This window comes from Eutrigla gurnardus, assembly GCF_963514095.1.
Source record: "Eutrigla gurnardus genome assembly, chromosome: 17".
NCBI classification, from domain to species: domain Eukaryota; kingdom Metazoa; phylum Chordata; class Actinopteri; order Perciformes; family Triglidae; genus Eutrigla; species Eutrigla gurnardus.
The window spans coordinates 1081292-1142239 of NC_139928.1; the positions used below are offsets into that span (position 1 = coordinate 1081292).

The 60948-nt window shown below is 42.4% G+C and overlaps 1 protein-coding gene across 1 annotated transcript; it reads right to left on the reverse strand.

Moving 5' to 3' along the window:
- Positions 1-13511: 13511 nt before the first annotated feature.
- thap7 (THAP domain containing 7) lies at positions 13512-58787 on the reverse strand. Its single transcript, XM_084031595.1, has 5 exons — positions 58600-58787; positions 20937-21016; positions 18082-18219; positions 17885-17995; positions 13512-15669 (listed from the first exon to the last, which is right to left on the reverse strand). The coding sequence occupies exons 1-5, from the start codon at positions 58747-58749 to the stop codon at positions 14517-14519; spliced, it is 1632 nt and encodes a 543-aa protein (XP_083887721.1). The 5' UTR covers positions 58750-58787; the 3' UTR covers positions 13512-14516.
- Between the last annotated feature and the right edge of the window lie 2161 nt (positions 58788-60948).

Here is a 60948-nt window from a genome sequence, read left to right on the forward strand (position 1 = left end):
CGATGCCGATCTAGCTATTTCATAGCTGTAGGGGCCAGTGCTCGGTGTGATTGCCCCGTGGCCCTAATTAGTTCAATCAACTCTGAGTATGTAAACTCTGAGTTACGCACGTGCCTGCCGACTCTACAAAGCCATCATCAATGGAGCTCCGATACTACCATTCACCATGGCAACCGGGAGAGCGTTATTAGATATTACTGAGTGTTTATGTAGAAAACGAGCTCATCCTGAGAAAGCGGACCAACGTAACTGCAGCAAAGTAGAGATAGTTGGCATGACAGACATTTACGGCCCGACTTAATGTGTATAACCGAATGAAACAGTCAATTGATCTAAACGTGATGACGCTTTATGTTCAGCTTATTAGAGTGTCTCTGTGGTGTAATGGTAAGCGACACTGCCTATGGTGAGAATGTATTGTATAATGAATGCCTGTAGATTAAAACATGGACTTCCTCTGTCAAAAGGAAGAACAATCGAACACATGGTGAGTAAGTGTTAGGTCTGTAATCAGGGCTACGGGGCAATCGCACAGAGCACTGGCCCCCTACAGCTATTAAATAGTTGTTAGTGGGTCATGCTATGTAGAGTCGAGGTGAAGTCTGAACAGGTGAGTCTTGAGCCTTTTTCGGAAGATGGCAAATGACTCTGCTGTCCTGACATTGGTCGGGAGTTCGTTCCACCACTGAGGCGCCAGAACAGAGAAGAGTCTGGACTTTGCTGAGCGACATTTGTTTGATTTCAGCGATGGTGGTACCAACCGGCCAGCTGAAGTAGAGGAGCGAAGTGCTCGCTTCGGGGCATGAGGTTTGACCAGTGTTTGAAGGTAGACAGGTGCCGTTCCATTGATGGCCCTGAAGGCCAGTGTCATCAACTTGAATTGGATGTGTGCTGCAACAGGGAGCCAGTGGAGGTCACGGAGGAGGGGGGTCACATGGGAGAATTTGGGTAGATTGAAGATAAGGCCGCTCACATCTGATCATAACGTTTGTTCTCTTTTCCCAATTGGCGGTGTGTTAGAAAAATATATGCTTTTCTGTTTCTTGTTTCAAGGGACTGATGAGGATGTGGAAACACTAATTAAAATGCGAATGAAGCACAACGAGCTGTTCTCAGGCCGACGAAATGCGGCTCTGCATGGATGGGAGTAAGCAAACAAATTTGAGTGATAGCATCATTTTGTTCCTTACTGAATTTTACAATTTTGTGAACTTATTATAGTCTTAAACTCTGATTACCTGTGATTACCTCTGATTACAATCTGTGCTATATAATCTGTAAATCTGACAAGCCTAGGCAAAATAACAATTACGAGGCTACACGTATTGTATAATGATATATAATATCACATTGCACAATATTATTGTGCATATTTAACAGTGTATTTGATTAGTACTGATATAAGCAGCGTTGGGCACGTTACTTTGAAAAAGTAATTAGTTATAGTTACTAGTTACTTCTCCCAAAAAGTAACTGAGTTACTAACTGAGTTACTCCACTATAAAAGTAACTAGTTACCAGTAAAAGTAACTATGGCGTTACTTTTTCGTTTCTCGCCCCCGACAGTTACCTGCACAAATAACTAACCCTAACCCTAACACTTAATGCAACTCTAACTTAACAGAACTAGTACACAACGGATGGACATAAAGTGCTCCAATTTTGTTTCTTAAAGAAAGTAAATAGCTTACAGGAGTGCAAATTGAACTGGAAATGTTCATGGGTTTGTTAAATCCAACTCTAAACATGTATGCATTCCTCTCTCCATCCATCCACCCAGCCCAGTCATGTCAACATTTTAGCCCTGAAACCAGTGGTTGTATCGCAAGAGAAGCAGCTTCTCAAACTTGTGGTCAGAGAGTCTGTTCCTTTTTGGTGTGAAAACCAGCTTCCCCAGGCTAAACAGTCTCTCCACCGGAGCACTGGATGGAGTGGCAGCATTATACTTCAGGGAAATTCTCTTTATAAGGGGAAATCCATGAAGTGAGTCAATCCCTTGGGCTCCTGATTTCAAATAATCTGCAACTTGACTTTCCGCAGTAGCAGAAGTGTCGTCCTCATCATCAAAGGAGAAGAATGCATCCTCAACAGTTGAGCTGGTACATGTGGGTGTGGTGGTGCTTGTACCTTTATGCAGGTCTTCACTTCTTACACTTGCACGACATACCGCCAGCAGCTCTGCTTTGGCCTTGTCCTTTCTTTCTTGGGTTCGCAGCCAACGTAATTTGAACCTGGGCAGAGTCACAGCAGCCAGGAGAGCGCTGTCACTGTCCAGCACCTCTGCAAATCTTGTTTTTATTGCCTGAAATGACATAAAGCAAAGAACACATTACTGACTGTCTCTATACAAATACAAACTCTCTCTCTCTCTCTCTCTCTCTCACTCACTCTCACTCACTCACTCTCTCTCTCTCTCACACACACACACACACACACACGAAAGGCGCACACACAGACACACACACACACACACACACACACACTTTGAGTACAATATATAATACACTATGGACAATTATACACATTTATTATAATTATACACATCTATACAATTATACACATTATACACAATTTTAAAAAATTAGACAGATATGTAGTTCTTACCTCCACAATTGCCTCTGGAAGGTCCACAAGTATTTGAAGCCCACTCTTCAGCTCAAGGGTTTTCATCATCAAGGTCTCCAGGGTAGGTAGCAGTGTGCCGAGGTAGCAGTTGTCCTCTCCCTGGAGGATATCTAGGGCGACTGTCAGTGGCTTCATTGCAATGCAATATTCCTTCAGGAGCTGATGCTCTTTTTCTGTGATTTCTTTCGAGCCAAACTTGGATGAGATGGTAGTGAGGTCCACTATGGGAATCTTGCAAATCCTAGCTAGAGCATCATAGAAAGAATTCCATCTGGTACTGCAAGGCACTATCAGCTTCTTTGCAACCACATCCTCTACTGTCTCTGCGGCCACTGTGGAACGGCTGGCCTTATTCCACAAGGCTGTGGATTTTGCAGTTGCACTTCTGTAAAGTGCCTTCTCTGGTCTGGAGAGAATCCACTTTTCAATGTCAGAACATGACACAAGGTTCAGTGTGTGTGATGCACACCTGTAGTGTGGTGGTAAATTAATCACATCATCATCCTCATCAACACGGGCTTGCAAGACATCATTTATGTCAACAAAAGTAACCTCGTCATCTTCCTCATCCACAGAGTCATCCTCCTCAACTGACTGATATTTCTTAAATGCCTTAACGAAATTCGAGCCATTGTCAGTGACAGTTGCCGTTAATTTGTGCGAAATGCCATAAGACGAGTGGATGTTGTGAAGTTCTGTGGCAATGCTCTCGTGGGTATGACGGCCCTTGAACCGTCGGCATGCCAGGGCAGCTTTTTTTCGTTGCATGTTTACTGGATGCATCCAGTGTGCAGTTATGCCTAGGTAGCTTTTGTTATGTGCTGTCCATATATCTGCAGTTGTAGCCAAGTATTCCAGTTGCTGGAATTCTTTTTTTAGCTCAGCATTCATGTTCGCATATTCGGTATCAATGTAATTCGAAAACGTCTTTCTACAGGGCGGACCGACGCCTCCTTTACTTGGGATTTTGCCTATCAACGCCCTGAAGGAGTCTGACTCCACTGTTGATATCGGAAGCATGTTTTCCACAACGTATCTCCCTATCAAGCCATAGAGCTCTGTCTGAGATCGTTTCTGGGGAGCAGAGGCACTAAAGTCAAGTTTTTGTTGCTTGCATGGGGAGGGTCCTTCCTTGTTAGCGGATCCTTTGTCAACACTAGCCCCCCTACTACCTGTGTATTCTTCGGCCACTAATTTGGTTGAAGCGTGAGCCGTCGACAGGTGCTTCATTAAGTTGGAGTTGCTAACACAAGACGTGGACAAATGTTTCGTTCTGGAACATAATGTGCACTCGACGTGCACATTTTTACCTTTAACCTCCGTGAGTTTGAAATAGTGCCGATATTTCCATCTGGAAAATGCTGTTTTGCTGCTGGAGTCCTCCTCACTCTCCATCTCTCTCTGTGTGCTGTAAGCGCTAAACACCCGCCACTGTGAATGCGGAAACACCCACCTACCCAATTTCTCTGATTGGCTGAAGACGTAATCTTACTATACATCAGCCAATAATTGCTGAGAGGTTATCTCATCCTCCCTTCTCTCATGACAACGCGCGCACGAGTCCTATCATGAAGTTAAAAAAAAGTTCATTGTGCGACTTGAGTAACGTGCAGTAACGGGGTGTCGGCAATGATAACGGCGTTATAGTGACAGTCAAAGTAATTAGTTAGATTACTCGTTACTGAAAAAAGTAACGGCGTTAGTAACGCCGTTTATTTCAACGCCGTTATTCCCATCACTGGATATAAGTCATACTTTGCTTTATTCTGTAGGGTTGTCTTGAAGGAAATGGGCCTGGAGGGGGTCTTATCCCCAGCTAGGGCGGGGAAGAAGTGGGAAAACTGTTAAGTGTTTCCTCCCCTCTCTCCCTTAATCTGTTTTCTCTAACCCCTGAACCCCCGATCATGCTCATGTAAAGCGCCTTGGGTATTTTGAAAGGCGCTATATAAATAAGTTATTATTATTATTGTTATTCTCACAGTGGTTTTTTGTATTTTGTTTTACAGTTACTGACATCTCCAGCTCCTTCAAGGATTCCCTTGGGCGGGGAAGACTGTTCACCTGATTCCCGTTTTTCCTGATTCTAACCCTTTGGCATATTCTTTATACATTTTTGTAGAGTTCATATTTGTCATTCCTGATTGAAACATTAAATTTATCATTTTTAGTGTTTAAGGGTATAGAAATAAGGACTGCCACAGGTATTTCCAGTTAATTAACCAGATGATTACCTATTTCATTATTTTATGTTGTTGTTGCTGCAATTACTTGAACTGATTTATCAAAAAATGATAACCTTGGTGAGTTATGTAATAACTGGTTGCGCAGTAAGTCATTGAAATTAAGTTAATGTGTAAAAGTTTAATGTAAGTTTAAAGAAAACAGACATTTTTGCCATGATTGTCTTTCACGTTGGGGTCCTCAGCAAAACAATGAAAAGCTTAGTTTTTTATGTGTTAATTATAATGGCAATATAAAGTTATATTACTATAATTGAGTTAAGGTAAGTAGAGTTTTTAAATGAATATCAAAGACATTTTAATTTCATTTGGTAGTCATTCACTAAATCATGGGTTCAATCATAGGGTTTCCCCATATCAGTTAGCATGTTAGCTAAGATTTATTTTGGTATTTACCTGTTGACGTCGGCGAATCAATAAATAGCGCCGTAAACGCCTAAGACGCCGTTCCCTTCGCCTCCGTCGGTGCCTGAGAACCAGGAGTTGGGCGAGCAGCATCAAAACAACAACGGGTACCATTTTTTCATAGAATAAACAACTTTTTTAAGAAAGTAGCTGATACACAAGTAGCCGATAGCTACGAGCTAAATAGCTACTGACCACTAGCTACTTAGCTATGAGCTAAATAGCTACTGACCACTAGCGTTAGTTCGCACGCGCTACGTATCTTACAGCTTGTGCGCAACCCTGAGCATTTACAGCTCATGACGAGGACACAAAACAGTAGCTGACAAAACCAAACTCACACACCATTGATATTTCAACAGTTTATTGACCAAGAAACACAACCGCCATGAAGAATCACATCTTTATACCGTCAGGTATGTTTACATGATGCTCGGTGCGCCCACTCACGTCACATGAGTATCTGGCGCATCTGCTGACGTAACCACGTTCAGAAAATGACCCATGTAGTGTCCGAATTCTCCTCCCGTCGTACCCTACATCGTGTACATGATGTAGTGCACTATATCATATACACGATGTAGGGGATAGGGAGTGAGTGAATGAGTGAATGATTTCGAACACAGCCTGTGGCTCTGATCTTGAGAACTGACAGCAGGTGTGCTCTGATTGGTGGACAGGAAGGAGCAGTCAGTGGGAAATGTAGTTTTTTTTGTCAAACATCTTCTGCTGAGGCATACTTTCACCTAGAAACTCCATTTAAACTTTAAAATGGAGACACATGTCTGTCTATCTCTCTCTGTCTCACTCAGAAGTGATAGCAGGTGCGCTCTGATTGGCCGACAGGAGCAGCCAGTGGGAGTTGTAGTTTTTCAAGCAATACATAGTACCTAGTAGTAGGGCCCGACCGATATGGTTTTTTCAGGGCCGATACCGATATTTATGAAAATGGGAGGCCGATAACCGATATGTGCAACCGATAAATAGAAGAAAAAAATTCTCGAATAAATTAAAAATGGCACACACTGACTCGAACTTCCATTAAGTGTTTTTAATAGTAAACATTTTAAGTATTTGTAATTTGTAAAATAAAGCCGAACTTAACTTAGAATAACTTAACATAGAATAAAACTGGGAAAAAATAAATAAATCAATGAATAAATAATCATCAATAAAAAATAAAATCACTCCCTGCTATGAGAACTGAGTAAAACCTGCTATGAGAAATGAGTAAAACATCACTGTACTTTGCAATGAACAATAGGCTGGTTTAATGCCCAAGCCTAATATTGCCAATTAAGTAAAAGAACATTATAGTGCAGGAAGCACAGCTGCTCGGCATGTTGCCCAGTGAGGCTTCTCCTGTTCTTCGAGTAGATCAGAGAGATCTCACTGAAGACTCTCTCACTGGGAACCGATGACTTATTAAGGTGCCAGTTGATGGAAATTATCCAAAATTAGGGGCTGGAATAATATGTCTGGAAAATGAGGAGCATCACATTAATAGCTACAGATACTGTAAAACACTACAACGACATGAGTGCATATATTGTCTTATTTTATCAAGTAAAATATAAGTTATAGGTTTACTCAACAGCCTGGTAGTTCATAGAAATTCAGGTAGAAATAGGTTAACTCAGAGTTCCACAGCTTATCAAAAACAATCCTTATTTTATTAACATAGGCTGCCTAAGGGCGCGATCAGTAGCGTGCCTCGGCACGATTGCCCCAGGGGGGTCCCCAGCGGCTTTGCATTCACACTGCTCCAGCCCAAACGGGCTTTGGCCCGTTAGCCCGGTTGTACAAACGTCATCACGTCCTAATACTACACATGCATGGCTTGATGTTGTTTTGAAGGAGCGCCGTCTCTGCATATATTTATATTAAACACTCGACCTGCATCAGCGAATGTGCGCACGAGCGGATCTGTGCGAGCAGGCAGCGCGAGGAAAGCGGATTTTGGACGGAGAAACACAGCGGCATTTTTCTTATAAATGCACCGGTCCGGTTCCGGTACCGGTCCGGTTCCGCTCACACCACGAGTCTAAAGAGTGCAACAGCTTGTCAAAATACAGTGTCAACTCCGTGTTTTCAAAGTAGAAAGCGACATCGTGGTGGTTTAACGAGGCGGAACGGCATCAGAACAACATCAAGCGTGTAAAGTAGGCTACACGAAAAACGTAGCGGGAGCGCGCGGCGAGGATTGTTGCGAGTCACAGGGAGCGTGAAGGCACCCCGCCCCGCTTGCAGCCTTGCGTGTTGATTGGTTGTATTCCGTGTGCCAAACCAATCAGATGCTGTGACGGGCGAGGCAACTTGGCAAGGCTCATGAATTCCAAGTGGCAAGAGCGGAAGGCGCGTTCAGAACGAAACGGCTGCAAAATTGGTTGTGAAAATTATATGAACTTATCGGTGGGAATTTATGGAAAGTATGGCCGATACCGATATCCCTAAAATGTTAAATATCGGCCCGATATATCGGTGCAGCCGATAATCGGTCGGGCCCTAATATTTTCCAAAAATGAGGTGCAAAGAGGATTATTGGGGATTAAGTTATTACAGCCTTGACTAGGTCAAAAATTGATAACATCATTGTTTTTGATGCATTATTATTTTTGGAGACATTAGAGGTTTTTCCAAAAAACGTACACCTGTTACTTTCGGGCCAAAATGGAGTCCCTCTCATAAAAGTGTCGTAAAAAATGAATAAATAAAAAAAAAATGTCACTTTCACTGCATCAACCTTTTCAACAATTTCAGACCTAACAATAGATATAAAGCTTAGTATTATTATTTTATGTTTTAGGCCCTTTTTTCATACAAAAATGCCTGGTTCACATCATCAAATTGCACCTTTCAGGTCACATGGAATAGCTTGATGTCCAAACCCTGTTCTCTGGACCCTAACCCTTACCCTCATGGCTCAGTATTAGGACCGCTTCTGTTCTCACTATACACCAGATCACTAGGTTCTGTTATCACATCACATGGATTCTCCTACCATTGCTACGCAGATGACACCCAGCTGTTCCTCTCTTTTCCCCCGTCCTCTGACACTCACATTGCAACTCGCATCTCGGACTGTCTGGCTGACATCTCTGTCTGGACAACTGCACATCACCTCAAGCTTAACCTGAATAAAACCGAACTCCTCTTCATCCCAGGGAAAGACTGCCCTTGCATGGACCTGTCGGTCACTGTCGAGGGCATCACAGTATTACCTTCCTCAACTGCGAGGAACCTGGGTGTAATCCTAGATGACCAACTATCCTGCACCCCCAACATCACTGCTGTGGCCCGATCCTGCAGATTTGCCCTCTACAATATCCGCAGGATTCTGACCTTCCTCACAAAGGATGCAACACAACTCCTGGTCCAAGCACTGGTCATCTCCCGCCTTGACTACTGCAACTCTCTCCTGGCCGGACTCCCGGCCTCTGCAACTAAACCATTGCAGCGTATCCAGAATGCTGCAGCACGCCTTATCTTCAATCTACCCAAATTCTCCCATGTGACCCCCCTCCTCCGTGACCTCCACTGGCTCCCTGTTGCAGCACGCATCCAATTCAAGACGATGGCACTGGCCTTCAAGGCCATCAATTGAACGGCACCCATCTACCTCCAAACATGCTTTGGAGAAAAGCGCTATATAAATGAGGCCATTTACACTGGTCAAACCTCACGCCCTGAGGTGAGCACTTCGCTCCTCTACTTCAGCTGGCCGGCTGGTACCACCATCGCTGAAATCAAACAAATGTTGCTCAACAAAGTCCAGACTCTTCTCTGTTATGGTCCTCAGTGGTGACTATTTTTTAGCTCTTACTTTATCGGCAATGATACGTTGTGGTTTCTTTGTTTCTTTCTTTTGACAAATGTCCTTATTGTAAGTCGCTTTGGACAAAAGCTAAATGACCAAAATGTAAATGTAAAACCACACAGCCAATACTACAGAGGAGGGTCTCTTTTGATCAAGAAACAAAAACATAAACAAATCCCACCTGGCCCTTCGGAATTGAATTTCACACACACAGACACAGACACAGACACAGACACACACACACACACACACACACACACACACACACAATCACATTCACACACACACACACAATCACATTCACACCACTCTTTTATATCAATCCCAACACACCCAAACCATATTTGAGCCGTTCTGGTCATGCATTTTGTAGAATACGAACTAGGCTCCTATTGTGACACTGTGCTCTGATCTCAGGCTGCTGTCTGTTGGACAAATGACCAGTCTGACCAGGCTGCAAACTAGTTGTGCAGACTTCAGAGAAGCAACAGCATTGATATTTTATACCACACAGCCAACAGTGCAGTGGAGTCTCTCTTTTGATCAAGAAAAAAAGACATGCACAAATCTCCATTTGCCTGTGAAGAGCTGATTTTCACAAACACACACACAGACACACACACACACACACACACAATTTATTCTCAAACACATTCACACCACTCTTTTATATTAATTCCAACACACTAAGACCATTTTTGTGGATTTCAGCCTCTTCACCGGCATGCATTCTGCAGGATAAGACAACCATTCCATCCATTGAAACTGTGTGTGGTTTGCTCTACTGCCCCCAGTGGTTTGAGGGAGTCAGCACACCTCAAACCTTTTTTTCTGTTATTTTGAAGGGAGACGCTTGGGAAGTCACATTGATGCTGGCTTTAGAGAAAAAAATGACAGTTTCACAGTATGTCAAAAAAACCTAATTTTATGGTTTTATAATGGGAGTTAATGGGGCCCGCCACGGTCCCGAAGGTGGCAGGTGTGGGAATTTTTTTTATGGTATATTCTATACATCTTGCAATCAAATGGATGAAAAAAAATGTTTTAAAAATTAAAAGACATTCCTTGGAGAAGTTTCAGAAAAGTAGGCGTTAAACTGACAGAGATATTGATACTCAAAAATCAAAAGTACCCAAACGGTCCCCCAAAGTGCCACGAGGGTTAAGGGTGTACCACACAGTTATAAGGCGGGTGTTTTAATGTTGAAGAAAATGTTCACACTGCTGCTGTTGCGCTTTTTGATAATTGGTGGTGCCGCTGCCACATTTGGGTGGCCAGAAACTCCTAGTTTTTTTAGTTAGTTATCCAGTTGTGGATTTATCAGGAAGGTTTGATAGTACTCTACTTCTTCACCTTCCTTTGTTCTTTTTGGTGGTTGTGATGTTTTTTGTCTTCTGTTTTGGGGTGTTTTTCTTTTATGGATCCAGACTTCTCTCTTACTGTGGTGGGGACAACTCCATTTTTTATTTCATTGTTTCTTCTAGCATATGACAGCTCTTAATCTCATTTCAGTCAGGGGTGTTAATATTCCACACAAAAGGACCACTGTACTAGAATACTAGAAATGTCTTCGTAAGAAAAATGTAGATTTTGCTATGATTCAGGAATCACATTTATGTGCAAGGATGTGGGTCGATTAGCCAATAAGTTTTATCACCCTATTGCAACTTGCAGCTACAAAATGTAAGGGAGTTTTGGTATAGTGTAAACGCAAACTAAAATTTGATGTGATTGACTCTTGGGACGGACGATGCAGGTCGGATAGCCATTGCCAAGATTTGCATGGATGGGAGAAACATTGCACTAATTTCTGCTTATGCCCCAAATGCCTTTGATCGCGCTTTTTTTTAACTACTAACCAAATCCCTGCTTGATCTCGCTGGGTTTCATTTAGTTTTAGGGGCAGATTTCAATGCGGTGTGGGACAGCGGCATGGACAGAACAGGTGGCAGTGAGACTAGGGACCAACATCTTGCCTCTGAGGCCTTGCGCCAGTGGGCATCCGATACAGGCATGGTCGACATTTGGCGTTTGTTAAACCCTTCTTTAAAAGACTTCTCATTCTACTCAGGGAGACATAAATCCTTCTCGAGACTAGATTTGATCTTTGCCTCAAAAGATTTATTTCAAAATACTCAAAATGCGCATGACATTCCGGTTACCTGGTCTGATCACAAACCAATATATTGTTCGGTCACTGTTCGTCAGTCTTGCAATAACGCCCCTAGGTGGCGTTTCAATTCTTCCTTACTGCGAGATGAAACATTTAAAACTCAGTTTCAGACAAATTTTAGCGAATTTTTAGAATTTAACGTTGGCTCTGTTTCCAATCCGAGGATACTTTGGGAGGCGGTGAAAGGCTTTATAAGGAGTAACACCACTTTGTACGCTTCAACACGAAATAAGGAGCGTGCAGCCAAATTGGAAGCTTTGGAATTAAAATATGCGACCCTTGATGCTTCCCTGCAACATAATTTTAACGACTACACAGCCCTACAGAAGGAACTGATTAAAAAAGAGGTTAACTCTCTTCTGAGGCGCCGTTCAGAATTTCTTATGCACAAAACTAGGCAAACATACTATTTTAACTCCTCGAAACCCAGTCACCTACTGGCAATGAAATTTCGGATGAGCACTTAACAAAGTTGTGGCGGATGTGGACAGGTGGTCTAACCTGCCAAATTCACTTTGTGGTAGGGTAGCCATAATTAAAATGAATATTCTGCCCAGAGTCAATTTCGTTAGCTCGATGCTCCCCCTTCCCCCGCCCCCTCAATACTGGAGCAAATTACAGTCGGCAATAACCAAATTTCTGTGGCGTGGCAAACGATCTCGCATTAAGCTCGCCACTATGCAGCGAGAGAGGCAAGCAGGTGGCCTGTCTCTCCCAAACTTCAAGTTCTATGAGTGGGCCTTCACACTTAGACCTCTCCTATCTTGGTTTCAATCTGATGCCCAGGTGTCTTGGCGAGCTTTGGAGGAGCGGATGATAGCTCCATACTCTTTTTCTAACATTCTGTATTCTAAAATCTCACCCCATTGCTCCCTTTTGTGATTTGGTCCTATGATTTCATATTTGCTATTGATATGGAGGAGGGTGGAGAAACTGGCTGGTTGCTCTTCTGTGTGGGACCCACACTTTCCAATATTTGACAATGAGAGGTTACTGATTGGCAATCATCCTATTCGATTTCCTGATTGGGAAAAAAAAACGTTTGCACACTTGGTGACATTTATGGGGAGGGGGGGTTACTTACTTTTCAGAACATATGCATTAAGCATGGTATACCACGTACCTCCTTTTTCTTTTATTTGCAACTGAGGAAGGCTTTAAAAAGCAATGGTGCCCCTATACAGGCCACTCTCACACCACCACATATATCTCCATATGGAGATAGTACATATAGCATTGCGGAGTGAAATGCAGGAAATGTATTCACAAGTTTTTGTTTTTCAATTTGGTTTTGTTTAATAAAACAGTTTAAACTGCAAAATTGATGAGTTTATTTTTTATTCCCTGAATGTGTGCTGCAAAATAACTGTAAAATAAATGCTTTCATCCCCCTTCCTGTACGGAGCTAGGGGGCACCAAAGTTTGAGATTGTATCCTCATTAAGTGGTGTAAAGTCATCCTGGTTCCTCTCACACACACATACACATCTGAAAAATGTAGAATTAAAAGAGAGTGCAGGGGAGCTAACACGTGGAGCACTAGCCATTTTGGAAACAAAAATAATGGAAAAACAGCATTCATGTTAAGGCAGGAACACACCGGCCCAACCGTTGGACGTCTGAAGCGTTTGGAGAGGCTCGGACGAGGTCGGGAACACATATGTTTGGTGTGTACAGCTGCGTCGGAAGCTTTCGGAGCCGCGCGGACGTTGTCTGATCAGACTGAGCATGCGAAGTCTGAGGAGGTGGGCTGTTGGACGTCTGAGCCATTGGATACTCTGATTGGCGGTGTGCTAGCGAATCAGAGTATCCAATGGCGGTGTGTGGGCGGGGCGGAAGTGACGATGGTAAACTCCGTATTACTCGTTCCCTACTGAGACGACGTCTTCGTAAAATATCCGCTTTTACGTGTCACCCTAGCCAGAGTCATCTTTCCAGAAATGCCAAGTATTTAGTCCACAAAGGTCTTCTCGAGTCGAACGAATACTGAACCAAGACTGTGTGTGCATTGTTTTTATCTGCACTCTGTTCCGTCATTTCCTGTTTTCCTGTTTTGGAGTACTGGCACGAGACTAGCGCCACCCGCTGTTAAGGAGGCTTATTGCATCTCGCGCAAGTGCAGAACGTACACGCTGCTGTGGTGTCGGAAGCACGTCGAAGCGGTGTGTACAACGCACCTTTTCTGCCGAACGGGTCAGACGAGAGGCAACAGAGTGGGCGGAGAATGGTCGGATAAGGCAGTTGGACGTCTGGGCGGTGTGTAGGGGCCTTTAAAGGACATCCTTGGGTGAGATGATGGGAATTGTTTCACAGGTGAAACATTTCCCATCATCTCACCCAAGCATGCTGAAGTCCAAGCTTGACTGATAATGATATTTCATGTCTGGATGCCCTGGGTTCAATTCCCATAGGTCACAAAGTAGCGCAATGAATAAATAGTCATTCTCATATAGGTGCAATCCCCCCAGAAAAAGAAAGTGGCTTCAGTTGAAAATTAAGCATAAGAATATTGCGCAAATACGTTGACTAAGGCTTATGTCAACGTATGTTTCACATATTAAACAGTAAATATAAGCAGGTTTTTCAATACAGAAATGTCCTTAAACATTTCATAATTCTCCCGTTCGCAAAAAATCTAAAAAGCACTGCAAATAATCTGGTTGTGGATTATGTCCGCGATATGAAATGTTGAAAATGTTGGAGAATATTGTTTAGATATGTGATCGGTAGGAAAGGTAATCAAAATTCTCTCCCAAAGCAAATTTTATTTCCATATCGACTCGGGTGACGAGGAAAGGATGGCACATTTTTTCAGAGTTGGTTCAGATTCCGGGAAAAGGCGGAGACATGTAGGAGAAACTCACGGTTTGTTGAAGAAAACCTGCCAGCGAGCAGGTTAGGTTCACAGAGTATGTTGCCCGGATAACTGACTCAGATTTATGCTGAACTGGCCTTGTGAAACCGAAAAACCAGAGTTTCCCTCATGTCAGGGTTAACTAACTCCAGGTTTTCACTAAACCTGCTTTCTGAAACGGGCCCTGGTCTTAAAAAGTAGTAATCGGGAACATTTTCTCCTAAAATCGAGGTTAAATCACTACCATTAAATGGTGATTGAGCTTACAACCCATGTTTGACTGACATGGTGAGTGAGATAAAAGGTGTACTGTACAACACCACCATGTCTGGTGTCACATATCATCCTCTCAAATACAGATTTAGGAGCATATTCAGCCATGAATGATTCAGATAACATCCTGTCAGTTGATGAACTCGGTGCTCAGCTGCAAGTGAAATCCCTCCAGGTGTTCTTTAAGTTTTTCCCTCACATCCTCTCCCATTTCAGCCACTGTCGTAGAGTTGATAACAGAATGTTGGTGACGGTGTTCATCGTCACACGATGGTTCTCCTCTGGACGGATGTCTGCTACGTCCTGGGTCCACTCTGAACACTCCTCTGCTATGTCCCAGAGCCAACTCTGACACCAGTACAGTTTGTGTTTTATCAGCAATCAAACCTTGTAGTCCGTCCTCAGCAGGGACAGGAACCAGAATAACTTGTCCCTCAGCACTGTCCTGTATCCACAACAGCTGCTGCTGCAGGTCCAGGTGAGCAGCAACTTCAGCCTCCCTAGAGGACAGCTTCTGTTCATTAAAACCAGGCAGAGACACGTGTTGAAAACCTGGAGTACGGAGCAGGAATTGTGAACCTGACTCAATGGTTTCTAAACTTTCATTGGGTGGTTTCTCCAGCCTGACTATTTGTATGTCTTTTTCTTCATGGAGCTGGACATCGATACCCGTCAGTCTGTCCTGCCCTCTTCCACAGTGAAAGCAGTATCCCTCGTCCTGCTTAGACCAGCTATTAGTGTCTGGAAGACAGTGAGCCACAAATTTGTCCTCAAACAGCCGTGTGTCCTCAGCTCTAGCATCTGTCTTCTGGTTGGACCCTGGTCTCTTCAGCTCTTCTCTGCTTTTACAACCTTCCTGTGATAGTAGTAGAGTGTGTTTCAGCCGTTTATCACGCAGCCTCAGCACGGTGCTGCGCAGCCGGTTCTCCCTCCGCCGCGCTGCATGGAGCTGTCGTAGGGTCTTCTCCAAGCAGTCGATGGCCTTGTCATAACGCCTCCTCCACAGCAGGGGGCAGAGTTGAGCGTAGCTATGCTCCTTGGGCAGGTAGAAGCCTGGAAGGGGGGGCAGACGCCTCATGTACCGGGATGGGGAGACAGACTCTGGTGCTGGACTCTGTTCCTGCTGCTCCAGCCCTGATGTCTCTTGAGAAGATGCAGGTGTGCTTTTAAGAGTCTCCTCATCTGCTGCTACCGACAACTGATCTGTGGCTTCCTCTGAACTTTGACCCCTGTCTGTGGCCAGCTGAGTGTCCTCTTGGTGGCCAGGAGAACAGGGGCTCTTCCTGTAAGAGAGAAAGTGACATAGTCTTTCCAAGGTCAAGCCTTTACTCTTATTCAGTGATGGGAATAACAGCGTTATTAACGCTGTTACTTTTTTCAGTAACGAGTAATCTAATTGATTACACATCTCATTATTATAACGCCGTTATCGTTAGTGCCAAAAAATGTGTCGCGTTTCTTCATTGAAGGCAGAAAAAAACAAATGTTACGCTATATTAAACAGAGACGCGTCAAGGACTAGGACCAAGCGGAAAACGGCCGCTCAAGCTGAAGCCTTTTTCCCTTAGTTTAGACCGCCCACAAGCTCCTCGATTGGCTCTGCCGTTTCTTGAGTGATTGGCTGTCCCCGCTGTCACTCCATCTTGCTTGCACACCGATAGGTCTGCTAGTCTGCGGTCAGGAATCCGCTACTGGAAATTGGGAGTTTGGTCTGCCTGGTTCACGTCAGCTAGAAGGATTGTAATATCAGAGGTTTCTTTTACATTAACGTTTGAATCGGTGTGCGTATGTGCGCGCGTGCGTGTGTGTGTTTGGTAATTAGACACAGCCAGGATGTCTAAAAGAAAAGTGGACATAAGAGACTTCTACACCCATCCTGCAACACCTTCACTGGCTCCCAATAAAGCAGCATATCCACTTCAAGATCTTCCTCATCATTTACAAAGCTCTCAATAATCTGATCAATAAAATGTATTATTATTATTGTTGTTATTATTACTATTGGATTAGAATTGGTTGATAATGTTTTGCTACATGCTTTTCCAAAAGATATATTGTGTTATTTTTATCAATCCACTATAAGCATAGTAATTATAATATCTCCAGTAAAATTGTTTAGATTTGTGCACTGTGGATTTCTGTTTGAGTATCCATTTCATTATAATACTCAGATTTATCATAAATAATTGAACACGCACATGTATTTCAAGTTCCGTCAAAGAGGGATGGAGATGGGGTCCAAATTATTTGACACATCAGTATTTAAAAATTATTTGAAAGTAATGCAATAGTTACTTTCCAAAGTAACTAGTTACTTTTAGAATTTGTAACTCAGTAACTACTTTAGTTACTTTCTGGGAGAAGTAACTAGTACTTTAACTAGTTACTTTTTTAGAGTAACTTGCCGAACACTGCTCTTATTACAACACAGCTTATGTTCTTGCAGTACTGTGTACTTTAGGTTGCTGTGCTGTTGTCAAATTTACTAAAAAAGACCATACCAGTGTTGAAATGTCATTGTCCATTGACAACATTGGCCATCTAGTTTATCATGTTTACCAAAATTGTTTTATTTATTTTTGAGATATTATGAGATACTTTGTCCAATAACTACTTATTGTAAGTCGCTTTGGACAAAAGTGTCTGCTAAATGACCTAAATGTAAATGTAAATAAAAGTTACAGGTTACAGGTCAAGGTTAGCTAAAGCTCTTCTACCTAAAATTTGAGTTTGAAATTAAATTCTTTAATTTCCAGGCGCAATAACGGCTCTCTTGGCTCTGTTGCGATTGAAAGCTACGAGGGCGGAACCACATAAAATAAAGAGGTCAACGATTGGTTGAAAATTAAGGGGCGTTCAAACCAAACCCGTAGCACATTTTTGATGCGAGTAAATCACATGTAGAGTCAATAGACGTGAATTTGTGCCTGGAGGTGTGTGAGATTCTGCTCCTGTCGTCACTTATCAGTCTCTTACAATAGTATCTTACGTTTCATATGGACCAGATGACCTAAACCCTAAACGCAGCAACCTTACAGTTGACTGTTTTTACACACCGATTCAACATGATGGCAGTTAGAAAAAGGTAAGCTGAGATCTACTTAAGTATACACTGCACACTACGTACACAACATTGGGGGAGTGGGGGATATGGATAAACAGGCTCTAGTGTGAGTGTGCCCTAAGTGACTTTCTACTCCAAGGACTACCATTATTCTATTATCAAGCTGGACAAGGTTTTTTTAGTTGGTTGGTTTCCAACTCAACTCACATGGGTGATCATACCTTGGACCTAGTATATCTCCGAGATATTGATATTAGATAGATATTGATCATACCAGTTGTGAGCTGTACACTGCTATGAACATACGCGGTAGACTGCTACATACATGTAGTATGTAAGTATTAAGTAGTACATTACATTTGTGCACATAAAAACCAGAGCCAAATCCCTGCTCATGACCAATGACAAGATGTGTGTGCATCAGTTCCTTGTACCTGACAGGAAGATCTTCTGGTGTCTGCGGTCTCTCTGCTCTTTTGTATTTGGTCGTTGAAGAGGAGACAAATACTGTAGGAAATGCGTCTTCCTTTAGTCTTCGGATCCCACTATGAGTGAAAAAGTCAGACACAGTTTGGCTGCTATCCAAACACAGATAACCTGCAAAGCAGTCAACCAGAGAAACCACCGGTACCTGCATCCAGACAGCTCAAAGCTGTCAGGGCTGAAGTGTTTGGAGCAGAAATAGACAAAGTCAGTCTGAGGGTCCCAGGAGTCCGCACGGTGGGAGTTGGTGATCCAAAGGTTCCTCCGAGGGGCTCCTTTTGGTAATCTATCCATCACAATGACACATAGTATTGATCACACTAACAACATGTTGTCTCTCTAATGTTGTCATCATGTGTCACTTAAATACTAGGGGTGTAACGGTACACAAAAATCTCGGTTCGGTACGTACCTCGGTTTTGAGGTCACGGTTCGGTTCATTTTCGGTACAGTAAGAAAACAAAATGCAAAATATAAATGTGCTAGTTGTTTATTACTTTTGTGCTTTTAACAGTAGGAACATGCACTGGAGCTAGAATGCTGCTCAAAAATATTTATTTAAAAAATAAAAATAAATAAAAATAACAGACTGTTTCTTTAAAAAATATATTTTCTCCATCTGATGTGCAAAATTGAACAGTTGCAACACTAAATAGTTTCAAGTTGTTGCTCAGATTAAATAACATGAATAAGGCTCAGACTGTTTTTTTTAAAACAAATCTTTTCTCCATCTGATGTGCAAAATTGAACAGGGCAGGGAGAGGCTGTTTAAATGCGGTGGGGAGCTGTGTTTGCACTAACGTTACGCTCGTCTTTCTCCTCGTTGTAGCGATGTTCACGTGGGGGTGGTGCCGTTTCAAATGCGTCAACAGGTTTGACGTGTTGCCAGAAACATACCCGACCTCACATGAACAATGTCGGCAAACCGCTTTGCCGAAGTGTTCCCAAACGGGAGACCTTAATGTCGCGGGAGGGTCCTCCAACTCTGGCTTGTTGCCAACGCTAGCGGCATTAGCCATGACGTCCGCTACGACTGCTGTTTATTGTGTCGCGGTGTGCGCAACTGCGCATGTGCGGCTGCAGCATGCTCCACACATGCGGTCCTCTACTTAATATGTCCGTATGGAAACTTGTTCGGTACGCCTCCGTTCCGAACCGAGCACCCCGTACCGAAACGGTTCAATACAAATACATGTACCGTTACACCCCTATTAAATACACAATTCAAGTTGTATAGGGAGATTTAAAATCATGATAAAATCATAATGGACAACAGGACAAAGCAATAACCGGCCTGACTCCAATGGCTCACTTGGCTGTGACATTTCGGGTTGAAATCAAACTTTGAGCTCCTATTGGTAGGAAGCTCAGGAGAGAGGACATGCCCCCAGTCTCACCTCGGACATGAAAGAGGGCGCAGAAGGGCAGATCATTTTCTTTCACCGAGACGTCAGTTGCTCCATAAGGGGACTTCGAAACATCTTCTTATTGTTACTCACACTGCTCCAGCCCAAATGGGCCTAGGCCAGATTGCCTCTTGTACATGCACTATATTGCCAAAAGTATTCACTCAGCAATCCAAATAATTGAAATCAGGTGTTCAAATCACTTCCATGGCCACAGGTGTATAAAAGCAAGCACCTAGGCATGCAGACTGTTTCTACAAACGTGTGAAAGAATGGGTCGCTCTCAGGAGCTCAGCGAATTCCAGCATGGTACTGTGATAGGATGCCACCTGTGCAACAAGTAGGGGTGTGAATCTTTGGCTTCACAGCGATTCGATTCGATTAACGATACAGTAGTTGGAACTACCAGTTGGAACTGGCCATTTTTTTTTGTAACGATTCGATTCAATTATGTAAACCATGATTCGATTCAGTAACTTGTAACCAAAATTCGATATTCATTAAATAAACATGCAATAATGCGAGTGAGACTATCTGTATTCTTCTGAAAGGTTAAAAAATAACGTATTTATTCTATAAAAAAAAGTAGTCCTGCATAATACTTTATGCTGAATACAAAAATGTAATCAAACATTGCTCAGTTATTTTTAACATTTTCTATAGACTACATGCTGGCAGGGGAAAGAGTGTCTTAAACGTATTAAAAAATTAATCATAAGTAAGAATCACGATTTTGGAATATGACTGAAGTTGGGCAAAGATGTGTTTACTTCCATTTTTAAGCCTTAATATCTGTGAAACTAATCATCTGAGAGAGACCATATTTTGTAGAATGTTTAAGGTAACACCAGAGATAGAAGCAGAGGTGATAGAAGTCTTTTATCTGCAAAAATGGGAGCTCAGCCACTCTTCAAATGTACTACTTTATTTCAACAAGCCACATTTTAAGTACCTACCATACTATGTTATCATTGATACACCCCTGATATTCCATGTCTGGAAGCTATTAGTAACAGATATACACTGTAGAAATTTTCAAGGCCACAGGTGAGATAGTTTTCTAGATATTGCCGTTTAAAAATGGCTTTTCAGAGCATGATGCCAAAAACCATCTAACCTACCCTTCATTCAATTATGTTTCATGAGAAAACTGTTGACAGTAGAGACCTAATATTTTGGATTTGTCCTATTAACAAGTGTGTCTTTGTACTTGCATTTTTTAAGGACATTCTGAGATGGTCAGGTGGGAGGCATTTGATGAAATGACACGGAATGACCCAACTTTCATATACAATTCATTGATATATCATCAATACAACTATAGTTTATGTGTGTCCGTCAGTCAGCACGGTATAGTAGCACATTTAATGTTGATGAACTGGTTTCTGCTCTAAACATGAACTCTCTTTTTTATGTTCATCCATTAAATAAGAATATCCAACATAGCTTGGAAGTAGCTGGAATAATAATTTCAGCAGTCGTTGAAAGCAGATACATTTTTCATAAAAAGGAAGACTTTTGGTGGGAATGGCCCTATAGATAGTGAATACAATAAGTCTTTACAACCTAGAGGTATCTAAATGTGTATAAGGCTCACTTGTGGAAGGTGATACCAGCACTACGAGTGCCACGGTTGTCTCGAGATTTGCAACCGCCCGCTGAGCAATGTCTTGGCATCTGAAAGTGAAGAGAAAAAAAACATGATCAATACCATGCTGTAAAAAAATTAAGTTAGTCTGGAGCCCTGATTTAGATGCTGGCTGCAGGCGTGCCAATGCTAGCTATGGCTGCTGTGCTTACATCAGGTAACACTAGCTAAAGCTGCTGTGCTAACGCTAGCTAAAGCTGCTGTGCTCACGCAAGCTTAAGCTGCTGTGCTAACGTAAGCTTAAGCTGTTGTGCTAACGCTGCTGTGCTAATGCTAGCTACAGCTGCTGTGGGGATTTTACTTTCAGGCTCTGATATACGGTGAACTCTTTAGCTTACCTCCACCATATTTGAATGAGATATGAGGCGCCTATGCTCGCAGCTTCATGAAAAACGCCCCTTGGTGACGTAGTACACTTCACTGGCCAGCCAGTATGCCCTCCAGCCAAAAAGGACTGCTACCAATTTGTTGCACATGATTAGGTCATGGTTGGCCAGCAGAAGTTAAAAAGAAATACTTTTTGGTAAACTAATAGAAAGTGCTCACACAGATTAATGATTTAATAAAGAGATCCCCCCCAAGTCATCATTTTTCTTTTTAATGTCATCATTAATATTGCATTGTGGAATTTGTATCATATCATGGGACAATGCGTTTCAACAAGGCTTTTTGTAAAACATAATTTCAAAGTTTTTAAAGTCATTTTTGACAATATATTCAACCTCACCACCCGAAAAATGTCAGGTGGTGCAACCACATTATTTGGAAAAATATTTATATATTTATTCTATTTATTGTAAGTAACATTTTAGGCAGGTATACCTTGGTGTGTCAACAGTGTCTGAGACATTATTTTGTGGTTGAGTTTTGGATTAATAATAATTTAAGATTATTGCATTCTATTGACCAGGAATTCCATATTTGTATTATCCAATTTTGAATTAAAAGACAGAAAAACTATCAAAAAAATATGAAAATAAATCTATTACATATAATAGCATTTCTGGTTCCCAACCATTTTTTCACTTTTAGTCATTATTTTTTGGTTTAAATAATATTTCACCCGGTTGCACCACCTGATTATTCAGTTGCACCACCTGACGACAACATAAATAATGACAGGAAATACATTCAATAATTTCTACTTTTATTTCACAAACAAAAAAGCTGTTTTTGTCAATGGTGTCGATTAATTAGGGCCCGAGCGCCGACAACGTCGGGCTGCGAAGCCCTATTGTACGTCGGGCTGCGAAGCCCTATTGTTATTTGAATGTTTCTTATTATTCTTACACATGTTCGACCTGCGTTTTGGGGGCCTTCGCATGAAAAAAAACTAACGTAAATTGGAGTGTCTATAGGGCCTGGCGAAAAATTTGACAATTTGGCGTCGGTCACGAAAAAGTTGCTCGCTAGCGCCACCTAGTGGGAGATTCGCCATCCCCGCCGCACTGTAGGTCCGATTGACATGAAACTTTGCGCACATGTGCAGACAAGTCTCCTCTACAAAAAAGCCACTGGGAGTACAAAAGTCCGCCTGGCAAAATTTTCCGCCATCTTGGATTTTATGAAAAACTGGAAGTTGCGCATTTCTCGGACACCATTGGTCCAATTTGGACGAAATTTGGTTTGCATACTCTTTAGACCTAGGTTAGGGGGTGGTCCGAAGATGTTTCGAAAATATGCATTTTATAAGAAGATATCAGCCAATGAACATTAGAGGGTGGGGCTACCAAAATGCAATTAGCATATCTCTATAACCTTTGCCCCTAAAAATACGAAACTCGAAACCTATGTTGCAATAGCTTCAAAGAACATGCATGTCAAGTTTCATCAAAATTGTGTAATGTTTGGCGCTGCCACAAATTTCCAAAAAGTGCCATTTTTGGCCGTTTTTGGCTGTTTTTGGCCATTCACAGGGGTCGTACTAAATCGAACTTGTCCTATACCCAGGGGCGGGCTGGGGTTGAAATTCAGCCCGGGAGCTTGGTTTGGAGAGGCCTTTTATCCGATCGCACGAAGGGCACAAGTAGAACCGTAATTTAATTTAAACACAAATACTTTATTTTCAACCAACAAAACTACTGTGTGTGTGTGTGTGAAAAAATACCTGTTCAATATACTGTACAAACTGCTGCTCCTCCTTTCTCTCTCTCTCTCCCTCCCTCCCTCTTCTCCTCCTCTTCTTTCTCCTCTCCCTGTTTAATCCTCCTTTTTCTACTCCTCTTCCTCCTCTTCTTTCTCCTCCCCCTCTTCTTTCTCCTCCTCTTCATCTTCTTTCTCCTCTCCCTGTTAAATCATCCTCTTTCTCCCCCTCCTCTTCTTTCTCCTCCTCCTCCTCTTCTTTCTCCTCTCCCTGTTTAATCCTCCTTTTTCTCCTCCTCCTCTTCTTTCTCCTCTCTCTGTGTAATCCTCCTTTTTCTACTCCTCCTCTTCTTTCTCCTCTCCCTGTTTAATCCTCCTTTTTCTACTCCTTCTCCTCCTCTTCTTTCTCCTCTCCCTGTTTAATCCTCCTCTTTCTCCTCCTCCCCCTCTTCTTTCTCCTCCTCTTCATCTTCTTTCTCCTCTCCCTGTTAAATCCTCCTCTTTCTCCCCATCCTCTTCTTTCTCCTCCTCCTCCTCTTCTTTCTCCTCTCCCTGTTTAATCCTCCTTTTTCTCCTCCTCCTCTTCTTTCTCCTCTCCCTGTGTAATCCTCCTTTTTCTACTCCTCCTCCTCCTCTTCTTTCTCCTCTCCCTGTTTAATCCTCCTCTTTCTCCTCCTCCTCTTCTATCTCCTCTCCCTGTTTAATCCTCCTCTTTCTCCTACTCCTCTTCTTTCTCCTCCTCTTCATCTTCTTTCTCCTCCCTGTTTAATCCTCCTCTTCTTCCTCCTCCTCTTCATCTTCTTCCTCAATGTATTCCTATTCCTCGTCCTTCTTCCTCCTTCTGCTCATTCTCTTCCTCCTCTCCTTATTATCTAAACAGTGTGAGTACCTTTTCTGACCTGTTTAGATGTTAACATTCTGCTCTAATTTTCTTTCTTGAGAATTTATCAACACTGATTTTTTTTATTCAGTTGTATGCCCATCACTGTTTCTATTACTCTTATCCTCTGTTAATATTGTGTTATTCATCTAAACTCTCAGATGCTCTCATGCTTTTGTCATCTCAACCTGCCCAACAAAAGGAAACTGTCCTAACTTACTTTATCAGCAAGCGTCTGAGCAATGCACTGCTCTCTGCAACTCTGTCTATGACTGTATCATTGTCCAAAGTCATCAGGGTCTCTTTCTCTGTTGACATTAGCATAAATCCCTCAAGATGCTCCTGTGTCAGTGTGCTCCTCAGTCTATTCTTTACAAACTTTAGAGTTGAGAAAGTTCTCTCACAGGCCACTTGACTGAAAGACAGGGTCAGTAGGAACTTATAGCCTAGTCCGATGACATGATAGGCATCAGTCAGCAGGTTGTATTTGGAGAGTATGTGATAAACACAAATTGCACAGTTTTTACAAGAGGTACAACTGGTGTTTTTCAGCTCCATGTTTTCTCCATTTTCTGTCTCTTCTGCTGTCCAGACAGTGTATGACTCAAAATGGGGCAACTTAAGTCTCTCCCAGTGGCTGGCAAGACTGCAGAGCTCAGCCTTCAGCCTTCCAGGTGTGGCCCTATCATCAAACCTAAGGATGCACTTACTGAGCTGTTGGAGGGCTTCAGATGGAAGCTCCCTCTCTCTCAGGACTCCAAAGTTTTTTGGGTCAAGGCAAGCAAAGTCATCATAAAGAGCTCCATTTGAGGAAAAACGAGTCTGAATGCTCTCAGTGACAGTGTCTAAAATCACATTGTGGACCTTGACCCTGTACTGGTCCTCTACCTTCAACTTCTGCTGTTCCTCTGCTGCCTCACCTGGCATGGTCTTTCTTTTCCTGCTCTTTAATTCAGGTAGACCCACCTGAACCATCTCTTTAAATCCGCCCTCCTCCAGCTTCTCGTTTGCCCACTTGACAAATACATGTGCTGCTTTTGTGACACCATCCATGTCCCTGGTGCATCTTTTTAGGCTATCTATGGCCCCCATTACAAGCCGATGTGCAGTGATTAGATCCATGTTGCTAGTCTGAAGGTATCTGGACAGTGGTGAGGTGATCTCAAAGATCCTCAAGAATATCTGGGCTGTAAGCACGGTCTCATGCTTCAGGAGGGACTCAATGTAGCCCTTAGCTCTTGCCCTGACATGTGCTTTCATTGACATATCTTCCACAATTCTTTTCAAAGTTAGGATCAAATCAACAAACAAGGCATTGTCTGGGCTACCAAAAGAGCCAAATATCTTAGTTAGGGCTTGGTCCTTGGCCCACCACCTGGTTTCCCCAATGGGGGACAGCCTTCTGTGACGCCTGTCATCACTCACTTTCTCCCACATATTCATACGCTTGTACGAGTCCTTGATAAAAACTGCAACGTCATTCACGATGGAGAAAAGAGATGCACTTTCTATCACAACACCTGTGGTGTCTCCCAGAACCAGATTAAGCACATGGGCATAGCACCAGATGTGCACTTGGTTTGGGGATTCTGACGACAGTAAAGTGGAGAACCCCTTATACTGGCCCTGCATGTTTGCTGCTCCATCTGTGGAGTTACCGACACAGTTCCGGATATCAATGTTGACCTTTGCCAGAGTCTCCTTGAGTAGCTGAACAAAATAATCTCCTGTTGACGACTCACATGAAACAACACCAATGAGCTTCTCATGGATTGTGTCAGTTACATACCTGAGGACAACAGCACACTGGTCTGTGGAGGTAATATCCTGCGTTGTATCAATTTGCACAGAAAACATTCCGGCCTCTCTTACTTCCCTTGAAATGTTTTCTTTGATCAGGTTGCTAATGATGTCAATCACTTTGTTGACAGATGTGTTAGAGAGCAAGGTAACGAGAGACCCTCTTCCTTTAGACCCTGTTTCATGTAGACTCTTGCTTTTCTTTATACATTCACTCACATGTTCTTGGAGAGAAACATCAAACTTGCTCAACAGCAGGATCATTTCCAAGAAATGTCCATGGTTAAGAGCCATGTTTTCCCAAGTGTGGGCAGCCTCAAAATTAGTGCCCCGGTAGCTCAGACCACATTTTCCTATGACCTTTATCACTTCTATGACACGGCTCATGACTTCACGTTTTTTTCTGACCTGTTCACGATGGAGAGACATTTGTTTTCCTCCAAGTAAACTTGCTATGTCTGCATGGGTGGCCTTCATGAAATATGCTTCAGCACTTTCTCGATGCACTTGATTTCGTTCATGTTCTTCTATTCGTTGATGTACATGCTTCCATGCTTTCATTCCACCTTTAACAAATGCACTATCACTTGCAGATGGCTTTGCATATGCCAAACATACTGTGCAGTACAGTGAGTTTTCTTTCTCACAGTAGGAAAGCCACTTTCTCTTAATGCCATCTTTGGTTTGATAGATAGACATCCCTTTTCTGGGGGGTTGTTGAGGATGGTAAGAAAAAAACAGATCTAAATCTTTGGAGGCGGGACGTGCGTAAAAATCAAAACCCTCATCTTCAGCTGGTTGTATCCCTGGCTCTGTTTCCCTTGTGCTTGGCCCTGCCTTTTCCTGTGCATCTTGTGCTGCATGAAAAGAGCATCAGTAATAACGAAGATTAGCAATAAGTCATTAAGAAAACGGATAATTCAGAAATGGTGGATGAGCTTTTTGTTCCTGTGGAACTTTACATCTTCATATAATTCTAAGCAAAGACCTATTGCTAACCCAGACCTTCACACTGCACCTGTACCTGGCACTGTTCTTGCTCCACTTTCCTCAGTCCCCTCCTCCGCCTCCTCCGCTTCATCCACCTCCTCCTCCTCCTCCTCTTCGTCCTCTTCCTCCTTCTCCTCCTCATCTGTCCCTCTCTCCTCCTCACTCTCATGACTGGCATTATCTGTGTCTAACATTAACAGCAACAATGATAACATTTATAGTACTTTTGCAAATAATTCAGTGTTAGAACACAAACAAAATCTAAAATTCAATTTAAGAAAAGTGCCGCGCGCGCGCACACACACACACACACACACACACACACACACACTAATGCAGAAACATCTTTTTCATCCTCACTTTCTCTGCTCCACCCATCTCTTTCTCTGGCTTCTTTCTTTTCATCATCGCGATCCTGCCCCTCTTCCTTCCTTCCTTTTCTGTTTTTTTAACAGGAAAACCAGCCGTTCTTCTGACTGAGTTGCTGAGCCAATCACATGTCAATAGGAACAAGGATCAGCTCAAATTGAGAGGGGGGGCCGCTCGTATCCCCCCTTAAAATGCAAGATATTAGAGTGACCCAGTCTGGCGTTCCAATCTGCCACCTACAAGGGCTGTAAGGGCAGGCTGCCTGTTTAATCGCGGGCCGCGGCCCCGTTTTACATAAAAAAAATAATAAAAAAAAATCTGACCACCGGCCGGTTCGGCCCAGAACAGACCGGCCGTTCGGGAATCCTCCTGAACCTCCCTGTGGCCACCCCGCCCCTGCCTATACTGTTGATCCGATTGATACCAAAATTGGATATGTGGTTGGAAAGGCCTTAAGGACAAAAAGTTGGTCAAAGATGCTCCAAAAGTCTAGGGGCGTGGCCACGCCGACGCCATGACTGCGCTACTATTTTCAAGCTTCGCCATTGACATTAAAGCTGTTATAACTTCACCGCTTGTTCTCTGATCTGCTCCAAAATATTCATGCTTGTTAACAGTCACGTTCTGAACACAACTGCACTACAATTTTAACTCACAGGTAGAGCGCCACCTAATGGCGACAGGAAATGTGACTGATTTTAGGCCCTTTTTCTGAGCAACAGCCCCCCCTCTAGGTAGGGCATAGACGCATGAAATATTTTTTCCTAGATAGCCCAAGTGGAGCTGTACAAAAAAGCCTCTTGGACCCACCGCCTTAAGTCATGATAAAGTTGGTAAAAAAATGTTTTTAGCCAAGTGTGTAAATCAGCCAGGTTTTCACTCAATCCTCAGTCAGGACACATAGGGAGGAGAGACACAGGCGCACAGCAACCACCAGATGGAGTCAGACATCTATCAGTGACACATGGAGAACTGTGAATCTCACATGCAGCTCAATCTGCCTCACACCAGATCAACAGCCATGCCACTTTTAATTCCTTCTTTTTAATTCCTCTACTTTCAGCCTGGACACAAAGGGAGGAGGAGAGATGGCACACATCTCCACATGCACCACACACAGCTGTCAGTTGAACTCTGCCATAAACATCCAAACTATTATAACTTCAGTGTTTCTTCTCTGAGCTGCTCCAAACTTTCCACACCTGATAAGAGTTCCTTCCTGAACACATCTGCACTTTGATATTCACTCACAGTCAGAGTGCCACCTACTGGCGACAGGAAATGTCATTGATTTTGTGACTTTTTCCAAGTTAAAGCCACACCTGATTTTTTTTTATAACTAATTCCTGTCATTTCAGCTTGCAAGGAGGACACAGGGGGAGGAGGAGAGGTCACACTAGGGAGAGGAGGAGAGATGTCAGGAAGGCATAAACATGTGTGTATGTGACAAACAGATGGCTTTGAATTCAATCGCTTGTGTCTAAACTTGCTCCACGAGGAGGTGGCCGCTGCACAGGTAGGCGGCTGCCACGCGTGTGAATGCAGGCACTCCACGACCGCACGTGAGAGACGGATGCCTTTCGGTGTCCATCGCTTGTGTCTCGACTTGCGCCACGAGAGGCGGCCGCGCCAATGGCAGCGTCCACGACACTGCCCTGTGACTGCAGGCACTCCACGACCGCATAAGAGCGAGGGCCCGTCACGATACTGCTCGCAGTTTTAATTGTAGATTGTTAATTGATTTAAAAAAAATAAACTAATAAATAATAAAAGTGATGATTTAAAACATTACATTAAATTGTAACATTTATAAAATACCTCAAATTCATAGCAACTTGAATAGAATACAGCGACAGTGTAAAAGATTGATTACTGAATTGATACATTTGTTTAATACCCTTAAAAACATCTTATTAGGTCCACTGAAAAATGTCCTTTCAAAATATATAAAAATGAATTAATAGTAGTTTTCAAAACATTAAATTCATTGCAACTGAAATGTAAAATATAACTACACACAAAATAAAAACTGTGTTTTGGCAACAATCAAAACCATTTTGACAAGATAACCATCCGACCCTAACCCAATACCAATATGTTTAGGTTAGCCATGTATTCCTTGAATTTAGAGGTTCTGGTTCAACACATGTAGAGGGCTACTATCTAATTTCAGGTGTGCCTAGTAAAGCAATCCCAGTCTGCTTGGCTTAGCTTGGTGTACCTTGAATTAAGAGGCTCTGGTTCTGAGATCACTTGGAGATCATCAGTTGTGTAATATTTCGTCAGCAGGATGAGGCCAAGTAAACACATTTTTTATTCCCAACTGCTGCATGCAGCTCACCTCAAGCTCATTACCAATAGCCCGAAGAACCTGTCCCAAAACGTCTGGCCTTCATATTTGACGAAGATGAACTTGCCAATCATCAAATCATGGTCATCTTGGACACTGGTCTGGCTACTGGCTGTTTGGAGGTTGACCACTGTGGTGTTGTGGCACTTGCAGATGTGCGGTCTGCTGCAAAAGCAAGAAATCTCCCTGTGCATTATTTGCCCAGGTTCTACAGACATAACCTGTTGAATCCCCAATGTTCCCTTTACAGGGGGAACAGCAACTGGCACAGCTTCATCAAGCCTCCTGATTAGGGCTGGAGCGATACCCTAATCTCCCGATACGATACACGTAATTCAGCTCACGATATACACTCACTGGCCACTTTATTAGGTACACCTGTCCAACTGCTCGTTAACTGCAAATTTCTAATCAGCCAATCACATGGCAGCAACTCAATGCATTTAGGCATGTAGACATCATCAAGATAATCTGCTGCCTTTCAAACCAAGCATCAGAATGGGGAAGAAAGGTGATTTAAGTGACTTTGAACGAGGCATGATTGTTGGTGCCAGACGGGCTGGTCTGAGTATTTCAGAAACTGCTGATCTACTGGGATTTTCACGCACAACCATCTCTAGGGCTTACAGAGGCGCAAATGCCTTGTTGATGCCAGAGGTCAGAGTAGAATGGCCAGACTGGTTCGAGCTGATAGAAAGGCAACAGTAACTCAAATAACCACTCGTAACAACCGAGGTATGCAGAAGAGCATCTCTGAACGCACAACACGTCGAACCTTGAGGCGGATGGGCTACAGCAGCAGAAGACCACACCGGGTGCCACTCCTGTCAGCTAAGAACAGGAAACTGAAGCTACAATTCGCACAGGCTCACCAAAATTGGACAATAGAAGATTGGAAAAACGTTGCCTGGTCTGATGAGTCTCGATTTCTACTGCGACATTCAGATGGTAGGGTCAGAATTTGGCGTCAACAACATGAAAGCATGGATCCATCCTGCCTTGTATCAACGGTTCAGGCTGGTGGTGTAATGGTGTGGGGGATATTTTCTTGGCACACTTTGGGCCCATTAGTACCAATTGAGCATCGTGTCAACGCCACAGCCTACCTGAGTATTGTTGCTGACCATGTCCATCCCTTTATGACCACAGTGTACCCATCTTCTGATGGCTACTTCCAGCAGGATAACGAGCCATGTCATAAAGCGCGAATCATCGCGGACTGGTTTCTTGAACATGACAATGAATTCACTGTACTCAAATGGCCTCCACAGTCACCAGATCTCAATCCAATAGAACACCTTTGGGATGTGGTGGAACGGGAGATTCGCATCATCGATGTGCAGCCGACAAATCTGCAGCAACTGCGTGATGCTATCATGTCAATATGTACAAAACTCTCTGAGGAATGTTTCCAGTACCTTGTTGAATCTATGCCACGAAGGATTAAGGCAGTTCTGAAGGCAAAAGGGGGTCCAACCCGGTACTAGCAAGGTGTACCTAATAAAGTGGCCGGTGAGTGCATATCACGATATTTACATTTACATTAAAGGAGTCATAACCTGGTTTTATACGTATCCAGCCCCCCTTGGATCGCTTTGGATCAATTCGTAAAACTTATTAGAAAAAAAAAAAAAAAATTTTAATCAAACATTGAGTTTGTTCTGACCCTTTTTCGTACCGCGATTTTATCACGCGAGATTACGCGCGAGGTTTTGACTGGTCCGGATGTGCATTGTATAATATGTAATGAGGCGCGCGTTGATTCGCCGCAGGAAGGACAGAGCCGGGGGGGCTTGCCTGCATGCAGACTCCAAAACATAATGGCGGCGCTTCGGCGATTTCAGGTAGCGGACGGGGCGGGGTTGGGTGGTGAAAGAGGGGTGGGCTTATGCAAGTAGCCGCCACGGTGACGTCACCGAAGGCGCAGAATCAAAATCTCGTGCTTTAGGAATGCACACCCTTGTGTGCTATTCCTGTTCGGAAAAAGAGCAGAAGCGAAAAAACGGCGCCACTTTCAAACTCCAGCCTTTCAGGCAAGTTTCAACTGAGGTCAAACACAGATATGCATGTTTTAACAAGAGAAATTGCGATTTCCTGGTGATGACTCCTTTAAGGGCATTTAGCAGATGCTTTTGTCCAAAGCAAATTACAATCAGTACATTTATTCAAAAGAAGAAACCACAACATATCATTGCCGATAAAGTAAGAGCTAAAAACAGAAACAAGTGTTAGGTCCTCATCTGAGTAGTAGTAGTAGTAGCTGTTCAGCAAACATACCTTAAGAACAACAGTGCTATGATCAAATTGGTATGAACATGGAATTGCTATTTTTTCTGGGGGGGGGGGGGTTATGCTATGCAGTCAAAGTGAAGTCTGAACAGGTGACTTGGGCCTTTTTCGGAAGATGGCAAATGACTCCTCTGTCCTGACATTGGTCAGGAGTTTGTTCCACCACTGAGGCGCCAGAACAGAGAAAAGTCTGGACTTTGCTGAGCGACATTTGTTTGATTTCAGCGATGGTGGTACCAGCCGGCAAACTGAAGTAGAGGAGCAAAGTGCTTGCGTCGGGGAGTGTGGTTTGACCAGTGTTTGAAGGTAGATGGGTGCCGTTCCATTGATGGTCTTGAAGGCCAGTGCCTTCGTCTTGAATTGGATGCATGCTGCAACAGGGAGCCAGTGGAGGTCACAGAGGAGGGGGGTCACATGGGAGAATTTGGGTAGATAGAAGACAAGGTCGTGCTGCAGCATTCTGGATACGCTGCTATGGTTTAGTCGCCGAGGCCGGGAGTCCAGCCAGGACAGAGTTGCAGTAGTCAAGGCGGGAGATGACCAGTGCTTGGACCAGGAGTTGCGTTGCATCCTTTTTGAGGAAAGACTGAATCCTGTGGATATTGTAGAGGGCAAATCTGCAGGATCGGGCCACAGCAGTGATGTTGGGGGTGCAGGATAGTTTGTCATCAAAGATTACACCCGGGTCATTCCGTGTTATTTCATCAAATGCCTCCCACCTGACCATCTCAGAATGTCCTGAAAAAATTCAAGTACAAAGACACACTTGTTAGTAGGACAAATCCAAAATATTAGGTCTCTACTGTCAACAGTTTTCTAATGAAACATCATTGAATGACGGGTAGTTTAGACGGTTTTTGGCATCATGCTCTGAAAAGCCATTTTTAAACAGCAATATCTGGAAAACTATCTCACCTGTGGCCTTCAAAATTTCTACAGTGTATATCTGTTACTAATAGCCTCGAGACATGAAATATCAGGGATGTAGCTCAATGATAACATAGTATGGTAGGTACTTAAAATGTGGCTTGTTGAAATAAAGTAGTACATTTGAAGAGTGGCTGAGCTCCCATTTTTGCAGATAAAAGACTTCTATCACTTCTGCCTCTATCTCTGGTGTTAGCAGCTTAAACATTCTACAAAATATGGTCTCTCTGAGATGATTAGTTTCACAGATATTAAGGCTCAAAAATGGAAGTCAACACATCTTTGCCCAACTTCAGAGTCATATTCCAAGAAACTGACAACAAGTATCAGGTCCAAACTTACTTTTTTTGAAAGATCATATTCTTGTTAAAATCATATAAAAAAATTGGGAGGGTGTTTTGCCTTAATTTGTTGCAGTGATTTTTTAAAATCCTGATATTGGTGGGGTTTTTGTGGACAGTTTTGGTACTGCATGTCCTAACAGCCCACTAGTAAACATCACAGGAGGGCAATTCAATTGTGTTTTTTACCATTTACCAAAGACATACATGTGACTAAATGCTACTGATAAATTTAGCCTTACGAAAACATTAAAATGTAGCACAGATGTAGTTACAGAGGCAATAAGTCCTTGAATGTGAGTTAAACATGCTGAAAGCAGCTTTTAATGTCTTAAAACATGAACAAACATAGCATAATATTGAAGAGTGTACATTTTGTCATACTAGTATATAAATTACACAACCAAAATAAAATAATGATCTTAATTTGAGCATAAAGATTTTACATTACAGTACAAAAGTCTCCAAAGTTTGATATTGAATAACAGTTTGTCTCTATGCTCACTATGAGGGATCACACATTTTTCATCTTTTAGATCCAATTCCTTCGTCACATTCATTAATTTGGCAGTCACTTTACAAATTGTCTAATGTACATCTCTGCTCTGTTGTGCTCATCTTTTTTGATGGCATACATGCGCCCAGTTTCTGTAGAGGGAACGTCAAATCTTGCAATTCTATGCTGCAGTGGGACATTGCACATGTCTTCTCTTCTTGGCCAGTAGAAACTCTTGGCAGGGCCATGTGGGTGCATGAACTGAACCAGTACATCTTCATTTTAATCTGAAACATCTCTGATACTTCCTATCCACCATTTCTGATCATACACACAACTCACATATTGTCTCATAGTGAGCATAGAGACAAACTGTTATTCAATATCAGACTTTTCTACTGTAATGTAAAATCTTTATGCTCAAATTAAGATTATTATTTGATTTGGTTGTGTAATGTATGTACTTAAAGTATGACAAAAAGTACAGTCTTCAATATTATGCTATCATGTTTGTTCATGGTTTAAGACATTAAAAGCTGCTTTCAGCATGTTTAACTCACATTCAAGGACTTTTTGCTTCTACAACTGTGCTACATTTTAATGTTTTCGTAAGGCTAAATTTATCAGTAGCATTTAGTCGCATGTAGGTCTTTGGTTAATGGTAAAAAGCACAATTGAATTGCCCTGCTGTGATGTTTACTAGTAGAATATTAGGACATGCAGTAACAAAAACGGCCACAAAAACCCCACCAATATCAGGATTTTAAAAAATCACATTTTTGAGCCTTAATATCTGTGAAACTAATCATCTGAGAGAAACCATATTTTGTAGAATGTTTAAGCTAACACCAGAGATAGTAGCAGAAGTGATAGAAGTCTTTTATCTGCAAAAATGGGAGCTCAGCCACTCTTCAAATGTACTACTTTATTTCAACAAGCCCCATTTTAAGTACCTACCATACTAGGTTATCATTGAGCTACACCCCTGATAGTTCATGTCTGGAGGCTATTAGTAACAGATATACACTGTAGAATATGTATATTGCTCTTTAAAAATGGCTTTTCAGAGCATGATGCCAAAAACCCTCTAAACTACCCTTCATTCAATGATGTTTCATGAGAAAACTGTTGACCGCAAAGACCTAATATTTTGGATTTGTCGTAGTAACAAGCGTGTCTTTGTACTTGAATTTTTTCAGGACATTCTGAGATGGTCAGGTGGGAAGATTTTCAGAAATTTGATGAAATGACACGGAATGACCCAATAGTGACTGTTGGCCTCCACGTGATTCCACTGCAGTAAATGAAAACTTAAAATTATTTATGCAAAAATTTAATTTGATTGATGTATGGAAGTTTAACAATCCTAGCATATTTGCTTTTACTTGGAGTAATAGAAAGGCCACCAGGCGTTCACGATTGGACTATTGGTTAGTTTCTGATCATTTGAATATTGATAAAATATCAGTTAATATCATCACAACCCCATTAACAGGTGGTGAAATCAGATATAAAAAAATGAATATTGGAATTTTGAAAAAAAAAAGCAAAGTCCGAGGATGCTTTTGGTAGCAATTGGGAACTTCTGAAATTTAAAACTGGCCAATATTTGAGAAATTATGGTAGTATTTTAACCAAAAATCGTAAATTGGAGGGAAGAAAGGGTGGTCTCTAAAATAATTTCTTTGTACCAGAAGGACCCTGCAGATATATAAGAGGAAAGACTAATTCTAATTTTGGAACAACTTAAACTAAGTGGGATTTACTCCAACAAAGCAAAAGGTGCCTTTATAAGGTCAAGAAAAAGATGGATTGAAGAAGGGGAACAGAACTATTTCTTCGGCTTAGAAAGATATCATGGGAAACTCAATTTAATCCAGCAGCTGAATATTAACGACACTGTAACTAATAATCCAAAAAGCATAGCTGATTTCTGTTCGGACTTCTATAGAAATTTATACAAATCAAAATATTGCCATCAATCAACCTCTACGTTCTTGAACGCTCTTATAGTCACACAAATCTCTCAAGATGATAGGAAATTCTGCGATGATCCTATAACTTTGCAGGAAATCACATTTGCAATTGAACATTGTAAAACGAACAAATCTCCTGGAGTTGACGGCCTCTCTGCAGAGTTTTTTCAGACTTTTACACAAGATTTAGCTCCCTTTCTACTTGAAGTAACATTAGAAAGTGTTGAAAAAGGTTCTCTACCTCCTTCACTGACCCAAGGCTTAATTACGTTAATCCCCAGACCCAAAAAGGATCCACTGTTTATTGATAATTGGCGACATATTTCATTACTAAACACCAACTACAACATTTTTTGCCTCAATAATTGCAAAACATGTTTTAGACCCTATTATTGATGAAGTTCAGTCAGGATTCATGAGAAAAAGACATATTTCAAACAATATTCGGCTGTCTTAGATATAATTGATTATTTATTTTTATGTCCTGATGATAGTTTTATCTTTTTCTTGGACTTCTATAAAGCCTTTGACACAGTAGAACTTAACTTCATATTCCAAGCTACTGAGAAATTTGGTTTTGGTGGTTTCTTTTGTAAAGCTGTTAGAACAATGTACTCCAAAGGCAATAGCTCTATCAGATAAAAAAAATGGGACATCGCCGAGATTTGAACTGCAAAGAGGCATCCGGCCCTGCCTCTCCCTACCTATTCATTTCATGTACACAACTTCTTTCCACCCATATTAAAAATAGCGCTTTAAAAGGAATTTCAATTGCAGAAAGAGAAGTTATCCTCACCCAACTAGCAGATGATACTACATTATTTTTTTTAAATCCCAGCCAAGTGCCAATTGGTATCAAAACAATAGAATTATTTTCCGCAGCTTCTGGACTCTGCTTAAATCTGAAGAAATGTGAACTTTTTTCCATTCAGAGAGTGACGCTTCACGGGTTTGTAACATACCAATCAAAGATAAGATTACTTATCTAGGGATTACTATAATGAAAAATGAGGAGGAAAGATGCTCTGTAAACTTTAATTTGATTAGTGATAAGACAAAGAAAAAGCTTAATCAATGGCTGCAGAAGATTTATCCTTAAATGGCCAAGTATTGTTGACAAAGGCAGAAGGTTTATCCCATCTTACATAGGCAGCTGTCCCCTTGTATGTCAACAAAATGATCTGTAATTCTATTGATAAATTACTTTTCAATTTTATTTGGAAAAACAAGACGCATTATGTGAAAAAATCTGTTATTATGAACACCTTTGAACGCAGTGGTCTAAACTTTCTTGATTTTACAACCCTTAATAATACTTTTTAAATAAATTGGATAAAGCACTTTCTGAAGAATCCCACATCTACATGGAATTTTATACCTAACTATATTTTCTCTAAGGTTGGAGGTCTAGAATAATTATTTCTGTGTGATTACAAAATAGAAAAAATTCCCTTAATTTTATCTAAATTCCACAAACAAATGCTCTTAGCTTGGTCGTTAATTTACAAACATAACTTCTCCCCACATAGGTGCTTCATCTGGAATAATCGGCTTATTAAGTTCCAGAATAAATCTTTATTTTATAAAACTTGGTTCAATAATAACATAATTCTGGTATCCCAACTGCTAAATGATAATGGAACGTTGCTGAATTATTCTGAATTCCTTCACACTTTTGGCATTCCAATCACCCCAAAAGAGTTTGCAATTGGTATGGATGCCATCCCGTCTGGTATTTTAACTCTCTTAAAAGGGACTGGAAACCAGACTGCCTACCATCTTTGGACCCTAAGTTGACCTCAGTTGGTAATGTATGTTTCGCTACCACACCGAGGAATAATAATCGTAACATTCGCTCTTTATTCCAGAGAGATGTCACCAGTACCCCTAATGTTGTTCCCTATTGGTCTAATTTTGTTGATAACCTGAACTGGGGAAATATCTGGAACCTTCCTTACAAATACCTCCTTACAAATAAAGTAAGAGAAGTCTCCTTCAAAATCATACATGTATTACCCTGCTAAGCAATATCTCCTGAGGTTTAAGCCTGACATATGTGCTAACTGTTCTTTATGTGGAATATATCCCGAAACAATGGTCACCTTGTTTTTAAGTTTTCTGACGATACCGCCATCCTTAGTCTACTGCACAAAGACTCCAGCACTTTAGCCTATTTCTCTGAAATAGAAAACGTCGTGCAATGGTGTGATGCTCACTACCTCTCTCTGAATGTTAAAAAAACTAAAGAGTTGGTCCTGGACCCTAGATCAGTAGGGGACCATAGTCCTGTTGTCATACATGACTCCCCCATTGAGCAGGTCAGCTATTACAAATACCTTGGAGTTCATTTAGATGACACCTTTAGTTGGTATGTGCATGTGGATAACTTGTGTTCTCGTCTACAGCAGAGATTGTACTTTCTACGCAGACTAAGAGTATATGGGGTAGACAAAAATATCAGGTTTTTATTCTACCAGGCAGTGCTTGAGAGCTTAATCAGATATGGGATGTCATCATGGTATGGCAACCTCTCCACAAAACTAAAGACTAAGCTTGCTCGCCTAGTAAACACGGCCATGAAGGTCATTGGGAAAAGCGACAATCAGACTCTGCAGTCCATGTACGAGCAAACGGTTTTTAGACAAGCCCTGAGGATAGTGAATGACCCCTCCCACATCCTTCACTCAGAGTTTGACCTCCTACCCTCAGGTAGACGATACAGAGTCCCTCGCTGTAAACTCAACCGTTTTAAGAATTATTTTATCCCAACTTCTATCAAAATTCTTAACGAGTCTGTGCAATAACTCTTATAGTGCTCTTACCATGGTGAATTTATGAGGTGTATGTATGTGCTATGTTGTGGGATGAGTGCAATATGTGTTATGTTATGGGATGTGTGCAATATGTGTTATGTTATGGGATGTGTGCAATATGTGTTATGTTATGGAATATATGCTATGTTATGGGATATGTGCAATGCTGTTGGATTAATATGGCTGAGGTGTATTGTTCTTTTGTTGTTTGTTTTTGTCATTGTGGCCGTTAAGGCATTTATGGCACAGCTACAGTGTCCAAGACAAATTTCCCTGAACGGGACAATAAAGTGTATCGTATCGTATCGTATCTGTTCTGGCAATGTCCCTACACCACCACTTTTTGGAAAGATCTGTCCCGTTACATTACTGATAAACTTGTCTCTGACTTTTCTTTGTTTTGGAAAGATGTACTGTTTGGTTTCCATAACAACAAAAGTAAAAACAGAAAGAAATATATAATATATCTAATTCATTTGTTGATTATTTTAGGAAAATGTCATATTCACAAAGCCAAATTTAGTAACTCTAAACCCTCTTTTATTGCTTTTGGTAAGGAAACTGAACAGTACATCAAAACATCTTTGACTCAAAAAATAAGAAAGCTGCTAAAACCATTCAGATTTGCTTTATGTTTAATGTATATATTTGAAACTCTCCCTGGCTCTGCTCTTGAATATTATAGGTAATGTATTAATGTATGTTGTTAGTGTTTTGTATCAAAAGAATTCAATAAAGATTTACCAAAAAAAAAAACACAATTCTAGCCATCATGCATCGCTTTCAACCCACAATACATTACGTTCTGTAGCGCGCTGCAGGCGGCTACATCAAGTCTAATTCCCCTAGTGACCTTAAAGGGGCCCATACATTTTATTGCATTTTATGACAACTTTCTCATTACTGCAATGCGTCCAGATTTGTCTGAATGTATGTTATGCTGTTATTTTAAAAGATTGAAACAAATATATCCTCAAAAAAAATAATGGATGCTCTGATGGCTGTTCTGAAGTGACTGAAAAATGATAAATTAAATGTATATGTTTAATAATAATGAAAAAATAGAGGGAAAATTAAGTGTCCATGACTTAAGTTCTCATCCTCCGCAACATATTTGAATGGCTTTGTACACATGGAAAGACAATTTTAATTAAAGTTTTATTTTGTATGATGCAACACATCTGCCAGTGCTTTCAAGATGGCTACCAGGTAAGGAGATCTCTTTTACCTTTCATGTTAAAAGTTCAACTTTCTCCTGTCAGACTGCATGCATGACAGTATTGATTATCATTACCGATACAGCTAGTTTTCCCAATTTAGAAAAACGTTTGATAATTTTTTTTAAAGAAAAATAGACATTATTAATGTCTATTTATGTACATGGAGTAAAAAGTGGCCTAGTCATCATGGCTTCTCTCTTGCTAGCAAAACATGCTAATGTTCCTCATCCTCCGCAACACACTTCTCTCTTACCGCAACAATTTCAGGCCAGTTGCGGTAGAGAGAACTTCTGTTTCGGCAATGAGAATTTTATAATATAGAATGTATTATGTAATATATTTTTAAATCCATATTATGAATTGTGAATTTAAATTATTTGTAACTATTTGCCATGTTATTAAACTATGGCTGTTTTATAACCGCTATGTAACTACGCTGTTGTAACTATGTTAGTACCATGTTACAGCTATTTTCTAAGTGTATTATGACTCTCTTATAACTGTGGTACTATTGACATTTTGTCTGTCCTGTCCTATTCAATTGCAGACTGTCAGAAAATGAAAAAAAGAAAGCGTTAGCAAAGGCTCGGCTGGCCAAGAACAGGGAAAACATTTATAACAACCCAGTACTGCTGGAAGAGTACAGAAGGAAGGAAAGAGAGAGGTTAGGGATTGGAGAGGTTGCCTAAAAAGTAATTGGCATATAGTTAATAGCTGTGGTTCTCAATTGTAAGGGGTCCTCGATATGAAATAGGTTGAGAATCACTGGTCTATAGCACATGCCCTCATCTCATACAGTGTCCACACACACACACACACACACACACACACACACACACACACACACACACACACACACACACAGTGTAATCTGTCTGTAGGTTTGACGTACTTAAAGATGTGTCCCTTGTTTTGAGACAATTATTTCATGTCATGCTTCCTTTTAACTTCCAGATATCAAAAACGAAAGCAAAATGGCCAGATTACAAAAACTAATGATTTGACAAAAAAACAACATGAGAAAAAGAAAAAGCAGTGGTGGGAAAACTCAAAAAGATACTACACAAAGAAGAGACAAATAAAAGCTATATTGGATACAACCCCAGTGAGTGACGAGGATGAGGAGGCAAATGAAATTATTCAAAATGTTTCAGAAGACCAGCTTCAGCATGTGGATTTCCAAACCTCATTTCCAACATGTACCCCAGAGGAATTAAAGAAAACCAAGACAGGAGAAAGTCAGGAGAAATTCAGAAAAGGGGACAGATATTCCGGATGAGAGCCCTAACAGACACAATGGCCAATCTTCATAAAAGATTTCTGTCTGAAAATCCAAGGCACAGCATTTCCAGGGCTCAGTTCTTCAAGCTCAAGCCTTTTTGGATTGGCCAGAGAAGAGTCAGGGCTCCAGACTGCGACCAAATGGTCGCATTTTGCGACTTAAATCAGTGACAGTGCGAGTAAATTTTTAATCTACTCGCGCATGCGCGACCAGTAAATTTGCTGTTTTTTGTGTGTGTTTTTTTTTAATATTTTTTGTTGCTGACAAACTTACAGCCCACTAGTTGGCGGTAATGCAAAAATGAGCTGGTTTGCCAACCGACATTAACTCCAAAAGAAGAAGAAAGGAGACGGCTGGCCAATGTGCATGAGAGCGGGGGGGCGAATGACCACTGTGGTAGGCTAATATGTGAAAAGAGGCGGTTCTTTGGGGTTATCGCGCGAATCCACAGATTTCACATACCGGCATAAAAACAATGGACAATGGCGGCGAAGCGGACTATCAGCTCGTACTTTCTACCCAGTTGTGTTAAACATAATGTTCCGGAGGACACAAACTCGAGAATGAGAATGAGTCCGACTCAGACTGTGAGGAGACGGTCGTGGCGAAAAAAGCCAGGAAATTCAGCTTTCGCGACGAGTGGCTCCGCGAGTTCACCTGGCTGAGGTATTTCAGGCAGACGAATTCAATGAACTGCAAATTCTGCTGTCGATACCCACAACATGCGGGGAACACAAAATTTGCCGACAAGACTGGCACTACACAATTAAAACATGACACATTGACCAAACACAGTGCCAGTCTGAAACATAAAATGTGCCGCGACCTGTGCAATGACAGTGCAACTCCATTTATCAGTAATACAGTGAAAATTATAGGATAACTTTGCAAGTCGATTTCGGTGTGCGCTCATAAATTTTCTGCTTGCGCCCCTAAAATTTTAAGTTAGGGGCCACTGTGCTCCTAGTGAAAAATGTTAGTCTGGAGCCCTGAGAGTGTCTGATCGAGAAACGTGTGCTTGCAAAAAACACGAAAACTTTGGCCTGAAAACAAAGAAGCTGTATCAGCTTGGTGTGACCGAAACACCATCCCCCAAGGGACCTTGTCGTGGCCAGTGTCTGTAGTGTGGATAACTTTTCCTGCATGTACAGGACATGCAACAAATGCAAAGACAGGACATTTCCCACAACACTGGATCCTTCAACGAAAGGAAACATCATTGCGTGGGATGAGTGGGTTACCAAATCTGTGCCATTGATGAAGAGATGCAAAGATGGGTCCACTGAGGAGAAGGAAGTAAGGAATGTGCTTCTTGATAAGAGGCACACCTCAATTGAGAAGCTGGTGGAGCTCACTCAAGACCACCTCCCAGACTTCTCAAGGCATATCTTTAACATTAAGCACCAGTTTGAAAGACTGAGGAGCTTGAGAGAGACCCTGACCCAGAATGATGTAGTCGTTCACATAGACTACAGTGAGAACTATGCCTGCAAGTACAACAGGGAAATAAAAGAAACTCACTTTGGAAGTGGAAATCAGCAGGTCACGCTCCATACAGGAGTTCTCTATCTTGGTGGTGGCAAGGTGGAGTCATTTGCATCCCTCTCTGCATGCATGCAGTACGATGCCACAGCCACATGGGCTCACCTTGACCCAGTACTCAGGGGCATACGAGAGGAGCATCCGAATGCCAGGAACATCCACTTCATCTCCGATGGGCCCACATCTCAATATCGGAACAAAACAAACTTTTACCTTGCTTCAACAGTTCCATTTGTGAAAGGATTTATGAATGTGACATGGAATTTCACAGAGGCATCCCATGGAAAGGGTGCTCCCGATGGAGTGGGTGGTGCGCTGAAAAACCTGGCAGACAGAATCGTGTCCTATGGTACCAGCATACCAGATGCTGACACTCTCTTTGAGCAGCTGAAGCTCAATTCATCTGTGAGGCTTTTTAAAATCACAGAGAAGGACATCAAAAGAAGTGGTGAATTAGTCCCACCGCATCTGAAGTCAGTACCTGGGACAATGAGAGTTCATCAGGTGAGTGACTTACTATTCAGGCTATGACTAATGGATGTTACAAATAAGAATCTTAGATGTTCTCCTGCAGGAAACATCCTACGATCCCTAAAGAAATAGTTAGACGATATTGGATAACTGCATCACAGAAATTACGTCAGCATGTGATGCAAGGGTTAAGATACAAAACAGTGCTTGAATATTAGTCTGGATTCTATCTGTCATTATATAGGTGCATTAGATGATCATTTTTAAGTGGTATTTGAAGAGTTTAAATTAAATTAAAATAATTTTCTTTTCTCCTTAAGCTGATATCAACAAAACCAGGCTTTATATGGGTCATCTCGGCTCATTAGAATCGCTCCACCTGTGTGGCCCCGCCCACATAATCCCCATACCTGTTGGCTGTCAGTGTCATGTACATACAAACAGGGCCGTTGCCAGCTATAAGGTCACCGAGGTCCGGACCTCAGTAAAAATTTCGGAGAAAAAAAAAAAGTGGGCCCCGAACAGCATATTAACACACCGCTACCGGACAGCTTTTATTTTGAAACCACAGGAAGTTATCTATCGGCGGAAGTCACGGGAAATTTACAGAAGAGATGACCACAGACAATACTGCGAGTTGACAGGTGAGTGACAGCTTTTAAATATTATGCTACATGCAGAACAAGTTAAACCAATGATTGACGCGATCCAACAGTGTAAACTTGCAGTATTGTTCCACTATTTTCGGTCTTAGTCGACACAGTAGGCTAAGTAGCCGAACGTATGAGGAGCGTTCGGATGGAGTTCGGCAGACAGCAGTCAGACCAGGTGACATTCAAGTAGACGAGCGATGGTAAAACTTGGGGGAGGTCGGCAAAATATATTGTGGACGGTCACGGGAACGCTAAACGTCCGACTCCCGAGATAAAACATTTTGCCGGCTGCCCTGGCGGTATCTCACCGCGAGTTGGTAACCATGGCAATAGAGGCTCATAGCGTGTGTATGAGTGTGTGTGTGTGTGTGTGTGTAAACAATAAGATAATAAGTGATCATGATGAGAACAGTCTCTCTCTCATAGGCCATAGGCTTATAATGTTATATTATGTATATAATCAATAAGGTCTAATCAACCTCTTTTGATTTCCCCCTACAGAAGAAAAAAACAAAAACAAATCAGTGACTGTCTGAAGAGTGAAAAATGTCAAAAAGAAAAAAAATTCAACAGAGTACGTTGGATTCATTTGTTCAAAAGAAAAACAGGTCGTGTGAAAATGAGGACAGAGAAGGGGAGAATGAGCAGAGGAAACAGGAGGATAGAAAGAAGTGCGGAGCTACTGCAAAGAGTGGAGAAGAGACAGGACAGAGCAAAGAACTATGTGGAAAGACAGGAGAGACAAGAGATAGTGGAGAGAAGAGAGAAGATATAGGGCAGAGTGGAAAACCAAGTGGAATGGATGAACAGAGAGAATGGAGTGGAGAATCAGGAGGACCAGTTCAGTCAGAACAACAGAGGGGACCAGAAACACAGACAGGAGAACAAATGACAAACACAGACAACCTTCAACTCCAAAAGCTAATTCATGTTATTTTGTTACATTATTTTCTCAGAGAGATAATAGCTTTGGCAGTTGGTAGAGACCAAACAGAGCTAAAAGAAAGTGAATAATAGACTAGCGTTCACTCGGTGGACACAAACACAACTCTCGAATGAATGATAGTGTTGCTCCAGCACTGCTAGATAAATAAGTGTTTGCTTACTAGTTCACTACATCAGTTTTATTATTAAACTTCATCCATTCGGACTGTTGTTTTAAATCATCGGACGAGCCGACTACAAGTTTTTTTGTAGGATACCACTGCACGACTGTGCCGACATGACAGCACTACAACTACCAGACGCCTAGACAACTCACTGGGCCCAGTCGCTGGGCCCAAGTCTGTAAGTTTTAAGTTTTAAACTCCTGGCTGATCAAAAGCTGATTTCTCTATCTAAACGCAGCGGACTCCATTTGGAATCCTCGTGTATAAGTTTTTTTTCATTTGCATCGCTCCTGAAGCGCTACCAGTAAACAGATCTACACCTCTGTCAGACCACTCGTTTGCTGCCGCAGTTGTTTTTGTTTCCCCAACTGCATCCATGGCTACATTCATATCACCCGCAGAAAACCCACTGCTCATCGAGGCCAAAAAAAGGATTGCTTACCTACTAGAAGAAAATCGCCGACTATCCACTGAGCTCAAATCCAGCGAGTCCTTGCTGTCTCAGTTTATTGATCTGACTCACAACCAGTCACGGAAGATCTCCACACCATCCACAGCCCTCCATGACAGAGTCCCCTGGGAACCATCTACACACCCACACCTATCCGGCTGCTCAACACCAAAAGGAGCTAAACCGAGGGTCCCAGTGGTCCTCTGCTCGACTCCAAACCAGCTAGCAGCCCAGTCACTCTGGACAGATGTGGTTCAGGGTGCTAAATGGTATCCATCTGCCCCCGGACTTTGTCTGGAGCTCTCAGATCGTTACGGGCTCCTATCCACTGAAGCCGCAGCAGCTTTGTCACCGCCAGCTTCTCACCCCGCCGCTGCTGCTGCCGCTCCCGCCTCACCTCCACCTGACGCTGCTACGGATCGGACGATTGCTCCTCCAGCCGCCGCCGCATCTCCTCCTCCTGCCGCTGCTGTGGATCGGACGACTGCTCCTCCAGCCGCCGCCGTCGCATCTCCTCCTCCTGCCGCTGCTGTGGATCAGACGACTGCTCCTCTAGCCGCCGCATCTCCTCCACCTGCCGCAGCTACGGATCGGGCGACTGCTCCTCCAGCCGCCGCCGTCGCCGCCGCCGCCTCCTCTCCTCCACAGGACTCGGGTTCGGATCCACCTGGCCAGTCCACTGAGCCCCAGCCAACACCGCATCTTCAGTTTCCTGGAAATGAGCGTTCTCCTCCCTTGCCATCCACTTGTCACGGATCTCAGCGACAAGCTCCTCATCCCCTCTTCTCGCCCACCACTCTCATCGTGAGAGACTCCATTATCAAACACGTCCGTTACTTCAACGCAATCACGCGGTGCTTTCCCGGTTCCACTGTACCTGTCATTTTGAAAAAACTCCCTGAGCTTCTGCACTCCCTTCCCTCCACGGTTTCCAAAATCATAGTGCATGTTGGAATAAATTACACTACTTTCAGGCCCTCTGAACTGATAAAAGCTGACTTTAAACTCCTCCTCAGTCTCCTGCACAGCGCTGGCAAATCGGTGTTCATATCTGGCCCCATTCCAACACTGTCATGTAGTTCGGAACGATTCAGCCGGGTCTTCTACCTCCACTCCTGGCTGCTCTCCACTTGCAAAGAACTCAAATTAGGTTTTATAGATAACTTCAATTTGTTCTGGGGCCACTCCAACTTCTTCTCATCTGATGGTATTCACCCAAACCGCCTTGGTACCTCTATGCTAAAAACTAACTTCAGTATCAGTGTGCAGTACTCGTCATGTGCCTGACTGTCATCATCACACACCCACGCTGCACTCTCTTCCTCGCCAGCGCCGCCTGCAGCTGCAGCCCCAAGTACCGTGTCTACCTCTAGCTCCCCCGTGCGGTCTGGAGTGCAATCTACCTCTTTCCTTGTCAGTAACAGACCGTCTTCTGTTGTGCTCCCGTTTCAAACTATTAGCTCTGAAAGGATTTCTCACCAGTATGACAGTTCTAAAGCTGTGAATTATTACAATCTCATTCAAATTACTGCTTCACTTCAGCATAAAAATCTTATCACTAAGAAAATTCCCCCTGCTGTTGTTAATTCTCCTATCTCACCCAGTCTCACAGATTACTACTATGATCACTGCCAGGAAATGTAATCCATATTTGTCTCGCTCATCCACTGTTAGTCCTTTTAACCTATTACCAGTGTCCACTAGGGATGCACGATAATTATCGGCCCGATAATAGGAATTATGACGTCAACCCGATAAATCCGATACAATTATTAATACCTCCGATAATCCGACGATAGGATGTGTGTGTTAAAACAGTGCTATGGGTGGATTGGGATGAGGGACGTTTCTAGGCGCCTCCCGTTTAGCATGTGATGTGGTTACTGTAGTATCACAGGTTTCGGAGGAGGGAGTTAATCCACAAATCGAGCGCTCCCTTCTCATGCCTGGCTGTGACGTAGAGGCTGCGAGCGAGTGGAGGAGGAAGACTAGTAAACAAACACGCATGGCGTCTGTACTGTGGGACTACTTCAAAGTTTCTGAGGAAACTGAATCGCTTGCCATTTGTAACAAATGCAATGCAGAAGTTCCAAGAGGAGGGAAAAAGGCATCGAGCTTTAATACATCCAACCTTAAAAGTCACCTCGCACATCACCATAGCTACGACGGTGTGTTAAAAGCGTATGAAGACGCCTGTGCCGCTAAAGAAGCAGCGAGCCCGAGGCCAACTGCAAAGGCAACGCCAGGGCTTGTTACCATCGACAAGGCGTTTGAAAAATGCAAAAAGTTTGGCAGAGACGACCCAAGAGCTCGAGAGATCACTAGCTACATAACAGAAATGATGGCGCTAGATGACCAGCCCTTTTCCATTGTGGAAGACGTAGGTTTCAGTCGGCTAGTAAACAACTTGGAGCCCAGGTACACTATACCAAGCCGCCGGCTCTTTTCCGACGTGTGTTTACCAGCCAAGTATGACGAGTTAGCCACACTCCTTCATAATCTGGTCGACAATGATGTACGGGACATAAGTTTCACCACGGATATATGGACCTGTGATGTGAGCCCCGTTAGCATGTTAGGTTTGTTTGTTTTGTTAATGTGAGGATTCTGAGGAATGCACTTTCAGTTAATTTACCTTTTGAGCATCTGTTCTGATTTCATTTATTACTTGGCACAAGTTTGCACTTTGCAGTGTTCAATGGTTGGAATTCTTATGTTATTGCAAAAGTGATGCACCTTAATATGGTAAACGTTTACATTTAAATATTTTACAAGTTAGGTTTATTGTTTCCAATTTTGAGAAATGTGTGATCTGATAAGTGTAGGTTTGCTGAAGTTGCTGTCCTGTAAATGCCTATTACCGTAGTTTCCATTTCTGTGTGGATCAGGACCAACAGTTTAATGTAGCAGCACTTGTGTGTGCATATCCCATGCTGCTCAGGGAAAGTTGTCATTGACTGACTCACTTACATATTTATTTGAAAAAAATAAATATTGTCATTTTATTGAAGAGTCAAAACTGTTCTTGGCTTTCTTTTGTTCATAGTAATAATTATCATGTCACTGTGATACATCTGGTTAGCTGTTTGGTAAAAGGCAAAGCTATGCTAAATCTACCTAAGCTTAGTCATTAGTGTTTTTGACCTGAATTTGATCTGAATATACATTCAAAAACGAATAACAATATTATCGGTTATCGGTATCCGTCCCGAGGAGCAGAAAGTTATCGATATCGGTATCGGCTTTAAAAAATCAATATCGTGCATCCCTAGTGTCCACACAACCTACTATATCTCAGTCACCAAACATAGACCATACTCCAATCCTACTTAATAATCCACAATATTTCAAGCAAAGAAAAGGCCTAGGACTAATTCACCTGAATATAAGAAGCCTTCTACATCGTGATAAACTGGAACATGTTAAAATTCTCCTGTCACAGTCTGATCCTGAGATTTTAGTTGTGTCTGAATCTTGGCTGAAAGAATCTGTCAGTGACTCCTCAGTAGCTCTGGATCACTTCAACATCTTCAGATGCGACAGGGTTGGCAAAGGAGGTGGTGTTGCAATATATGTCAAATCAAACCTTGAGGTTTCAGTCCTAAAATCTGTCTCCATCCCAAAATGTTTTGAGCTTCTTTCTTCAAAAGAATTGTTATTTTTGTGTTGTTGGTGTATATAGGCCTCCTTCAGCTGACTCAAGCTCTATTGATTGTCTAGCCGAAATACTTTCCTTATACTTGGACTATGAAATGATTGTGATGGGTGACTTTAATCTTGATTGGTTGAGTGGTGCCTCAAATTACCTAAAAGAGGTTAGTGGGAATCTTGGCTTATGTCAGCTTGTTACTGAGCCTACCAGACCAAATCCTAACAATTATTCACGGTCTACCCTTATTGATTTGATTTTCTCGAACAATAGTAATAGAATCTCTGCTTGTGGTGTATTTGACCAAGGTATAAGTGATCATTGCCCCACAGCATGTGTCAGAAACATACAGTTGCCAAAAACAAAATCACACACTGTTAAAAGGAGGAATTTCAATAACTTTGACAGCCAAGCTTTCCTCAATGACCTTGCGTCGTGTAATATTGAATCAAAAATCCAAGCCACTGACCTCCAAACTGCTACAGACAGCTTTGTGATGACACTAACTCGTTAGTAGACAAACATGCTCCCCTTAGGAAAATGAGAATTAAGAACCGTGTAACACCCTGGTTCTCACAGGAACTGTCTAGCTTGTTCAAGGACAGAAATTTAGCTTGGTCTCGTGCCAGACATTCTGGTAACTCTCATGACTGGCTCACTTTTCGTCAGATTCGTAACCGCTGTACTGCAGCTGTGAGGAAAGCTAAAACCGAGTATTTTGATTATCTGATCTCTAACTCTTCTTCCAACCCTGCTAAATTTTGGAGTGCAGTAAAGTTTTACTGGAAACCTAAAGTTTCCAGTGCTCTGCCAACACACTTGCGTGTAAATGATTGTGATGTCTCAGGCGAAACCAACATCTGTCAAGCATTTAATAGACATTTTGCTGATGCTGGCCTTCTGTTCGATCAGAATTTCAGGTCCACTGTTGCTCCATCAGCTCTGATTGTTTGTTCAACCCTTGTTTCTCTCTTAACCCTGTCTCTCAGCAAGAGGTACTACACCAGCTACTATTGATTAATCCTAGAAGCTCTACTGGTGAGGATAATTTAGAACCATTTTTCATCAGACTGGCAGCCCCATATATTGCAGAGCCACTCAAATACATATTTTATCTTTCCATCTCCGCTGGCAAATTTCCCCGTTTGGAAATCCGCCCATGTCATTCCCCTGCACAAAGGAGGAGACAGGGATAACCCAGACAATTATCGTCCTATCTCTAAGTTACCTTGCCTTGCAAAAGTGCTCGAGACATTGATAAACAATCAACTGAAGGGCTTTCTTTCCACCTTCTCGATACTCAGTCCCCAACAATCAGGATTTAGAGCCAATCACAGTACAACTTCAGCCATCACTCTGGTGACCAATGACATAACCACAGCATTAGAAAAGAAAAAACACTGTGCTGCCTTATTTGTTGACTTGTCGAAAGCATTCAATACAGTCGATCATCAAATACTGTTGAATAGTCTACATCAGTGATTTTCAACCAGTGTGCCCAGGAGATCGTCAGGTGTGCCGTGGGAAATTTTCTAATATCACTTAACGGTTAACCCATTTACTCCTAAAGCGCCTGCTGAAAACGCCTGCTAAAATCCTATGCTATTCTAGGAAAAAGAACCTCATGGCCTGAGGGTTTTCAGAGAAAATAGTAAGAATTGTCCAAAATGCTGCGCCACGCAGCAGCCGGCAGAAGTGCTAATGTTGCGCTACGCAGCTCCCGGTAGGAGGGGCATGTTGCGCGACGCAGCATCCGGCGCGAAAAATTAACCATTGTCGGGTGTCTGTGGTGTAATAAAGAGTCGCAGATAATGTAATACTCTTCTAAGTTCAGTGGGTGGCAGCAGAGGGCTTTAAATGCCTGTAAAGACAATAGTTAGTGCGGCGCGACACCTGACAGTGACAGTTTGGGATCAAAGCAAGACGAGCAAGTGACAGTGACGAAGAAAAAAAAAGTGATGGAGAAGTTTTTGAGAAGGGAAAATGCAAATGCCGAACAGGGCCCTGGACAAAATTCTGACCCAGATGAAGGCCCAAGTATGAGTGGTCGACAAAAGAAAAAAGACAAGACGGTGAGCTCGAGGCAATACAGCGAAAGCTATCTTTCATTTGGATTTACTTTCACCGGGGATGCAACGGCACAGAGTCCGCTGTGCTTGGTGTGTGGTGAGAAGCTATCCAATAGCGCCATGGTGCCAAGCAAGCTTAAACGCCATCTCCAAACGAAACACCCTTCCGTTCAAAACAAGCCGATGGACTATTTTGTACGCTTACGTACAAACAATGAGAAACAGGCAACTCTTTTGAGAAAAACCACAAAGGTAAACGAGAGAGCCCTCAAAGCTAGCTACCTTGTTGCTGAACTCGTAGCTAAAACCAAAAAGTCCCACACTGTGGCAGAAACATTGATACTGCCAGCTTGTAAAGCCATTGTGAATGAGATGCTCGGCCCTGACGCGGCCAAAGAGATAGCTAAAGTGCCTCTCTCAGATAACACAATTCCGAGACGTATTGATGACATGTCTGCGGACATCGAAACTGTTGTTTTGGAAAAGATGCGCATCAGTAAGAAATTTGCCTTGCAACTTGATGAGTCGACGGATATTAGTGGACATTGTCAGCTCTTGGCCAACGTGCGTTTTGTGGATGGAGAAGCCATTAGAGAAAACTTCCTATTTTGCAAGGCACTGCCAGAAAAATCAACAGGAGAGGAAATATTTCGGGTCACGTCGGAATATCTTGACAAAAGCGAGCTTACGTGGGAAAACTGCACAGGTGTCTGCACTGATGGAGCCGCAGCCATGGTCGGGCGCATCAAAGGCTTCGTAAGTAGGGTCAAAGAAAGAAACCCAGATGCTACTGTTACACACTGTTTTTTGCACCGTGAGGCCCTCGTTGCAAAGACCTTACCAGCAGATCTAGCTCCTGTGTTGGATGATGTTGTGCGCATAGTGAACTTTGTGAAGACGCGACCTTTGAAATCTCGCTTATTTGCGTCTTTGTGTGAGGAAATGGGGGCGGAACATAAAGTCTTATTGCTCCACACGGAGGTCCGGTGGCTGTCGCGCGGAAAAGTGCTGGCCCGTGTGTATGAGCTGCGAGAGGAACTGAAAGTGTTTCTGACAGACGAGAGGTCCGATTTCTCAAAGCTGCTTTCAAGTGATGAGTGGTGTGCAAAGCTGGCATACCTGGCTGATATATTTCATCATCTGAATGAACTGAACACACGGATGCAAGGCCGAAATGAAAACCTGCTTACAAGCACTGATAAAATGAACGGATTCCGTTTAAAGGTGCAGCTCTGGCAACAACATGTGCAGCGTGGCAACCTTGAGATGTTCCCACTCACCGAGAAACTGCATGATGGCAACACTGCTGCAATGTGCGAGGTGATTGGCAAACATTTGAAAACTCTGGAGGAGAAGTTGTCATTTTATTTCTCTTCAGCCTTCACAGAATGCCTTGACTGGGTTAGGGACCCATACAGCTCAGCATCCGTTGCTGGAAAGGACATGACTTTAAAGGAGCAAGAGGAACTCATTGAACTGAAACAAGATCGCGGTTTAAAGCTAAACTTTGCTGATCTTCCTTTGGACAGTTTTTGGTTGTCTGTTGCCAAGGAGTTCCCCCTTCTGGCCAACAAAGCTATTTTGACATTGCTCCCGTTTTCAACCACATATCTGTGTGAGCTGAGCTTCTCAAGCTTGACTGCGATAATAACTAAAAACAGAGAGAGATTGAGAGCTGTTGAGGAAGAGCTTCGTGTGTGTCTTTCTACCATTCCTGCCAGGATATCCATTTTGTGTTCATCGAAACAGGCCCAGGTTTCACACTAAGTGAGAAGTATGGCAGAAGTGCGGCTCCGGAACATGGCGCCACACCGCGGGGGGATTCTGGGAATTGGGGTTGTCAGTTGACAAAAAGGGTTTTGTTAAGTTATTCTGTTGTTAGGGCTAAGTGGGGTTAATGGGTCGGGATGTTATATGGTTGTGTGTGTGTTCTATTAACATGTTCATTTTCATTGTTGTTGACACCGTCACTGAGAGTGACGTGTCCGTTGGTCAGGTGTGCCGTGTTTCTGTCATGTGGTATGTGCGTTAAATAAAGGCAGCTCTCGTTGTCGTGCGGTGTATGGGGCACGAGAGTTGCGTCACTGCGTAATCTGGGCTCCCGTCTCGTCCTTCCCGTACTGCTCACCAGGCCCACAATAAATTTAAAAACTATATTATTAGCTATATGTATTATATGTACTGTGTTAGAGTGTCATTTTGTCTCATTTTGGTTGGTGGTGTGCCCCAGGATTTTGTAAATGTAAAAAGTGTGCCGCGGCTCAAAAAAGGTTGAAAATCACTGGTCTACATAACATAGGTTTACATGCTAATGCCTGTGATTGGTTTGCTGACTATTTATCTTCTAGGCGCCAATGTGTAAAGTCTGGTAATTTCTGTTCTAAATTCCTGCCTGTAACCAAAGGTGTGCCACAAGGCTCTGTCCTGGGTCCTGTCCTTTTTACCATTTATATCAATGATATTCTCTCTTCGCTGAATGACTGTCATGCCCATTTGTATGCAGATGACACGATTCTATATTGCATTGCTGACTCTGTACAACTAGCCACTGAGAAATTGCAGCACTCATTTAAACTTCTGCAGGAGGCTCTTATTAATTTGAAATTGGTCTTAAATGCAAAAAAGACCAAGTTTATGCTTTTCACTCGTTCCCGAAATGTGGTTTCCAACTCACCTTTACTAACCATAGATGGCTCATCCATAGAACGAGTCACTGAATATAAATACCTTGGTTTCTGGCTTGATGAAAAGCTAACTTTTAAATTGCATATAAATGTCCTTGCCTCCACTCTGCGACAGAAGGTTGGCTTTCTGTACCGAAACAGAGCTTATTTCCCATCACTCAGCAGGAAAAGATTGGTAGAATCAGTCTTTTTATCAGTTTTGGACTACGGTGATATCATTTACAGACATGCAGCAGCTACAACCCTCAAACCTCTGGATTCCATTTATCACTCTGCTCTCAGATTTATAACCGGGGATAGATATGACACTCATCATTGCTTACTCTATGAAAAAGTTGGTTGGTCCTCCCTTTCTGACAGACGCATGAAGCACTGGTACATGTGTATCTTTAAAGCCCTTACTGGTAAACAGCCCCCATACATCTCATCTTTATTAGAATGGCACTCTGGATCTTATTCTACTCACTCTAGTGGTTTATTATTTCATAAAGTCCCTTTTGTACACTCAGAGTTTGGTAAATCTGCCTTTTCCTTTGATGCTCCCAACTCATGGAATACTCTCCAACTTACTTTGGGGCTGGAGATTATTCCTACTCTTGTTGATTTTAAACATATGGTGTCTGAGCGTTGTATATCATCCTGCAACTGTTATTAAATGTAATTGTTATGTTCTGCTGCTGATTGTAAACTCGTCGTCCCTGTAAATGAGGGAAACCTCAGTGACCAACGAGTTAAAATAAAGGTTTAAATAAATGTTATACAGATTCTCTGTTGCAAAAGTATTCGGGGTGATCATTTTAACTTATGTTATGTCCATGTCATTTCAGAGGGCCAATGCAGAGAGAGGAGCATGTGGAGACTGACTGACACACACACAGACACACACACACACACTGCTAGCACAATAAAAACATTCTTTTTTTGCCAACAAGTGTATCAGTGTACTTATTTTTGTAGGTGACATTTTGGTATGGTTTGTGCAAAAACTGGTAAAAGGGGTGTCTTTCCTGGGACGGACCTCACCAATTTTGAAATCCTGGCTACGGCCCTGCATACAAACCAGTGAACCAAAATGCCAAAATCAACGGAAAGCGAGTTGGTAGTCCAATTGCTGATATTTACTTGCATCGTCGGAGCATCTACGATGGAAATGTGCGCACACGCGTCCGTAAATGTGTGTTTGTGTGTGCGACGCACTTCACCGACAGGAGCTTTGACAACATGGGTCGCTACAGCTCAGGATATGCCTCTAACCTGGGGCTAAAGTTTGGATCAGTACCGACAGTCCGAGAGCCAACCACAGACACTGAAGCGGTAAGTTTCTAAATATTATGTAATATGCCGTGTTACAGTTTACTTTGCTTTCTTAGCATTGGTGTGTTAGCATTGGCGTGTTGCGCTAAAGTTAGCATTGGCGTGTTGTGTTAAAAGCTTCCGTTGTATTGATATTGAAGACCATTAACGATACGTAGTACTGCGGGGGCCCAAACCTGTAAAATAACGCTAGACATCAGTTTGCTTGAGAACGTTTTGTAGCTTGAATGCGGCAGCAAGAGCAGCTGATCTGTGTTTGTTTATACACGCCGATGCAAAGACGACGTCACCAAACGTTTGTTTTTGCACCGCTAACGAAGGGATTTTACGAGCTATTGGTGCGTCACAACATCAGTTCGAGTGAAATAGTAACGTCAGTGTTTCCCCTAGAATTTTTTTCAGACGAGACGCGTGGGCTGGTGTATTGGTGCAGTTGGATTAAGTCAGGTGGCACAGCAAGCAGTCTGCAATTCTGCAATTATTATATTTGCATTCAACATTTTTGTTCAACCAGAGTGTATTCAAGATCACAAGGAGAGAGTGACTTATTAAGGTGCTGGTTGATGGAAATGATCAGGGTCCAGAAAAATATGGCTGGAAAATGATGAGCATCACATTAATAGCTACAGATACTGTAAAACACTACAACGACATATGAGTGCATATATTGTCTTATTTTATCAAGTAAAATATAAGTTATAGGTTTACTCAACAGCAGTTAACTCAAAGTTCCACATCTTATCAAAAACAATCCTCCCCCCTGGGGGGGGGGCAAACGGGCTTTGGCCGGTTGTACATACGTCATCACGTCCTAATACTACACACACATGGCGTGATGTTGTTTTTAAGGAGCGCCGTCTCTGCTTATATTTCTCGACAACACTCGACCTGCATCAGCGCATGTGCGCACGAGCGGATCTGTGCGAGCAGACAGCGCGAGCGCGGCGGGTTTTGGACGGAGACACACAGCGGCATTTTTATTATGTAAAAATAAATAATAATGTAATGTAATAAAATAAATATTATGGACCCTATGGACCGGTTCCGCTCACACCACGAGTCTGAAGAGTGCAACAGATTATCAAAATACAGTGTCAACGTTCCGTGTTTCCAAAGTAGAAAGCTACATCGTGGTGGTTTAACGAGGCGGAACGGCATCAGAACAACATCAAGCGCGTAAATTACACGGAAGAAGAACGTAGCGGGAGCGCGCGGCGAGGATTGTTGCGGCCGCGCGTCTTGCGGAGCAAGTCTACTGTGCTGCGCGGAGGCGCTCCTAATGTAAATGATTATTGATTTATGAATGAATTGATAGGTGGCTTATTTTTGGTATATTGATTTTTTTTTTGGCCTGGCGGCAGGTCTCCTTGGCCTGGCGGGCCGCCAGGCCTGTACAATGGTAGGGGAAACACTGAACGTGTTCCACATTTCAGATGTAGTTGTAAACTCTGACTGACTGTCTGTCTGACTGTCTGTCTGCTTACAGAGCAGCAGCTCACATCAGCGTCCCACACCGACCCACCACAGCAGCTACTGTTGGCACTCACCTGTCTAGGAGGACTCTACAGGCTCCTTACCCAAGTAAAGGTGTGTATCCTGACATGTAGCCTACTTGAGATCAGGTTTAACAGCAACTACTAGTAGTCGTGCAGATGTGTATTTCTATTATGTGATATCATGGGTTTCATTCCTCCATACAACTCTGTTACAGCTACTGTGTCCTGCAAGGACTTTGGTGTTGCACAGTCATGGTTCCAGACCCGTTTCACATCCACTCCAATAAGGAGACCATCAAAGAGAGCTCGCCTGGACCCGGTAGAGGAGGAGGATACTTTGGAGGGCAGCTCTTCCTTGACTTCAGAAGAGCTTGATATGACCCTGCAGAGTCAGCCACAAACAGTTTGCGTTTGTGTTCTGAGATAACTGTGAATTTCAACTGCTGATTAATTTGACAATAAAGTCTTTACAGTAATTGTAAAATGTGTCATGGTTAATATTACTGAAGTAACGGTCAGGAAGACTGCATAATATGTTGCATAGAGGGATTTATTTTTTATAAAACACAATTGATAAACAAACAACAGACTGCTGTATTCCTCTTACGTGTAAAGCACCATAACCAGCTGCATATTTCATGAGTTTTGGAGAGAGAAAATTCAGACAGACAGTTCCAACCAGGATGTCCCACCATGCAAGCCTCTTCCTCCTCCAGCTGCTGCATCCGTCTTCTTACCTAGTGTGAATCATGATAACCGTCATGTTATGTGAATAATAATCTCAACTAGGGTTGTCACAAGAACCAATACTTCGGTACCAATTCGATGCCGACACGAAAAAAATAATTCGATACTTGCTTTTTTCTGGTATCGTCAGAACCGAATATACAACTTTTCACTCGGCGAGCCGTGTCGATTCTTGGCGGAACTGACGGGGGCAGTATACGCGTGTGAGCAGCACAGAGCAGTAAGCGGCGCTGAAGAAGAAAACTCGCCGTCTTCGAAAAAAATGGCTTCAGCGGATGGGAGCGAAAGCACAACACGTCGGCTCGTCGACAAGACAGGTGCGAAGAGTCGCGTGTGGAAATATTTTGCGTTCGAGGCGCATTTTAACAACAAATCTTGTTAATATGGTAACCTGACGGACTTTGCTGACAAGCTGAGGTGTAAACCTCATGTTTGAATTTTGTAACAGTAAGTTTGGCACGTAATGTTGAGATGGAGCACAATCGCGTTTATAAAACACAGCACACAGCCTATAATTCACAATTCAGCACAATTCTGGAGGACGACATGATACTGACCAAATCCCGTTCCTTGTATATCTTTATATGTGTAGAGGATCAGGTTTTTAATCCCGTTAATGTGATGTAAACAAACTGCCCGCATACAGGACGCTGTTTTCATCGGGTTTTCATCCGTTTAAATATAATGTTCCCCATTTGGAAAACATGCAACAGTGAACTGTCAACAACACGGCACTACTAACGATATTAATTGTTGCAGAAATAGCTCACAGATTACGTTACGTATAGAGCGAAGAACGCAGCATTAGCGTCATTGTGGCTAGCGCTAGCTACGCTAACACACATCGAGTTACCGTCCAAAACGTTACACAGACATGTTAACTAACCATTCAGAAACGTCCTGCTGCATCCGCGGCGTAGAACTTCTACAGGAGCTGGTCCTGGTTCTGGGTCGGAGTCCGGTTCGAGGTGGTACGGCTGGACCGCTGTTAGTTTGTAGCGTAGAACCATAACCATGGCAACAAGCTGGACGCGGACAGCACGGGGCGGAGAGACACAACCACTTCCTCAGTAGGAGCGGGGTCGGGGGTCATCTCATTAGCATAAGGCTACACCCCGACAGAATCACCCGTTTGAAAAAGTGGGGTAAAAAAGCTGAAAATGAGGAGTGTGATCCACTCCAAAATACATGTTCCGATTGTTTTTTCCAGTTGAGGAATTCAAAGACCAGGTTTGGAGACATCAATATTAACTTGCATAATAGGGCCCCTTTAAATCTCCCAGTAAAACGTTACGTCGGGGCACGCAAACCGACGTGTACGTAATGGAGGACGTGCTGTGCTTTCTGGACGTGAAGCCACAACCTCCTCGTTACGGCTAAACACATCCATTATTATTTACGAGGCATTTGTATTTAAATCATTATTCCGCTGTGTGGTAGTTAACGTTACTACCACACAGCGGCTGCCACAGTCCCATATCTGGGCAACGAGCTAACGTTAGCAAAATCCGTTGTAAACGTCACGAAATAAGTTCAGGTTTCCAGCTCCTACTTGATCTCAGTAAATGAAATGATGATTCATAAATAGGCCTACTAAATATGATAACGTTACCTCTGCACTGCAGATGTTGACCTCACGAAGATGGCTGATATTTTCTTCTTCCACCTTCCTCCTCCTTCCCCCCGTCCTCCTCCTTCTTCTTCTTCTTCTTCTTTGGAGTTTAATGGCAGTCGGCATCCTTAGTGTTGCATTTGCCGCCATCTGCTGGACTTTACTCCTCCCGTTCCTCCTCTTCTACATCCTTTTAATTAACCCAGTTGTTACTAGGTATCTTATTATGATTCTCCTCCCTTCCCTCGATTTTCCACATTCTATTATACTGTTAAAATTAATTTCCCTCACTCCTACCTTCTGCAACCCTCTATTCATCCTCTCCCTCTCCCTTTCATATCCAGGACAAGCCATCACCACGTGTTCAACTGTTTCCCTCTCCCCACAATGACACAGACCATTTGCATGCTTCCCTATGATATTAAGTGTGCTGTTCAGTTTGGTATGCCCTATTCTTAATCTGCTCATTGTTACCTATTCTGTTCTATTGTCTCCATAACCCCCCATCTCTCCTACTACTCCCTGTAATTTATATAAATGTCTCCCTTTTTCCTGGCTCTTCCAATACTGGTTTCCTCCTTCTTCTTCTTCTTCTTCTGTGATGTTTTATGGCAGTTTACAAGCAAGGTATACCGCCATCTACTGGTCTGAGGTGCAATGGGTATATTTTCAAAGAAGAATGAACCGGATAAAATAAAATAGAAAGAAAACCAAATAAAACAAACAAACACAAAAACAAAACAAAGAATACTTAATCCTGTTTGCTAACTGTGAATCTTTATGGGGTTAGGTTATTATGGAACCATAGGCAGCCTTACCTATGTTTCAACCGTTTCAATTGAAACGGGCCCCGGCAGCCTGGGGGCCCCCCAAAAATGATGGGATGGCCGATAAAAAAAAAAAAAAAAAAAAGAGTGAATAAATCAAACTTGTGGTGAAACTGTAGGCTAGGACTTTTAAAACAGTGTCTCCGCATTATCTCAGTAGCGGCAATTCTCCGCAGATGGTGATTCACACAGAGCGAAGCATCTCCGCCGATCGCCTGTGATTCCCACAGAAAGTGAGGCTCCTAATGAGGCGCAATGGTACACGTCATGATGAGGATGTTGGTGTTTCTTAGGTGTTCCCCCAGCAAACATCCTGGAAAGTGACAAAGTTAGGTTTTTCTCGCTAAAGTACATAATTACATAATCGGCATCAGGTCGCTGTCTGCAGTGGCGGAGCTAGACTTTTATCCTTGGGGTGGCCAGGGGGTGGCCAAGGCTATTTCAGGGGGTCCACAGACTATAACAATGAATTTGTTTCATGACTTATGAATTGCAATCGGAGTGTCAAATGTTGAAATGTACATACTAAGCACACAGGAGATGAGATTTATGTATATATAATTTGCAGTTTATTAACAATGCAGAAAATGTAAAACACAACTTGGCAACAATTTTTCAATAATTAATTAATAATAACTCATTTTTACAAAAATGGTGAAAATGCACAAACACATCATAGTTACTCACACAAACATCTCTCTCTGTCTCTCTCCCTCTCTCTCCAATATATCAACACACAGGCACACACAGGCATCAATATATCAAACACAACTTGGCAACAATTTTTCAATAATTCATTAATAATAACTATTTTTTACAAAAATGGTGAAAATGCACGAACACATTCATAGTTACTCACACCTCTCTCTCCCTCCCTCCCTCTCTCTCCCTCCCCCCTCCCTCTCCCTCTTTTATATCAACACACAGGCACACACACACACACACACACACACAGGCATCAATATCAACACACAGGCACACACAGGCATCAATATATCAAACACAACTTGGCAACAATTTTTCAATAATTAATTAATAACTAATTTTTACAAAAATTGTGAAAATGCACCAACACATTCATAGTTACTCACACCTCTCTCTCTCTCCCTCCCCCTCTCCCTCTCTCTCTCATATATCAACACACAGGCACACACACACACAGGCATCAATATATCAACAAATTGACACCATTTTTGAACATCTGAACATAGTGCAGGTTTTAACTATGACAAGGGGTACTGTCTGACTCCCAAACTATCCTTGGTCTATGCTTGGTCTAAGTAGAACATGGTGAAGAGCTTAGTCATGACCAGAGACACTATCTTTTTTTGTACAGGTTCAGAAAAGCATACATCTTCTCCCCCTGCCTTTTCATTCTCAACTGACCCTATGAAAAAATAAGCCAGTCTTGTTAACGTTACTCCTGGCATCACTTACAATCACACAATGTTATTAAATCCCCACTTCAAGCCTAAAAAATGTCAGGGCAAATAAACCACTGTAGACCTAAGTTTAATATTCA

Coding starts and splice junctions, on each gene's coding strand:
- thap7 (XM_084031595.1), bottom strand. CDS start 58,749: ATGGCGGCAAATGCAACACTAAGGATGCCGACTGCCATTAAACTCCAA. Junction 17,996..18,081: donor TTTGAGCTGTCTGGATGCAG/GTACCGGTGGTT, acceptor TTTCACTCATAG/TGGGATCCGAAGACTAAAGG. Junction 15,670..17,884: donor CCAGAAGATCTTCCTGTCAG/GTACAAGGAACT, acceptor TCTCTCTTACAG/GAAGAGCCCCTGTTCTCCTG.